The following is a 68,544-nucleotide window of genomic DNA, read 5'->3' on the forward strand; positions in this document are numbered from 1 at the left end:
TCATGAATCAGATTGCGGTGCTGCATCCTGTGCAAATGATGCCTCAAACTTGGTTCTGCGGTGTCAGCGGTCCGAACACGAGGACAATCCTGCAATTCACTATGGCATGATTGCTTCTGGCAATCAGTTGATGAAGGATGCTTTGATTCGAGATCGGCTTGCTGCGGAAAAAGACGTCCTCTGCTTTGAAATGGAAGCAGCGGGACTGATGAATACTTTCCAATGTCTCGTCGTCCGGGGTATCTGCGATTACTCGGACTCGCATAAGAACAAACAGTGGCAAGGGTATGCGGCGATGGTGGCAGCTGCCTACGCTAAAGATCTTCTCCGAAGGATACCTGTAAACAGGATTGAGGCCGAGGAGAGGATCAGTGTCATTTTATCTGGTTAGTCTAGGCAGTCTTATCATCACCACGTGAATACATAGTAACCCACTGAATGATACAGACGTGCTGAAAAGTACCAACCAAAATTCAGATCGAGCGTACGATCAACGAGAGCGACACCAAGATGAGCGGAAAACAAGGGCTTTGACGGAGCAGCAACAAGACTGTCACCAAATTTTCAAGACATCGAACTACGAGGAGCACAAGGATATCAATCCACCCCGAGCGGAAAAGACTTGCCAATGGGCGTTACAGAGCTCTGAATACATTCGTTGGCTACATAACAACTGCAATGACCTGCTTTGGGTGTCAGCCGATCCAGGCTGCGGGAAGTCTGTACTAGCCAGATCGATTATCGATGACTACGTGCAAGCTTCATGTCAAGAAGTGACAATATGTTACTTCTTTTTTAAAGACAACGATGAACAGAACAATTTTGCTACGGCCCTTTGTTCGGTACTTCATCAGCTATTCAGCCAGCAGCCTCATCTATTACAACATGCCATTCCGGCCTGGGGAAAGAATGGGGAGAAGCTCCGACAAGAAGTTGACGAGCTTTGGCGGATCTTGATAGCGGCAACGTCAGCTGACATATCGTGCAAGACGATTTGCATATTCGATACACTTGATGAATGTCGTGAAACGGATCAACGCCGATTAATTGACAAGCTTCAAGCATTTCATCGCGGTCTATCTTCATCAACAGAGGAAACCTATTTGAAATTCTTAGTCACCAGTCGTCCCTACGATGATATACAGGATCACTTTCGAGTAATCACCGATTCGTTTCCGCATATACATATCAAGGGGGAAGAGCAGAATGACCAAATCCATGAGGAGATTGATCTGGTGGTGAGGATTCGAGTGAGAGAACTAGCCGAGACAGTACCACTGTCGCCAGAGCTTCATCATCGAATCGAACAGCAGCTGCTTCAAATGGAACACCGTACATATCTCTGGCTGCACCTAGCCATTGATGATATCCGTACTACCTTTAAGCACAACCTTCGACCTGCAAAGAATTCGATCACGCTTATACCACCTTCTGTGGATGCAGCATACGAGAAGATCCTCTGTCGAGTCCCAGCAGATGAAATGGACATAGTCAAAAAGATCTTAGAGATAATTGTGGCTGCACGACGTCCTCTAACAATACGAGAGATGGCTGTGGCGCTAGGTATTGCCACCTACCCCGAGGCACGAACAACAATGGAGGCCGGCCTAGATCCAACTCATCTACAGAGAAAAATTCGAAAATTATGCGGCTTATTCGTCTTTACTAACAACTCCAAAATCTATCTTATCCATCAGACTGCCAGAGAGTTTTTGATTCAAAAGGAAAATCTGAACAATCTCCATCTTACATATTGGAGCAGCCTGAGTAACGCAGAGGACCAGATGGCTGAGATCTGTCTGCGGTACCTTTTGATGGAGGACCTGGAAGACGACGAAGGCCAACCAAGATTTAACATGCGAGACCTTTTGGAATACTCAGCAGTACATTGGGCCGATCACGTACAGAAAATGACTTTGATGTTGGACCAGGAAGTGCCGAATCGACTACATCCAGTGTACGATATGCACAGAAAACGGGTTTCCCTATGGTTTCCTATCTTTTGGAGGGCAGTGATGCCATACAAAAGCGTGCGATCAATGAATGCACTCAATCTGGCAGCATTTAACGGCCATGAGCAGGAGGTTCAGTTTCTACTTGCTATTAAGAAACACGATATCAATGCGGCAGACGAAACAAGAGGAAACCCATTGATGTGGGCCTCGCGGAACGGACACGACAAAATCGTGCAGACACTGTTAGAGCACGGAGCCGATGTCAACGCCCAGGGTGGACACCACGGAAATGCGCTCCAGGCAGCTTCTTCTGGAGGACACGACAAAATCGTGCAGACACTGTTAGAGCACGGAGCCGATGTCAACGCGTATGGTGGACACCACGGAAATGCGCTCCAGGCAGCTTCTTCTCGAGGACACGACACAATCGTGCAGACACTGTTAGAACGAGGAGCCGATGTCAACGCTCAGGGTGGATACCACGGAAATGCGCTCTATGCAGCTTCTTCCCGAGCACACGACAACATCGTGCAGATGCTACTAGAGCACGGAGCCGATGTCAACGCCCAGGGTGGACACCACGGAAATGCACTCCAGGCAGCTTCTTACGGAGGATACGACAACATCGTGCAGATGCTACTAGAGCACGGAGTCAATGTCAACGCCCAGGATAGCTACCACGGAAGTCCGCTCCAGGCAGCTTCTTCTGGAGGACACGACAACATCGTGCAGATGCTGCTAGAGCACGGAGCCGATATCAACGCCCGGGGTAGAATGTACGGAAATGCGCTCCAGGCAGCTTCTTCCAGAGGACACGACAACATCGTGCAGATGCTATTAGAGCACGGAGCCGATGTCAACGCCCAGGAAAGATACCACGGAAGTGCACTCCAGGCAGCTTCTTCCGGTGGATACCACAGAATCGGGCAGATGCTGCTGGATCCCGGAGCCGATCAATCTGTACGCTATCGCTCCCCTTTCAAAAGGCTGAAGAATTTTATGAGTCGTAAGAAATATACAGTCTAATGAAATACAATTCTACTGCCTTCATCCTACACTCTCAGGCACCTCGGTAGCGGTGCAATAATTATTTCTCACCATTGGTATATCTTTTGTTAGAAATATAACACAAACTCATGATTTCGAAGGGATGCGGCCATTGGCCAATTAGTTGGTTCTTGTCGAAGCAAAATGGTTTTGCTTATACTATATACATTCAACTGTTCCTTTCAATCTTCACTTTTTTTTGGCTAATAAGCGACCATTTGTGACGCATGGAGCTGGCAGAGCTGGCAGAAGACCTAAAGAGGCAGGTGGTGTGGAGGAAGCAAACAAGCAAGACGAGCGCCTCCCCTCTTTCTCTCTTCTTCTTCTCTCTCCACTTTAGTGTCTTGAAATGAATGGACTTCATTATTGAAACTGCCGCCTCACACCATTTCTGTCATTCGCCATGCCTGTCTATCTTACTCACCATGTAACGTGCATAGGCAGCGGTATTGTAATGTAAGCCGATTGTATCGTGCCGGCTTAGTATTGTCATTTTCGTTCAGTTATAAATGGCCGTGCAATTAAAACCTCCCACTGATGTCTTGGCAGTGGGGCACTTGTGATATTTTTGAATATTCAGGGTGGAAGCTGTTTTCGCTAGTGACTGTAATTTCTGTATGTATCATTACAATTCGTTGGAGGGTGACGTCGTTCCAACGCAAAGGGTCCCAATTCCAGCACCAATCCCCTCCCAGCCTTCGTAGTTGTGACAGCCTCGCTGAAAAGCCCAGCTGATATGTCGATTTGCTCCAGAATGATTCAATCGATTCGCACACTGAAGCTAACAAAATTGACTTCGTCATAATACCAACATAGACGCCTTGAAAATCCCCCTTGGCAGTGAATACTCAGATGAACAGCTGCTCTCGACAACAGCAATACGTATCTTAAAGGGAGAGTCGGTCACTTGTCGGACAGGGCTTCCAATCACCATCCTGTCCAGTTAGGTAGTATACCGTTTGAACTAGTTTAACTTGTTGGAAAAATTGGTAATAGCTCTCTTCTCCATGCTCAAGAGTTTCATAGGGTATGCACCCCGCAATACTCTTGTCGACCGTGCAGGATATCCATTTCCCATCGTGAAATTTCTTCTGCACTTTTCCCTCGCTTGGAATCCAAAGATGATTATCCTCGGTCATATATCCACCTTTCTCCACCTTCCATTCACGTTGAATATTATCAACGACAACGCGAAAGTAAATTGGTTCTATCTTTGTGGCGGTTGCAAACTTTGGGTCCAAAGAGTCTCCGTCTACCAAGACCGTCATAATATTGAATGGTTCAGCAGAAGACCCTAGACTCTGTACCTATTGCTGGTACTTGGAGGAATGTAATTTTCTGTGTCGGAAATATCGAGAATAGATCACTTATTTGGATGTTAGGATCACAACGCAAATAAAGTACCTTAACCAAAAGCAATTACAGATATGAAAGAGCTTTCGAGGAAGCGTAAGAGAAACATCGTTTTGACTGACCGTAGAAACTGCAACCTTAGCAGAGCATAAGATTGAGGAGGTGAAGAGACCCGATTGCTAACCGTGTTAGGGGGGAAGGGGGGGGAAGGGGAGGAAGAGAGGGAAGGAGAGAGGGGGAAGGTGGGACACCGAGGTCGAACCTTCCAGCTATCCAGGTTACAGTACTATTACTAGATCTCCCGTATCTTTCATACGCGTATTTTAAAGTCGTGGTATTTTTCTAACTGGTTAGCTACAAATGACTGGAAATCCCATCGAGCCAGTGAGTGATCGGCGACGAGGGGCGTCGGGCGTTATCGCATTCGGGTCCAGTTAGGATTGGCACCAGGGGCCCACCGATCACTTCAATCCGTAGACGAGGTCAGCAGGAACAAAGGGACGGAGAGCCCAGGGTTTCTTGGACAGGAGGAACGAGCAGGATAGCCATTGGAAACGTAGAAGGTCCGTAGCACAGTGGATCACCTAGTCCTATTCTTTGTTCCTGTGCTACATACTAGCCTACGAAGACCATCGTGCCCTTTCGCCGACCACAGCGCCTGCAATGGTCTGCGGCGCAGAAGGGGTCTGTGACAACCCTGGCCCTAGCTTCCGGGGGGCCAGATCCGGCTGGGAATGGGGCGCACGGACGGCAATTTGGACCAGTAACCTTGGAGCGACCAGATTCCCGGTCTAAGCTGTCAGCGATATTTCTGGCGTACGCACCAATGGGCCCTGCAGTGTTGGGCGTTGACAACCGGGATTAGCTGAAAGGCACAAGGGTACTTAGTAAACCCCACTGAGCCCCACTCTCCCCCGGTCACTTTATTCAAACCGTTCGAGTTGAAATTTTTGCTGCTACATGTTCAACCAGGGGTTGGGCTAAATCGCTGGACGAACAATGAACCGTGGTTGATGTAACTCTCGGTCCAAATCCTTTGTATCTCGATTGCTGCATGATGAGTCACAGAATCAAGACTCAACCGCTGGACAAACAGGAGGCCCTGCTCGATGTGAGTCCGTTCGCAGGCTTCGAACATACGTGCTGTTGCGGGCAACCTGGTCAAGTCCCGGACCCCGAACGGGCTGGGGGTTCCTGCTGTTTCAGGTATCCTGGTTAAATTCAACCCCCAAACGGGCAGGGAATCCCTGCTGCTGCATGTATCCTGGCCAACGTCCAACCACCTTACTGACAGGGGATCCCCGCTTCTCGAGGCACCCTGGTCAAGTCCGACCGCCGAACGGGCAGGGGGTTCCTGCTGTTTCAGGTATCCTGGTTAAATTCAACCCCCAAACGGGCAGGGATCCCCTGCTGCTGCAGGTATCCTGGTCAACGTCTGATCACTGACAGGGGGTCCCTGCTGCTCGAGGCACCTGGTCAAGTCCAACCACCGAACAGATAGGAGGCCCTGCTCTTTTATTTGATACCCCTGCCTCTGCATATTGACCCGCAATTTGAACCTCCACCAGTCACTAATAACAAAGCTTTCTCGATGCAAGTTTACTTCTGTTCGTCTATGTGGCCACTGCTCTAGCGGCCGGCGCGCACGAACTGAAAGGCTCCATTGCGGGATCCTCCCCGGGTACATTTTGCCTACTGTTTTATTGCTGTGCATATCCCGATACGCACCGAGCACATACACCAACCATCGCTGTTGATCAGCAACTAAGCTACACGCTACTACTCAATCCCCAACAGCTTCGGAGAACAAGCGCAAGAACCCACATGGAGCAGCCACACTGGGACGCTAAGCCCTCACCTCATTAGCTAGCTGGTACTTCGAGCGCCCCCACAAATGTACTCATTGCCCAGTAGAGCTAGACCGGGAAATGGCACCACTTTACAGTAGCGACCGGTATCGCCTTCCATGTTGGGAACACATAGATCCTCTTTCAAACCCTAATCACATGATGCGCTAATCCATATATGAATAGTGCGTAAATAATTCGATGTGTACCTAACCAGGTAATAAATACCAGGAGCTTAAAATACCAGTATGGAAGATACAAAGATCTAGGACTAGACGCTTGGACTTGCTGGAAGGTTCGATGCAAAATCGGCAAACATATAAGTCTTTAGACAGGCAATCTGTCGACAATTCCATTTTTCATCTTGCAGGTTGCATCACTGCAAACAGCCGGTACTTTTTAGGAGTCAGGTCCGAGTCAGTGTAGTAGGCAAGGCTCGACAGTAAGGCATATTCACAACCTTCGCCACTACTTATCATCATGTCATGGCTTTGGAACTCATTGGATACTAGAGATTACTGGCTAACCTCTTCCATTTCCATCTGCTTAGGCGTCCCTTCACTTGATGTCGGTTGCTGTCAGCGCATAGCTACTAGGACTTGAGCCCCACTTTGTATTTAACCCAGATTTTACGCATTAATACAAAACACCGTTTTTGACCCCTTCCTCCGACAGTTGCGCGATGCCTAAGGCACCGATGCTGCCTGAGGCAGTCATGTGGGAGATCTAGTTTATCAGTAGATAGCTTCTCTCTCCCCCCCCTCCTGCTTCTCTTCCCTTCCCTGTCCATCCATTATCATTCAATACAAGACAGTACATTACTTTTCCATTTCATATCTGATTGTATCTGCCTTGCAAGACTTGAAGATCTCCACAAATGGCCAACAAGGACGAAAATTCACAATATGCCCCCACCCCCGGTTACTTTCGTCGTACGCCTACCATATCCACTCCTACGAACGCGTTCTCTTGGAAGTATAGAGGGCTGAACTAGCGCTATTGAAACTCAATCCCCTGGATTTCAACCTGACTAAAATCGCACTGTCTGTTTAAGCTTCTTGATAGTTATAAGAAATCACCCTTCGAACTCCAGTGATGGCTTATTGATATGTCGATAGTCTGTATCGGGGAAAGGTTGTAATCCTATAGCGATCCTGTTCGAATTGACTTGCCACTGTAGATTGCCAAGTTCAGTCAAATCAAGAGTATGCATCGTTTCAATATTTGGACGGCACTCCGGACTTGGAAGTAGCCTGTCGGCCAGATGAGAGCTCGATCCTGTCAATGTATATCCACCATAATCGATGTTGATATCGAGAAGGCGTGGTAACTTGCACAGTTGCAATAGCACCTGCTGCCATGTCCCAGACTTTAATTTCACCAGCCAGAAACTGATGTACTTCATTTTATGCGCAGATTGGTTGATAAGCGAAAGGAGAACGTCGGATGAAATGGAAACCCCTCCTAGATGAAGAGACTCTAGACAAAGGGTAGATGGAAAGGTGACAGAATCGAAATCTAAAATATTGACACTAGACAATATGAGTGATTCGAGTTTTGGCGCATTTTCAACCATTCTGAATAAATGGGGGGCATAGGTGCCATTGGGAAGAGCAGCATATTCCGGCAAAACTGGCGTCTGTCTGTGCCTCTGGTCCGCCGAATCCGTATGTGCACAAACGCATAGTTCTAGGTGTCGAAGATGTTGCAGAATATCTTCAATAGGGATTTGTAAAGAATTGGTTCTATTCGGAAAGAAACGTCCAAAGTCGTGGGTGATAGGAAATCTGACTTCAAGTTCTGACAGGTTTGGAAGCGGCGCGTAACGCAATATAGAGATAACTGTGCCCATATAAACTGCTCTCTGGGCTTGCGGTAACGATAAGGGCGGTTCGTGAAATCCAAGGGCCCTGAGATTGGTGAATTTGACCAGAAGGGAGGAGTGCCATTCTGCTAGGGCCTCGATATATAGTGTGATGGCATCAGACGGAAGCCTTTCCTTAAAGCCGAAGTCAATTTGACAAACACATGTAGCATACGGGCTTTTCGATAACTGTATAAGCCGCTCTAGAGACGGAGTCACCAGCGAGGAAGTACACTCTGCATTGATATGCCGGAACAGCCAAGGTGACGCGCTGCGGCAGAAGGCCCTGTTGACAAGGCGCAGGTTGGCTAAGTCCCGTCGAGCCCCGCCTTTAAAGGTCGAGTATTTCCTAGCATCGTCTTCCAAATATAAGAACTCATTGTACACGTTCCAAACACGATGAACGATCTGTAAGGAATGTTAAGCACCAAGCAAAAAAATTAGCTGACACAATCCTAGGCCTTACATGATCGTATATCTCCGTAGGGATTTGCATGCTGTTTTCCAACTTCTTTCAAATTTGAGCCTTCAGTGTGATTTCGTGAGGTCTGGCGTTGGTAGTCAGAAGAGGGGGTCGGTCTTGTGATGTACCGTAACAATACACAACAGATACCTTACTAAGCCGTTTCTTTGCATCTAGTATTATACCATCCAGCCCTTGTGACGGATCCTGAAATACGGAAATAACCATATACGGGTTAGCGCAGCATGTGATTAGGGTTTGGAAAAGCTCCTCAGTATTGTCCGACATGGAAGGCGAAAGCGGTCGCTACTGTACTTGCAGGTCGCTACTGTAGATCAGGAGCTACTGTATTCAGAAGGCGATCCTGTAACTATCGCTACGAATGGACGACTCCGCCATGGAAAAGGGTAAAAAGGGCAGGAGACCTTTCCCTGTCCTTCGTCCCCCATCTTCTCTCCTCAAACCCGCCTACCCCACTACTCTACCCGCACAAACCGCCCCGCATCACGCCGATCAGCCTTATGACCGTATCTCGACCACCCACGGCACCATCGCCGCCAGGGCTGTCTCATTTCATGGACAGCTCCTAAGCGGCGTCACCCCTCTCCAACTAGCACAGAATGGCCTGTATTACAAGCCACTAGGGCCGAACAACCGAGCTGCATGCTGCTTTGCCTGTGGAACGACAACCCCTTTAACCACATTCTTGCGAGCCCCCATCGAAGAAATACCGCGACTTCACACAGAGAATTGCATGTGGCAGATCATCTATCGCGATCTAAAATCACATTTCGAAAACCCCGATCCAGTGTCCCAGTCAACAACTACTTCGGCCAAATCAACACCTACGCACCACCACCTTCCCTCCAACAGATTACCCCCGAAGGCAACCATTTCGAACCTCAGCATACAGTACGAGAAATCTCCAGCGGCCGGTCCTACTACTCTTACCAGACCCCCACCAACCCCGCTACCTCAACCGCTACCGTCGCAGCAAGCCGGCTCTCCTCACCCTCTCCAATTGGCACAGACTGCTACTTCTCCACCTCAACTCCAAAAACCGACCTACGCCTCGGTCATCCAACGTGCACCCACATCTTTAGCGCAACCGACACCTAAAACTCACCAACCCGCACCTCCCCCTCAAATTCACACTCACAATCGAAGATCTTCATCGTCGTTTTCACAATAAACCACCACCGTTCAAGGACGACAAGAAAACCAGGAAACATCCGGCTAATCGAGCCCGCAACAAACCAGCTTCGGCAACACATTCTTTAGCCAGATTCTTACACTCAGCATTGCCCGCATTCTCGCGGTTCCTATCAGAAATGCAGCCAAATCCGGACAGTCGCTATCCGTCTCACTTGAAATTTCACAACAGCTGCGCCATGAAGGCAGCCTAACAATGGGAACGGCAATGGGCCAGGGTAGGCCGTGACGAGGCTCTAAGTTCCTGTCAGAAAGTGGATCATTCTAAAAGTACATACTCGGATATATAGTTGTCGTATACTGCATATCGCTTTGCGAGTTGAACTCTGGATTGAGGTACAGGTGTGATATTTGATCTATATGGAGAGATCCAGCTATTTGTAGTTGCAGCAGCCCTGCTGCCTAGCGGAGTGTCTGCCTAACAGGCAGCCACTCCTATAGATCTATATACATCACGTGACCTGGGATCCAACTCTCCCCCTGTGCCAAGGACCCGAAGGGGCCGAGGCACCTCAAGGATCCCAGAATTTGATCTGGCATTGTCTGATCTTTCTTTAAACGAAACTGCAGACTCAACACCTCCCCCTGAATGGAGATTGAGACGTTCCACAAGGTCTTCGTGTGTAGACCTCGGTAAAGCTTTGGTAAAAACATCTGCCAAGTTTTCCTTTGTATTGACGCGCTGGGTATCAATAAGACCTTCCTCCACCTTTTCCCGGATGAAGTTATGCTTGACATCAATGTGTTTGGCCCTGCTGTGAAACTCTGGATTCCTGGTGAGCTTCAAGGCTGCATTATTGTCGATATAAAGGGGAACTTTGTCAATATGTACTCCCGGGATGCGGAGGTCATTGATAAAGTTGCGAATCCACATAGCTTCCTTCGCAGCCTCGGCACATGCAATGTACTCCGCGTCCATGGTTGATGTAGCCACTGTTTTTTGTCTCTGGGATGACCACGATATGGGCCCTCCAGCAAGCGTGAACACCCATCCAGTTGTTGACTTACGCGAGTCCTCACATCCGGCAAAGTCGCTGTCAACGAAACCCCTCAGCTGAAGACCGTATTTTTCTGAATAGACAATTCCCTTCCTGGCGTCGCTCTTCAGATATGCAAAAATGCGATCCACGGCATCCATGTGAGCCCGGTTTGGGTTGGATGCGTATCGAGCTACATATCCGGTAGCAAAAGCAATGTCCGGTCTTGTCTGATTGCTGCTGAAATTGAGTGATCCGACCTTTGACTGATATTCTTTCCGGAATTTGGTGTTGGCAACGTAGTCGCCCTGTTTCGCTAGCTTGATCTTCGTGTCAAGAGGAGTCTTGGCAGGAGCTGCATCTTTGAAGCCATATTTGTTGACCATTTGGTCGATATATTGTTTTTGATGGAGATGGATTTCTCCAGGCTTCTGCTCAACGTGCATTCCTAAATACCAGGAACACTCCCCCTCGTCGGAAATCGGGAATTCCTTTGAAAACTGTGCCTTGAAATCAAGGATTGTCTGAAGGTTTTTGCCCATCACGTTTATGTCGTCCACGTGGACCTCCAGGATGAGCCCGGTCGTGTCATTGATGAAAACGCATGGATCGTATGCGGACATTCGCCAACCCCAGTGGACAAGAGTGTCCCGGAGTTTCTGATACCACGCCCGAGGTGATTGTTTTAGACCATAAAGGGCCTTCAGAAGTAGCAAACAGCATCCACGCGTTAATTGTACATCACTAGGGGGTCTCATATAGACTGGCTTGTCCAAGTCGCTGTTTAGGAAAGCCGTCTTGACATCTCCCTGGTGGATGTGCCAATGGCAAATCGCTGCCAACGCGAGCAAGATGCGGGTTGAAGCGGACTTGACAACGGACGCAAACGTCTCCTCATAATCAAGGCCCTCTTCCTGCTGAAAACCCCTGGCTACTAAACGAGCCTTGTGCCTGGTAACATTCCCGTCTGCTCCGTATTTGTCTGTGGTGACCCATCGTGAGGTGACTGGTTTAATTCCTTTGTCGAGCGGAACGATCGTCCACGTTCCTTTCTCTTCGTGGGACTTTAACTCTTCCACTTTAGCCTGATGGTATTTTGAAGGACTCGGCTTCAATTGGAGGGCCGGCACAGTGTGTTCACCATACGCAGACAGCCCGAACTTGAATTCCTTGTGGCCACTCTCGGCTACATCTTGCTCAGTGTTCACTTCTTTGTCATGTCGATCGGTGTCAATTGTCCTTTGCCCTTCATATGGAATGAGTTCCACCTTCTTTTGTCTGATGTCAGATGTGTTTCCCAATTCGTGAGGATGTCCCGGAATTCTAGACTTCCTTCGACCCGTGTATTTTTCGTAGTCCTCGCGGAGATTCTGCTCGCCCAGAGCTTTCAACTCAAATGGACGAATCGCCCACGATTCATATGTCCCGTCAGAGCGGCGATAATTGCAATTAGCAACATGGGTGTTGGGCTGTGCTTTAATGCATGGGTAACAGGGCTGTCCCCCGTCACAATTCAGCCTGCTTCTTCGACAGCGCACGCATTCTTCGTCAGACGATTCTCCTTCACGTAATGGGCCTACCGACGAAAATCCTATCGGCAGTGGTGACTCGGGTACGTGATAGAGTCTGGTAAGCAGACCATTCTGGACTCTGTAGCTGCAGGTTGATTGCTTGTTGATGCACGCTTTGCAGGGCCGTCCACGGTCACACATCCTCCCACTTCCACTCTGACTCCCGTACCTGCATTGATCGCATGGGGGCAAATCATCGACCCCTTGTGGTCGACATGATAGACGCTGAAGAAGAGTGGTGCACCTGTTGCACGGGATCTTTCCATCGCATGCCATTATTTTCGCTGCGCACCGGTAGCATTTCTGATCGCGAGGAACTGGTACAAATCCAAGCTTTTTATGCCTTTCCTCCTTTTCTGCCTGTCTTCTCTTCTGTCGTGCTGTTGACTTGTTGGCCCCATCCAGGTTCCAATTGCAATTGAGTTTGGCTTTTTGACATGCTTCGCATTTTGGGTTGCTTGGGTCAATGAGAAAACAAGTACGGTTCGTCTGGAAGCATCTTCTGCATGGCTGGTCCTGTTGTACTCTTCCAATCTCTTTACGCCTGTGGCGGTTCTCAGGAAGTATCAGGCGTTTTGTTTCCTTCGACTGTGACCTGCAGCCTTGGTTGTCTCTTCTGCAGATCGAACAAGGCATCCCATTCTCAGCAGAGTCGCACCTTCTCCCGTTTCGGAAACAACGGTCGCATTTACCATCATTAGGCAGAAAATTCTTCATGTTGTTACCGCCATGTTTTGCGACAAACTGCCAGTAAGCCTGTGAAACCTTTCCGTCTTCTGAGTAGTACCAGGAATCGTCGTTCGAGTCCGACAAATCTGAGTCTGAATGCTCTAAATTGATGTCACGTTGTCCGTGAGTGGCTCGGCGGCTTTTCCTTGGCGCTATTATAGGATCATCGGGAAACTTGCGTTTGGCCATGCCGGCGTGTTTGGGTTGATTGAAATACTTGGACACCATTTTTAGTCCCAAGTCTCCGTCGTCGGTCTCGTCTTCATCATCGGCGTCTTCGACCTCATCTTGTGACTCGTGTGTCGCTTCGGAAAATTGGTGCTCTTGGTCAGCAATTTCCTCATCCGAGAAGATTATAGTCTGTTGATCATGGCGGGAGCCACCGTCGTCATGATCACTGTTTGAATCACTTGAAGATTCTGACCCGTCTTCCGAGGGATTGTTGTCCGCAACAACAACAACATCTGGGGTGGGGATCCTATCTTCCAAACATGGTGCATCATGAGAGTCGCGCAGCCCTTCACCGTCTTCAATCCTTGCAACGCCGATCCGATATACCTTGTGTTTCTCCGGAGAGTAGATATGGTATATTGCCTCACTCTCACATCCGACAAAGTAGCCCAACCAGCCACGAGGATTATGCAGCTTCGTCATCTCAGCCGTGTTTCTCAGCTCTTGCGGATACGTGACATATGCTCGACTGCCCCAGATTCTCTCTCTTGTGAGAGTTGGTTTTATTCCCCGCAACGCTTCATATGGTGTTTTTGCATCCTTCTTGCGTAGTGCACGCGCTGGAGTTCGATTTTTTAGCCAGACAGCATGCTGTATAGCTTCGGGCCAGAGGTTCTCGGGAATCTTGGAAATTCGTAAGAGCTCGTTGCCCTTCTCGGAAATAATCTTGGAGAATTGTCCAGAGATGGAAGTTTCTTGAACCATAGGTGCGGCCTTTTCACGAATCGTACGGTTTGTCCTCTCAGCAACACCATTTTGATAATGGGCGTATGGCTCGATGGGTTCTCGCGCGATAGAATGGGAGTTGCACCATTTACCAATCGGTCCCCTTTCAAATTCGTTATCAAAGCGACAGCACCGGATGGTAATATTGAAAACCTTCTGGATCAATTTGACCAGCGACTTGAAGACTTCGAAGAGCTGATACTTTTTATCGAATCGTGCGCTCCACGTGTACCGCGTACAGTCGTCGGTAATGAACAAGAAGTACCTAGTTCCATCAAATCCTTCGATTGGGTATGGTCCCCACACATCCATGTGAACCATCGCCCCCGGTTGTTGAGCATGGCGCGAGGCAGGGTCGCGTGGAATCTTGACCAGGGCTCGTGTAGTCGCACATACGGGACAAATAGCCTTGAGCTTGGCTTTGATCTGCTTCTCGGTGATTTCCATTCCAGTTGAGCTGCGCAGCAGATTCAACATGTTTTGAAAACCTAGGTGCCCCAACCTCCGATGCCATTTCCATACGGGATCATCAAAGTCCACTGTGGCTGCGATGACACCAGCTGTCATATCATCGCTGGGAAGTTTTGTGGCGTCGAGGTGATACAGACCATTGCCGAAGATGGCATGTCCGATCATGTGTCCGGCATAATTCATCCATGTCATATATTGCTCATTGTAGATGCCGGTTACTTTTGCCTTTCGGGTGAACATCCCTCCCGAAAATAGGTTGCATTTGCCTCGAGGAGCATAAGCAACTTCCGAAAGCGATACTTTCACTGGAAACCCATCAGGGCTTTTTAGGACAAGATTGACAACTCCCGTGCCTTCAATTTCAAGGGTAGTGGACCCGTCTGCGGTGCTGACTTTTAAATTGGATGCGCGGAAAGTATCTTTCTTAAACCATTTCATGTCATTAACGATATGCATGTTCGCTCCAGTGTCCGCTAGCCATGTGTCTGTTGTACAGAAACTGCCTGCCAAGAAAGCCCCCAATACAGGTTTAGAAAAATCCAACATCGCGGGCACTGGGTCCCCCATATCAACTCCCCCTGATCCCCGCAACTTGATGCAAGAGATAGCTCTATGCATCTGTGGCGAAGGGTCAGCTGGTTTCGCAGGAGTTGAAGGGGAGGGGCCCGTACCTAGAGCATCAGTCCGGATATAGGTGTCTTTGGAGTCGGTGAGATTCATTTCTACGACACCACCCATGCCATTAGTGACAACGGCCCTGTTGGTGGACTTTTCTTTGAGAGATCGTGGAATTTTCTCGGGGTTCTTAACCCAGCAATTATCTTCGCTATGGCCAGTCTTGCCACAGCCAGGATAGGTGCACTTGAGGTGATGTCTGTCCTCCCGTCTCGGCCTGTAACGAGTAGGATTGTCCATGTTCATGGTACTGCTGTTGCTCGCATCTCTCTTGACCTTGTCTCTGGCCTTCCTCTCTTCTTTAATTTGAAGTTGGTGCATTTCTTCCACATGCATGCGTTCAAAAAGATAGTCCAGATCGGGGGAGTCGTCAGGTTTGGTCGACCTGATCCAATCATACTTCTCTTTGAAGCTGCGATAGCTAGGAGGAAGGCCATGAAGAAGAGCGGTTGCAAACATGTCGTCAGTCATATCATATTTGACCGTTCTGAGATCAGCCTTGATCTGGCGTACTTGGTTGGTGTAGTCGGTCACAGATTCACAATGATCCAGCTTGAGATCGTGTAACCGATTCAACAGGACATCACGCGCACGTTCATTTGTGACTGCGTATCGCTTTTTGATAAAGTCGTAAGCTTCTTTGGCGTCTGCGCAATCTTCGATCTCGATGTTGATGCCGTCGGAAATCCAAGCGTCGAGCAATCTGCTTGCAAGTTTCATCTTTTCCTTCGCATTCTTGTGTTCGTTGTGATCGATCTGCCATCGGAGTGTGTTGTTGGTCATCAAGACAACTGCCTGGCCAGCATCCGTCTCGTTTTCGTCATCGGTTGACGGGCTTAAACTTTTCTTGATCCGGATGGACCGACGATTTTCGGTGTCAAGGTCCCTCACAAAGTATTCGTCTTTGTTGGGCTTGGGAGGGACGACTTCTTCGCCCGTGAGAAACTCAAGAACATCATTTGCTCTGGCTGCTCGCTCAAACTCGCGTTTCCAACTGATGAAGTTGGTTTTGCCTTTCAGCTGTCGATCTGGTTTGACTTCATCCATCTTGGAATATGTTTTGTCTGGTGCCCTGAATTGGGCGTCTGGGGTCTGGGGTCTTGATCACTGATCACTTGTGTCCATCCAAAGGCTTGTCTAGAAAGAGAGGCTCATAACCAGTTGAACTCTGGATTGAGGTACAAGTGTGATATTTGATCTATATGGAGAGATCCAGCTATTTGTAGTTGCAGCAGCCCTGCTGCCTAGCGGAGTGTCTGCCTAACAGGCAGCCACTCCTATAGATCTATATACATCACGTGACCTGGGATCCAACTTTGCGAGGGGTCAGTGTAAATGAATTCTACTACTACTACTACTACTACTGTACTTGCATTCAGCTTGGGAGCTTGGTACACCGTACCCTTGCTCTCGCATGTTGAGTAAGGTCCCCGTCACTGGACAGACAAGGGTGTCTGCCGAACTCACTCGCAGAGGGCCGGCTCCTGCGGGTACACTAGTCAAAGCTGAACAACTATAAAAACGCAACGCTAAAGCCGTACAATAGGCAGGTAGCTTTGCATAGGACAAAACTTTTCCTTGAAAATGCGGCTCAACTGGATTCCAACCTTCAGGAACAGGAGATAATTCGCAGATTTGTATCTGTCGGAGCTTGGAAACTCTTCCAAAGAGCAATTCCGACATCAGGCAATCGCGTCATGAAGACGAGTTTGAAGCGATTCCTGAACCATGTGGGCATATTGGATTCAGAAAGTGTTGACAGCAGTACTGAGGCATACGAGGACATCATTCGTCGTGGACAGAGGTGCGAACATTTCTGCCTGGAACTTGCTCTTGGAAAACCAACCGATGAGAGTATGGAGCAGAGTAGCACCAGAGTCGAAGCTGAGGCAAATCAAGCAAACGGACATGAGATCTTTGGACCCTTATTCTTCTCTTCAATTCCCGGCACAATGTAAGCATCGATATAGTATCACTACCTACCTTTGCTCACAGATTCAGATTTGATGAAAGGTTTAGCCTTGTGGGGGACGACTTTAAAAGCAGCATAAACTATCTTCGGCAAATTGATATTTTGGAGGCATCTAAAAAGTCAAATGCTACAGATATGGCAAAAGCGTTGCTCGACTTCCATCAAACGTTCTTCTGGGTCGATGGAGTAGAGGCACTCTCTTCAAAGAAGAGGAGGCGCGGCGGAGAAGGCCACAAAACCGCCTATAGAAAACGAAGCAGAGCCTCATCCATCGCCAAATCTATACACCATATTACCCGGGGAGCAGAAGATTCTTTCGCCAAAGCCGTGGGAGGAGAGATTTTCCGATCTAACATTACGGCACTTGACCCAACCCCTGAGAGGCAGGGTTTAGAGACCAGGGTACTACGTGAAGGTCACACAGCCTCAACGGCACTTCGCCAACAAGGAGAGCAAGAAGTCGGCTTTATTCATGGTGCAGAAGAAGCCCAGTCTCGACCCGAGATTCCACATTTGGCTGCATACTCCAGAAGCTCCATGGAATGTGTCCTGCCAGAATCTGCACAATCTCAAATAACGCACCTCGATGCTACTGCGCTGGATGTCGTTACTCTTTCCCACATCACATATCCAGAATTCTTTGACGCTGCTACTCTCGATTTTGTCGGCCCATTTCTCGAGGCGGCTGAGCTCGACTTTGTTGATCCGGAATCACCTGTTTTCGTAAATCCATTTTCTTAACAGAATCATCTGTGTTCATAAATCAATTCTCTTCAGTCAAACATCTCGCCCGACCCGAATGAATTATAGCAGGATGTCGCCTAAGAGTTTCTTTCATCGACTAATTTCTGTTTCCATACTAGATATAAGACATCTCCCCCGGCGAGCTCCACGTGAGCTTTCTTCAAGATGCATACCTTCTTCCCGCCTATAAGGGGATAGGTGTGCTCTCCAACTTTGACGTTACAGCCTTCACTAGGAGAAATGGGAATGAGCTCTCCAATCCCAAGCCCAAGCTCCCAACCCGAGTGACGTGTCCTAAATGTAGCAACGCGGAAATTCTGCGATCATCAGAGCTAGATTCCCCTGACGGAAAAAAGAAAGAAGAACGCACCTGGGCGAGTCTCTTTTGAATCTGTCGAAGATTTGTTTCTGGGCATTGTTCGACGAGTTTGAGGCCAGCAACTTCGTTCCACTGCGCTTGTGGATTCGCCTTCAGCCATTCTTCCAAATCTGCCACAACCGTTTGTTCATGACAGTCAAGGTCCTTCTGAATAATTCCGTCGCTGTCGGGCGCGTTCATGTGTAGGGATTGATGATCTGATAATGTGTTAGCCCGCTTTTAGAAAATACTGCGGTCGCCATAGGCAAGATAACGGATTCAGAAGACCTTTCCTAGGCAGGTAGGTATCATTAATTTCGTACTGGTGCGACACGATAGCTGTCTTATCAGAACAAAACCTCTCGGCAAGTGGGCAGAACTGATGTGAACAATTCCGGAGTAAGGAGGGCTCCGCGCCAAAAGCTCACCTGGAGACACGAATATTATTGAGTAAAGACTTCGGGTAGCAAATCAGCACCTAATCCACATAGAAAGTGACACGTTTTGGGCGTCTCATGGGTCATGGAATGGTTGTTATTCCCGACAGCCTTCGTGGCCGCGAAGACGATAGCCCCGCGCGGGTCTTTATCACGTGAATAGCGGTAGAAATCGAGAACAGATTACCCCTCAGACACACACGCTTTCTTTCCCAGTGGCCCACTCCAATCGCACTAAGCTGAAATCGGCCATAGAAAGTCCCCGCCTACCCTCCTGGTCCAGACCACGGAATTAACGGGGCACGGGCCGCTTCCGAGCTGAGTAAATAGTGGGCACACACCAAGCCCACTTCACTTTGGGCCAGGTCACAGATTGGGGCTGTTTCCCCTTTACGTTACCTGGCTCCACGAGCGTACCAGAGCTATACCCTTCTAGGAAGTTTTCTTCTGGATCCTAGAAAAAGGTTACTGAAAGGGTATAACAGCCCGGTAGATAAACACGGCGGTGTCATAATTAGTCGATGCCAAGGTATCATCAACCTTCCTGGAGGACCAAAACAGCGCCACATGTTTGTTCTTCCGCCGCACTGATACATATAAAACGTGCCTAGGCCTTCACTTCTAACTTGGACTATTTCATCTTCGTACTTAGTTACGTGGCACTCTTTAGTTCCTCTACATACTCCTGTTCTGCCTTGAGCATTATAAGTGCGAAACTGGCAAAATGAGCCTTGATCAGGGTGCGTTCTTCTTTATCGACAGGAACATTGTTTGCTTACCATGATGAGTGTTTTCTAAGCAGAGAGTGAGATTTTGCCAGAAAGCTCCTTTGCTTCAACCGGGACCCGCGAGAATCCAGTGTTGCTTGATTGCGATGACAAAGGTGAACCAAACAGCACTGGCAGTATAGCTTCACGTATCTCTGAGATATCTACTGAGATATCTGCTGAGATTCTCTCCAATGATGGAGATCGCTCTGAGAGTAGAGATGAGCCAAATTTTGGTTAGTAAAACTATTTTTGAAGTTGCGCTTCGCCACCTAGTAACCAGTGGCTCATAGATCTCCCCCGGGGGCAGATTCAACAATTCCATCACCCCCATTCTGCGGAGAAAAGCTTCTCAGGATTATTCGGGCCGTTCTCAATCCCGAAAACGCCCTTGTCCTTCAATTTCCAGCTCTCAAATCACCGAAGAGGATCCGCAAGCTCTCTTCGCAAGTGGTAACCATACGTCCAGAAAATCTCTCGTTGATGCACATGCTACATCTTCTATCATTGGCTTGGAGGATATCGCATGCCTTTTAGAACGAAGTGAAACTGATGAAGCCTTCGTGCTCAGGAGCTACGAGCACTTGTCGAGCACAATGAAGACAACTTCAGCGTGTGAAATACAAGAATTCCAGTCAAAGGCGACGAAGTGGCTGGTGAAATCTTTGGAGAAAGATTTCATAAAGCTCAGTGTGAGAATCATGGAGTCAGGACTGCTGAAAGGAGTTTCGCTCCAGAGGGTAATGGAAACCTCGGTCAAGCATGATTTGACGGTCTTCGAAAGGCTGATGACCCGGGAGGTGTATCTCAAGAAAGAGCACAATGACGCCTATTCTTTTGCGAAAACGCTAAGCCAATGCTTGGATGAAGTGTGCAGTCTCGAGGGTGAACGCGTATCTCTAGTCTCGAACATCTTACGGAATATTGATTCGGCCATCAAGGGGTCATCTAAAGAGGATATGGGAATGGTATTTTGGAATGTTCGCCATGCATTGATGAGTGCAATTGAGAAACAGGGATGTTTCGAAATCCTGCAAATTATTGACGTCGAATACTGGTCTGAACTGTGGGCGAGCTATGTGTCACTAGATGAGGCATGTAAACGAAAGTTCACGAGCATGGACATCCCGGATCGCCTGAAAGACCGTTTGAGATACTTTTAGCCAACATCTTCAATTCCAACCTCTCAGCAAAGTTAGCTACTGCCTCATAACCATGAGACAATATAGGAGCTATCGAGAAAATGAAGAGGGTGGAAATAGGACAAACAAACAATAGTGCAACGGTAAAGTAATCAATGAAAAATGATCGTCCTTCAATCCGGATGTAGGGCACGGGATATATATAATACAAGCGAAGTTTCTCATTCCAGAAGCAGAGCCTATGCTCACCAATCGGACCTCAATCAAGCTTGAATTCTCAAAATTACTTTGGCGGTGGAGGCGGGACGCCCGGCTTCTTGACGCCTGTTGTATCATATGCGCTACGTCTATAAAGCTCAGCTTAGCTTGTCTCCAGTAATGGCATAGAACCTACCTACCTAGCAATGGTTTCTTTAGGACGGATCATAACTGACATCTGCATTTTAGGTGACTATCGAATGGATAGCGAAGAGTGATTTGACAAGATATAAGGATTTATCTCTCTATATACGAAGACATTCTGGCAAAAGTCTTGCCGATTTGCCTGAAGTAATTCCTGTCAAGCCTGAAATGTCAGCGTGTGGTAGATGATCCGCGTTTGTGAATGAAAGTCTAAAAAGCGGGTCTCATATATAATTGATCTGAGCTTCGGAGGATGATGATACGAGTCCCGATTACCGATAATGTCTTTTCAAAGCCGACTAGCTACTTCGGGCAAAGCCTCGCTAGAATAACATCACTTCAATAGATCTAGTGGGCTTATAATATGTCATGCAGTTGCACTTTAGTGGCGCTTTTGCCCATATTCAAAGTGAGTCGCTTGTTCTTTGAGCTTTACCACCCCTTTCCGCGGTTATCACAACTCCACATACAATACCCACACCCCTCGGTCTAAAAGATCACACGCCAATCCGCGAGTCATGAATATATTATGCATTGCATTAGAGGATTAGAGTTAAGGAGAAAATGATTGAATCTTTATTAAGTTTATATAGCAGCTGTCTAGACAGACGATGATGCTGATACAGATAACAGATATCATTATAAATCTATGGCACGAAAATTTCCAAAAAGCAATTGTTGTGACCTGCGTATGTGTCAAAATATGCCTGGCATAACCACGTAGGCAAAATGGGGAATGAAATACCAGATTGATCCCATCTCCCAATTCAAGTTCCCTAGTAGGTCATGGTTCACAAACTGCGCTGGTGGACTCGTGGTTGAAGATGAAGTAGATGCGATAAGCCGTGAAGTCGGTGGTCTCGGTGGCAATCGAGTCATGGGTATGTAGTGGCCGAGCTCGTTGCAAAAGTAGTCCCGTTCAGATCTGTAAAAGCCACACAGTGTTTGAAGGAACTTGATCTCATTCTGCAGCGCGTTCGTAGGCTGTTTTTCCTTCCGCCTTTGCTTGCGGGACCGGGCTAAGTCGTTTCTCCTTTTCCGCTTAGTTGCCTCTGTGGATGAGCCTGATTTGAGGTTCAGGGCCTGCTGGTTGCTCCGGGTGTCCTTGATTTGGAAATGGAGACGTAAATTTCGGGGGATCGGAACCGAAGGATAACACATCTTGCGGCTCCTTAATGAGAGTGGCGTCCAGTTCCGGCGTGGCAGATGTTTGGGGTCTGGACTGGTCCATGGAAGGAGTTTGCTATCTGCTCTGGTGGGGGCAGGTTGAGATTTATACTGAAGAAAGGAATTGCTACGCCTTTCGAGACAATGTGATCTTGAGCCAATGCATATCCATGATTCAATTTCCACAAGCCGAGATCTAAAGATAGAGCTCGGGGATTTGTATACCCGAGTGCGATTGTGAAGCAATGGGAGGCAGTAGAGTGTACATAAAATAAGAATGAACCAGCTCACAAGGATGATTGTAAATGCTAGACATATGGTATCCGTATAGCAAATTGTATCGATATCACCAGCCCATTGAACCACTTATCATTCCTATTCACATTATCAATTCCCTTCTAGCCTTTATCTCTTGTTATCTGTTCTTGCAAAAATTGCATTTACCACAGGGTTGGCGAATCTCCTGATCTCGCGGCTTCTTCCCCTTACAGGGTGACTCGAAACAGGGAAGCTCGCCCACCTTCTCTTTCCACTTCCCGCAAGATAAATAGACATAATATATAATCGAACACATTATGCAGAATCTAAAAGAGTTTTCAAATCAACAAATTATTCCAGATAATATAGGGTTGGTACTCTGGTCCATACTCACAGTTCGCTGTTTGATATACGAGTAGATTATTGCGCACTTCGCAGGACGTCTGCGTTCTCGAAAATGTCTTTCAAATTAGCATAAACTCATGGAAAAGAATTGGCTGACCAGTCACGACAATACTGGTAGAGTGGAATTGGGCAACATATTGGAAGAACGTATTGGCTTCAATGTCTGTAAATATCCCACAATGGTGAGGTATGCAAGAGGGTTGAAGCTTTAATGCCAAATATGAGGGAGAAGAGGACATACATTTGCCTGCGTGCGAGCTTCCGAAATAGAACTCTACATAAGAGGAAATTCAGAATTTCCTTTGCGAGGTGCATGAGTGCATAGAATATAAAGATAAACCAACTGAAGATGATGATGAAGGATAGCCCTTTTGTATCCATTGATACAAAAGGCTCAAGGTCTTGATGAAAAGTAAAGCACCTAGAAGATCTACTGGGGAAGAGTGAACGACAGGTCTACGCAACGCCACAAGCTTGACGTTTAATAGCATAGGGTGATTAGACCATGATTAGTGACAGAAATCTGGCTGTATGACAACGTATGGACAAAATCAGATATATTGGAATCTCTAACTAACTAAAACGACAAAACCCGCGGTTTCAACAATCTGTGCGGACATAGATGACTAACTGTAATATGCACTTTTGTATGGTATGGATGGTACCATTGGTCACATGATTTTCTGGGTATTAATGCCTGTTTCCATCATGTATGCAACCTTTAGTATTCCACAATTAGATTAATCTATCGCAAATCAGTATAATTCAACAATCATGTCACGTGGTCCCCCCGAACGCTATGGTGACTAATAGGCACAGATACCCGATTTTCCAAGGTTGGGTAGATCTTATCACCTACTGCCCCTCAGTTGCAAGCCCCTCGCGACAGGTACTTTCCGCATCATTCAAACGAAATGCGTGTCGAGACATTATCAGAAAGTTCGAAGTCTATCGTTGACTCCATAAGGGACGAAATCAGACAAGGGAACACGAAGCGTGAGAGCAAAACCGCAAGCGGATGGAGATATGGGGGGGGAACAATTCGGGATCCTGGTGGATTCGCTGAAAAGCGAGATCGAAAAAGAGCTTCAACAACACGGCCTACAAGTGAATATGTTTCTTTACCATTTATTTGTTAGCAGTCTACTGATTCTTGGAGGTATTGGCATGTGCTGTGCGACACTTTAACAGAATGGAGAAAATCAACAACCCGCTTTATCCGACGAAACGCTTGATTATTATCCCTGTCAATGGGGTCTCGACGATCCCCCCGGTGACTTGCTTCCGATCGACACCTATTGCTTTATTGATGGTTTACCGAGGCTTTCTGGAGAGGACATTGATGTGGTGGTTGTCGCATATGAGGTTAAAACTCAGAATGCATAGCAACATGAAAGTACCATCAAAGAAAATATATCAATGAGTGGAAGAAACTGAAAGCTATGGCTGTCTTTCCTTGAAGAAGTATGACTAGCAAGCAGTCTGAGGCTGGGAAGAACTACATTGGGACAAATAGCGTCCTGTCCCATCGTCCTCACCCAAAAGGAACGGCCGTACATCGGTCATATCTGGGTTCAGCCCTTGCAAAAAATTGAAGTCCACCTGGAACGGGTCATAGCCTGAGAAGTCTGTAAGTAAAATATATAATATAAAAAAAAAAGATCTGACTTGGCCTACCATCGGCTTCATCGCTAACTCGCTTATCAAAACAAGGTTGAGGGTTGATCATTTCAGGATTCTGACCATCGAGCTCTCGGAGAAGAAAATTGAAGTCCACCTGGAACGGGTCATAGCCTGGGAAGTCTGTCAGCCCAGGTTGGCAACCTGCCTTGGCATTATGACAAACCATCAGCCATAGATTGGTCTATCTCCTTGTCACCCACTGCATTGGATATCGGAGGATTTGCGGAGACATGTATGGCGCCCAATCTGTCGTCTTGAGGTGCCTCGCTGGGGGTTTCCCGTTCCAGCGCCGACGTAGGCATGGGGGTCACACCTGAACGCCTTTTCTGGCTCTGTTCGACGCCCTCGGAATCAAAAGCCCGTTTATGCCCCTTCTGCTTTCTATAATTCTCTGTAACAACTAAGCCTTTGAACTTTGTATACTAGAACAAGAAACGTACCGTAATCTTCATTGTAGATCAGCAAGCACTGAGATAACCAGTCGGCCTTTCTTTTTGCCAAATCAGACCACGTCGAGTCTTCGCCGATAGATTCTGCCAGTAATTTCATATGTGGATAAGTTATCTGACGAAATGCAAAGGACACACCGAAGAGAACCACAGAGACCCCGCGACTCTTGTAGATGTGTTCGAATGAGTGATACTTCAGTCCGTACTGTATTTCTTTCCTGATAGATTCGTCTTTATCGTGAACGGAGCCCAAAAATTCAGTGACATGGCCTTTTCCTCTGTTGTCTGCGTCTTCTGCCGTAAGAATCAAGAATTCTTCGCGAGGTTTTCCGTACGTGTTTTGGGCCCAGGTTAGATATTCATCGGCAAACGAATATCGGGCGAGCCAACACCGGAATTTTTGAGTCCAAGTATGATTGCGCTTTGTTAGCTTGATGTCAACATGGCGAGGGTCACGCTGCGTCCACTGTTTGTTTGAAAAAACTGCGTGCGCTTCTTCCTTGTCGGTAAAGGCGTGGATTTCCTTGGAGTGACGGCGGAGATTGTCCATTAGGTTACTGACTTTATTATCTTGCTTTTCTTGTGGCAGTGCGGAAGCGTCACCTGGTGCGGGTGACTGAGGAGAAGGTGCTGAAGGCATTGTCTCAGAGGTTTCCTGGTTGTGATCATGATTGCTCGCTTGCTGATTGCTTTCTTGGGTTTGACTCAACGGTTCTGTTGATTGAATTTGAGGTTGTGCTGAAAGCAAAGTATCCTGAGTGCTTGAAGAAAGGATTTGCCCTAGATTGTCAAATGCGATTTGAAGGGTTTGTCTGTGATGGTAAAGCAGCTCTTGAGTTTCTATTCCTGCTATTGTTGAAGAGATGACTCCGGCTGCACGCACGACTTTATCGATGGGGCACATGGTTTCCATGGTTATAGAAGATATTGATAGATCCTAGAGGAAGAAATAAAGCGGTTTCGAATGGGTCCCTCCGCCTTGGCATTGGATCGCGATCCAATGCCAAGGTCGTCAACACCCGGACCTCCTTGTACACGTCAGTTTAACGCCACGTTCCAAGCGTACCTCGGGTGTCACATCACAATTGTCACATTGTGTCTTGTACATCAGCGCAGCTCGAAAAATATGCGAGATCCAACCTCTAGGGAGCTCGGGTCAAAAATAGTGACAAAGGGCCCGTCATCAAGCAATTATACACAAAAACAACGTCATGACCACTCCTGTCAAAATACAAAGCACTTTAGCATATAGGCGCTCTATGCCTAGAAAAAAAGGGCTTAGTGCCCACTCAATCTGGCCGATCAAATGTCAACTGCCAACCAACGGACTGTAACGTGCGAAAGGAACCACGTCAAAGCATGAAGCAGGATATAATTCGGCCATTTTGCTTGGTTGGGCCATGAAAAGATCCAGCCGCAATGTTCACAACTTTGACAAGAAGCTATTTCTAATAATAAAATAATCCATTTATTACTGTTAGCCGCGCGCTGTATGAAACTCTATGTTACATCCATATCATGCATCGAGAAACAGCGACCTATCAACCACTGGAAACCAGGCGCTCTTGTGATCAGATCATGCATATCCAAGTGAAGTCCTTTCCCTTATTTTCCAATCCTAATGGTATTAGGATATAGATACCGAAAGAGATATAAAATAGAGCTCGTTCACCCCCTGGATTAAGGATTCAGTAGGTTTCTGGCAGTCAGTCCTTGAAGTGCCCCGAAATTCCCTTGCCTTATTACATATCACTTTCTGGCTAAGGTGAGTCTCATTGCGGGAGAGAGATTCTTTCCATTCAATTAAGCAAGCAGGGCTAACCAACCTAGTCTACGAGCCATGTCCGGGCTAAAGAACTCTGGAAAGAAGGCGGTCGATGCCATCTTGAATCCACAAAAAATCGATGTTGCTTTCCAAAAGTTTACCAGACCGACCGTTGGGGCTGGCAAGACTATATTCCCGACTTCTCAACGAGACTTGAAAAATATTGGATTCCATTTCGACCTTGGCGACCACACCCGTCAGGTGCCCGACAATAGACCCAATGCGAAACCAGGCACTACCCGAACCAGCAATGTTATCAAGTGGCAAGCAGCTGCGCAAGCTGAGTCAAAGTCAATCAAGGACTGGATTAGAAAGAATGGACAGCACGCAGTGATTCAGACACTTGAGGTCCCAGAAGACGCCACCAAGGAGGAGTTTGAGGAAATCCTGAGAACGGCAGCAAACAAACTCTAAGGTACCTACCTTGTTAAGGTCTCAACATTCAACTGTTGTGGGCCTGGTCACGATGTGCAATCTGACCACGTGATTGGAATATGAATGGTATTATGGGACCATTTACTCAGCGCCTCTCCGTTTCTTTCCTGTTTTGATTATTTTCACCTATGCAATGTAGCCTAAATTGAAGTGTCGTTTGCAAATCGATGTATCCTAGACAGCATAAATTCAGATCATACAAGATCCCAAAAAGGGTAACCCAAAAGACGAGAGTATTCCCGGATGTCACGATGTCACGGACACACGAGGAAGGAAAAGAAAGAGCCTTTCTCTCGTTCAGGGGAAAGGAACCCATGTGGGTCCCGCATATCATTTGACAGTATTCCCAGGGAGATGGTGTTCCGATCGAAAATATCTTCACCGAGGGTCACTTTGGTAACAGTTGCGTCAGACGCGTGGCCAAAAAGTCTTTGCGCAATATCGACACAGCATCTCCTAGTTCGTAACTTGTCGCGATATACTGTAGCGCAATTTTCGATTCCACCAAAAAATTAAATAACAGTAGAATATACAATATGACATACTGTTATATGTGTTACTGAGTAAATTACCGATATAATGCTGTAATATACTGGTGCATGGGTGCTCAGCGGTTGGTGGGTAAACCCATGGGCGAGGTTCCAGACCAGTATCGGACATCACGTGAATGTAGTTAGCGGCTATGGAGCTTACCTCAATCCCTAGCAAGCTTCCACGGCGTCAACTGATAAAGTGAACCTGCATCAGGCAACATCTTCGTGACTGAATGTTTTTTTACTACTATTGTTTTTGAACAATGGTGAATTCCTTCCAGAGACTCGTCATTACTCGAAGTATATCATCCGCTCCCTGTCTGCGGAAACCGTTGGTCTGTTCCAGGCAGCCTGCCATGTCTGCTTCCTCCCGCAATCATCTATCCACCAGTCCACCAGCATTTCGTGAGGAATTCTTTCAAAATACATCACGAAGATGGATGTAGGTGAAGCTTATTATTGCTTTGATCGTAACCACTAAATTCCAGCTAGATTCAACGAGACCGACCGTTTGAACGAACGATACGTCAAGTTTCGGCCGACAGAGCTCCAACGGATCGCCGGCGAAGCAGTACAACAAGACTATTGCCCTTATATTACTAAGTTTGCAGAGGGAGGCTTCAACAAAGTGTTTCTTCTGCGAGCAAAGAATGGCCGTGAAGTGATCGCGCGAATTCCGACTCCTATTGCCGGGCCTCCTCATCATACAACCGCCAGTGAGGTGGCTACCATGGACTTTTTGCGATCTATCCTCAAACTTCCCGTACCGGAGGTCTTGGCTTATTCAGCATCATCGGACAATCCCATCGGAGCAGAGTATATTCTGATGGAGCGAGTGAAGGGAGAGAGTCTTTCTTCAAGGTGGTTATCTCTCACTACCGACGAGACGAAAGATATCATGACACAAATCGCAGATATGGAGAGGAAGATTTTTGATTTCCATTTTCCTGCGTATGGAAGCTTATATCACAAGAAGGACCTTGACGGGGAAACCCAGATACCAATCGTGGATGATTTCTGTATCGGCCCTGTGTCTGCTCGGCAGTTTTGGCATGGTGAACGAAGCAAACCCGAAATTGACCGTGGACCCTGTACGTTCCTCCCTTTCCCCCTTCCCCCTCTGTTCTTTTTTAGAAAAGTAATCCCCATGACCGGGACTGATTATTGTCAGGGCTTTCACCCGAGGACTGTGTTACGTCCGCGGCTCGCCGAGAGATGGCTGTCATTCAGCACCACGCCAAAGCTCAGCCTCGCCAAACTTTTCTTTTACCGACTAACCATGACATTCTTCCCTCTGAGCACACCTCGTTACTTTCGCGATTCCTACAATTGGCGCCTCATATAATCCGACCGGGTTCTTACAGTGTTCCGACGCTGAGACACCCCGATTTGAGTCTGAGCAACATTTTGTTGGCACCTGGATCAACCAAAATCATCAGTATCATCGATTGGCAGGATGCTGTGATATTCCCCCGCTTCATGCAAGTGGGTTATCCCGCATTCTGTGAGCACGATTCCTTCCAACCTCAAAGTATGCATATTCCATCTCTTCCCGATGATTTCGATGAGATGGGAATCGAACAACAGAGACAATGCAGAGCCGTCTTTCGCTTGGAAGAGGCCAACCTTTACTACACAGCCGCGACAGGCGTACACAATGAGGAACACATGGATTTGTTGAGACTTCCTCATCTCAGAATGCGGCAGTATCTTCTTCGCCAGACAGGGTATCCCTGGGACGCAGACGTAATCAACCTACGTGCTGCCTTAGTAGGTATCACGACTCCATCGGTATGGAGCAGCATCTCCTCGGCCGCTTGTCCAGTTGTGTTCAGCGATGAAGAACGAGAGGCTGCCATGGTGGAATCGCAAGAATGGAATGAGTCTGAACAGCTATTGTCCCAGGTTAGAGAACACCTCGATATAGATCTGGAAGGCGGTACCGAGCCAGACAACTTTGAGAGGGCGGTGGAGGGCAATCGAAAGTTTCGTATGGAAATGGTTCGGCAAGCAGAAGTGGACCAGCGGGAGTTATGTTGGCGAAACTGGCCGTATAAGGACGATGAGGATGACAGCATGCCTCCCGGGGATATCTAACTTTTGATGCGAATAAACTATGCTTAATGGGGAAGATTAGACATTTGTAAAATGCGATTCGCCGCAACACACAATTGCATTCTTGGGGCGAGCTGGATTATGCGCCATACTGAAAACCACCAGGACTTGAGTGAAGCTGCACTTGTCGCGGCAGATAATGCAGTTAACAGAAGCGCGGAAATGCTGGAAATCATTCTACGAAACCCAGCAGTAAAGTGGAAAGCAGACCAAACTCTGTCAGAGAATATTGTGACAAAAACTGTCAACGGAGTGTGCCAGAAAAGAGAGGAATGTGCAGCTATGCTATCAGATAATTTTTTCCAGGAAATGTTCGCAACAATGGAGGATACTGCGGTTTGAAAGATCCAAGCCCTAGGTGAAGTAGTTGGGAACGTTCAAGTTTTGGGTATAATGATCACGGCGGAGGAACTTATGAGACAAGGAAGAAGGCTGTAAAGAAAGCCTCATTAGGGGCATTTAACGTGCGGTTAAATATCAGTCGCTATATATGAGTTCACACATAGTCGTGCTTACCATTATCGAAAGGTCACATAATCCTAAAACGGTATAGCTCGGAGTTCATACCCTACATAGACATTATGTCGTTTATGAGCCCGAATCGGCCTGTCGAGACCACCCATCATATCAGTTGATTAAGCCAATGACCTACCGCTGTGCTACCCTGTTGGGAGCGGGATTCTATTACTAGATGACCTTGTCCAAAGGGCTGCGTAATAGGGCCATTAAATTAGAGTAATTTACCTATCAGGAGTTCTGCGCATTTATGCCTACTTCGTACCTTTTACCTCGCACTCGCACCTAGCCTTTTTCGAAATAGGGGTGGACTATAAAGGTGTTGAATCTCACATTGAAATAGCTCACCCTTTTCTCAAGATACTCGAGAATCCTTCAGCGTCGTTGCTCACAGACTCCGTGACTCCGACCTCAGCTTCCTTCAGAGCCTGTGCATCTCTCATATCTGCTGTTTTTAGCACCAGGAAACTTCTGAGAATCTAAGGCTTATCATTGTAAGTACCTTCTTCGATCACTCCCGTTCATTGGCTTACCTTTATATAATACCCAGTTCGAACCCCACGTCGCAAAATGAATGATCAGCTTGCCGCACGCAGTTCCTATACTCAAGATCAACCAACAAACCCGACGGGTGAAATTGAGGGAGCAATTCGGCTTAGTCATGTGGTTGAAGATAACCATGAGCTCAATACAGCGATGAATTGTTGTTGGCTTGCGGTTCAGGAGATTCCTCGTGATCATCCCGACTATACAGCGCGCCTAGACAGCCTCTGGAAACTGCTGAATGGTCGATACGAACAAACCAACAATGTCGATGACCTCAACGCAGCGATTGATTGTTGTCGGCTTGCGCTTCAGAGCACTGTTCATGATCATCCCGACTATACAGCGCGCCTAGACAGCCTCTGGAAACTGCTGAATGGTCGATACGAACAAACCAACAATGTCGATGACCTCAACGCAGCGATTGATTGTTGTCGGCTTGCGGCTCATAAGACCGCCCATGATCATCCCGATTGTACAGTGCGCCTAGACAGCCTAGTGGAAATGCTGAGCGATCGATACGAACAAACTGGAAATGTCGATGATATCAACGCAGCGATCAATTTTTGTTGGCTTGCGGCTCAGAAGACTGCCCATGATCATCCCGACTATGCAGTGCGCCTAGACAGCTTAGTGGAAATGCTGAGCGATCGATATGAACAAACTGGAAATGTCGATTATATCAACGCAGTGATCATTTTTTGTTGGCTTGCGGCTCAGAAGACTGCCCATGATCATCCCGACTATGCAGTGCGCCTAGACAGCCTAGTGGAAATGCTGAGCGATCGGTACGAACAAACTGGAAATGTCGATGATCTCAACGCAGCGATTGATTGTTATCGGCTTATGGTCCAGAGGACTGCTCATGATCATCCCGACTATACACCGCGCCTAGATAGCCTCTGGAAACTGCTGAATGATCGATACGAACAAACCAACAATATCGATGATCTCAACGCGGCGATTGATCGTTATCAGTTTGCGGTTCAGAAGACTCCTCGTGGTCATTCCGAATATTTAGCCCGCCTAGATATTATGGCGGGCCTGTTCCACTCGCGATTCGTATCTACAGCATCTTTGCCTGACCTTCATCGTGCAATTGCACTCATTTGTACCGCAATCATGGCCACAAATGACGACGCTAGTACTGTAGAGCGCTGCTTCGAACTCGGGAGAGAGCTTGAAATACTATTTGACGCTCAACAAAACATCACCTATCTTGACATGGGGATTGAGTTCTGTTTCCGAGCGCTCGAGGCCACCACTGAAAACTCTTGTTTTCTAGATCGCTTGGTCGACCTCGCTCACAAGTTTGGAATACGATACGACAAATTGGCAGAGATAAAAGATCTCCAAATGAAGGTGCTACTACATCAAGAGGTTCTTAACGCTGTTGGTGATCAAGATCAACATCAATTACGGGCAGAGTGCCTACTCAACCTCGGCAATACCCTGGAATCCCGATATATCGGAGAGCGTCCTGACCTCCAGGGAGCGATCACCCTAGTTTGCGATGCAATCAACGTGGGGGCCAACGATCCTAACCATCCTTTGCTTCGATGAGCTCGGGACCAAGGTCGGACTTCTATGAAGCCATTACATGGTCTTATAAAGCGGTCGAGTGGGATACTCTTATTTCACATCATGGAGAGGTTTTTCGCAACCTCGCAAACATTCTCACACTTCGATATGTGAGAACACACCAGACCAATGATTCTAAAGCAGCAGCCAAGTGGGCGGGAGAAGCAGTTCAGAAGGAGCATTATCTTCTTTTCAAGAGTGTCCGCACGGAATCCTGGGGCGAGAATGGATGTCGATGGTCGAGCAATAGCTTTTAGGTGGCTGAGGGATGTATTGAATGAAATTAAAATTCGTTGCTTCTGACAAGCTGGCCTTACACGTCGTTTTAGTTATATGTATTTTCGCTTACGGGTTGCTAGATTCAGCGGTGATCATACCCTCATACAATTGCCTCTATCTCAAATTTCTCGGTCGGTGATTAATTCCATGGATTTCAGTTGAGATATACCGACCTAGAACGGCACGGAGATCGCTAGCCGACTGAAGGACTGAGCCACCCGGACAAGTAATAGGGCAATCAGAAAGGCACCGCCGCAAACCACTGGCTGTATGATGTCGAGGAGTACCTACGCCGCTGAATGGTGAACGTCTGCGGAGACGACGATGCGTATAAACTAGCGTTTGCCGCTGGGTTGCTAACCGGAGACGCCTATATCAAATGGAGAACTGCCAACCAACAAGTGGACGCCGGGCTTTATGAACGAGGGAGCCGGATGCCATAGACTTGACGGCCATACGGAACACGAGAACGTGTTACAACTATGGCAAAACATATCCAGCGCGAGTGTAAGCAAAGGGTCATAAGGAGGGAAAAGGCCAGGGTCAGTAAGCTAAGGCGAGCTTACTAACCCACTTTCTAAAACCCACCCCCCTGAGATAGCGAACGACCACTGGCTTGGTATCCCACGGGAAACGACAGTTGAGAAGAGCCACGATGATGCTGAATGCCCTTGGCGAGGACTTGAACTTCTTCGACAGCTTCCTCCAGCGATCTGGCGCAGTAGGGAAGCCAATTGCCACCCACATGCTGTTAGATTGTGGAGCAAGTCACGCGTTTGTATTGCTTAACATACCTACTACTGGGTGTCAACTAAAAGGAAGAGTAAGTGACACCAAAAAAAAAACAAGAGAAAGTGGTTGGAGCAGGTTAAACATCGATGACATAGTTAGCCCAGCAAGAGTTCAGGTCGTCGCCAGGACTGGCTGAAGCAGCTTCCTCCTGACGACGGATGGACTCGAGCCCGCTCAAATTCTGTTGGATGAGCCGAACGTCCAACTGCATTTGCGCCAAGTCACGGCTGAGATTCTCTGGAAGGCAGATGAAGTGTGTTGTGCTACAACAGGGAAAAGGGACAAAGGGAGAAAGGGCGAGAAGTGCTTATAAAACAACGCCAAGCAGCACCGCTGCGTCTTAGCATCGCCACACGGAGGTTGCTTATAATTCAGGGGGCGAGAACGGGGGAGCCGTAGTGATTTGGACCCATAGGCAAGAAAATAGTCCCATTCTCCGTCGGGATTCGTAACGCTTAACGCCCACGGTTCCTTCCCACGGCTGTCCCTAGTCTCATACGCATGAATGGTGGGGCAAGAAAGATCCCCATTCGTAGAAGGGATGTTGGGGGCAGTTTGATCGAACTCTTCGGGCATATGGATTCCTTCGTGGGACCGGTTTGATAGATCAATCCCTTTCGGTCTTCCGTGAATCATAGCCAGCAGTTACCCAGCAGGTACAGGTCAGCCACGCGAAGCCGACATAATCTCGGGTCCTGATCATCGCAATCCCGGTGCTGGAGCACCATCGCCCTAGTTACAGTCACAAATATAACCATATCATCATCCCACCAACCGGGTCTTTGTATAGTGATTTCGGTGGAGTCGTGATGCAGTCCGCTATGCGGCGTTCTCGCATGTGATCATCGCCTGAACGCCCACAGCGGACGGAGGACACATGAGGCATTTCTGCCATTGGTCAGATTCAGACACCGCATGCACGTCGACAAGTCATCGCCTCGTCTTAAGACTGAGACACGGCTCCTGTGTTGGCCGTCGGATAGGAATGGAACATATGAGGCAATTCTGTCATTGGTGTTCACGTTGCGCTGAATAGGTGCAGAAATTCCAACACGTCATCGTCCTCGGCTCGGAAATGAGACAGCTCCTGTGTGGACCTTCGAATCAAGAAATGCTTTCGAGGGTTGGGCCGGGGCACACATAGCCAACAGCCAATGGCCCAGTAGAAAATTTTGGGGAGTGCCCAATCCAGGCGGGCGAGGGTATGCCACTGGTCATCTCGCACCCTCTAGGAAAGATCAGCGACTTATGCTCGCCATATCGACCAAGTCGGTGGACGCCAGCGTCCCTTGCAAGCGACATGAGTGGGGAGAGAAGGGGGCTGAGCACTCGTTTTGGGGAACGGTCATTTCCGAGATGGAAGGGTTCAGAGCGGTGGCGTCCGACCTCAGGGTGACAGAGGCGTAAGGACGTGGGAAGGAGACGTCGTCGAGCGACGTACCGGCGGGATTATATAGTCGACGAAGGGACATGAAGGCGGAGAAGCGTGGCAGTTCCCGATGGGGGATAGTGCGAGAAGCCATCCCCGATCGGGGGAACGCTAAACCACTCCGGGCTCTCGCTGGACGGGCGCTAAACCCGAACGGTGCGGTTGCCGAAAACGGCGGTCCTCTGGTAAATACGAATTGTACTTTCGAATAAGCCAGTACGCGCTTGATTGATCACTGAACGAGGGGTACCAAAGAAAACAAGCCCCGACCTTTTAATATTAGCATCGAACGTCATCTCTTTCAGGGATCAACAATGAAACCTACGTCGGGTCTTTTATCTCGAAATATGCTTGTTTCTCTGACGCGTTGATCAAAGCCTATCCATCTTGTAAGTAGCAGTACCCATACATTTTCAACCTGACTCACCTGTTTGACCAAGACCCCTCCTAAGCCTTGGCACAAAAATATTATCTTTGTATCCTGCTTTTCTCAGGCTCTGAATGGAAGGTTACTTCTAGAAGGTTCAGGAACTCACCTTCAAAGAACATCTAGATTTGCACAATTGCTGCAGCAAGACATTCGATTCTTCTTGAACGCCTTGTGTACTGCTGCCAAAAGTGCGAAAGAGTCATACTCGTATACAGTAGCGACCGCTATCGCCTTCCATGTCAGAGACACAGAGAGACTGTTTCAAACCCTAATCATGTGATATGCTAATCCAGATATGAGCAGCGTGTAATTAGTCTGTTTTGTCGCGAACCAGGTAATAAATACCATCATCCATAGATACCAGTATGGAATATACAGTAATTTACTCAGCTATTCCCAGCCTGGAAGGTTCCATGCAAACACTGCAAACAAAGCGGTCTTCGAATAGGCAATCTGTCAACAGTTCCTCTCTGTATGTATCTCGCAGTTTACGTGCAATTTTGCAGCAAATCAGGATGATAGTGCCGGAGCTAGGGACAGTTGCATCGCAACGCTGTCTGCTTTTCCATTTGGCCTTTTACGGTACAAACTAGTCAGCCCTGAGACCATTCCTCGAATACAGCTATGGCCATATCTGGATTAGCCTGTCATGTGATACAGATTTCAGCGAAAGTCTTTGTGTTTTCAACATGGGGAGGGTCCTGGTCCTGATCAAGTGATAAATAACACTAGTACAGAAAATACAAAGCTTTAGAAGCCTAGGTGACTGGAAGATTCGATGCAAAACAAGCAAACCTGGAGGTTCTTAATCGGGTAACATGTTGGTCACATCCATCTCCACTATACGAAAATGATTGGATATGAGGCAATATTGCTTCAGCCTCACTTTTCCACCCCGCTGCTCCTCAACTCGAGCATTCATTTCCAACACTTCAACATCATCATAATATGACCTTTTCCATATTTCTTAGCGGATTCATAAAGAGGCCTTGAAGAGAAACAATAAAATAATCTATCATGGCTACTGGCAAAATCCTGTGTCATGACGATTACGCTGTTGGATGGATATGCGCCTTGCCAGTGGAGATGGCGGCAGCGAAGCTTATGCTAGACGAAATACACGATCCTCTCCCTCGCCCACGCGCGGACCAAAATAACTACATTTTGGGGAACATTGGGGAACACAATATCGTTATTGCGAGTTTGCCTAGTGGCGCATATGGTACTGTGTCCGCTGCAACGGTGGCGATGCAGGTGCTCTCAAGTTTCCCCTCTATTCGGTTCGGTCTGATGGTCGGTATCGGTGGTGGTGTACCAAGCAACAAGGCAGACATTCGACTCGGCGATATTGTGGTGAGCCGGCCGACGGATACATCCGGGGGGGTGATCCAGTACGACCTTGGAAAGATATTAAGCGATGGTCACTTCCAGCGGACAGGGATGTTAAATCGGCCACCTAAAGCTCTGCTAACCGCCCTCTCCACATTACAAGCCCACCATCTCACAGAGGACAGCCGAGTCCCCGAATTTACCTCCAGCGCCCAAGCGAAAGCGACCGGCCGAAAAGCTGCAACCTTTACACGCCCAACTCAGATCGATCGTTTATACCAAGCAGAATATGACCATGGTGACTGTGCCACTTGTATAAACTGCGACCAGTCAAAACTCTGCGCACGACCTTCACGCGGTCATGATGATCCGGAGATTTACTATGGGCTGATCGCGTCTGCCAACCAGGTGGTGGAAGATGGCCGGCGGCGAGATCAGCTAGCCCAGGAATTGGGGGTTTATTGTGTCGAAATGGAAGCGGCAGGGCTGATGAACGACTTTCCTTGTCTAGTCATTCGGGGCATCTGTGACTATTCCGATTCACATAAGAATAAAGAATGGCAAGGATATGCGGCAATGGTGGCGGCGGCTTATGCCAAAGAGCTCCTCTTGGTGGTTCCGATCGATCAGATCGATAATACCCCAACAGCACGAGACACTCTGGCAGAATATGGTAAGAGACAAGAGCTGAAAACTGTCAAGATCTCGGCTCCTGACAAAGAGCACACGGCCTTAGCTTTTAATAGCGGTGGAGGGGCACAGACCAACAATGTCAATCGTGGCAGTGGTCAGCAAATCAACAACAATGCTTATGTCGGAACCCAAAATTTCCATTCCGGTAAGGGGTAGCTATCCTGCACAGCTGATTTCCTTCGATCCGAAGTTTGGTGGCCCAGTGTGGCGGCAGTCATCGGCTATATCACTTCCATTATCTCCTATATCTCAACTTCATTTCGTGTTTACTAGTTTTCATCCCCAATTTATGTTTTTCTACGTCATTTACACTCTCGGCCTTTTTAGCAAGCTTGAATTCCCCTCAACGCTACAACTTGAAAACAATCTGAACTAACCGTTATTGGTAGTGACCTTCAAGCACAAAGAAGACTTTAGTTTTCGGGGACCCGTTGGCGTCCATCTCGGTCAAGTGCGTTCCATCACCTCTGAACTCTTCGTCGGTCGTGGCAACGAGCTTGATGAGATCGGGAAAGCTCTACATCCTGATCCTAAGGCTCAAAAACAACGGCGCCTAGTTCTAGGCGGTATGGGTGGTATTGGCAAGACCCAGCTTGCGATCGCTTACGCAGAGTCCGGCCGTGGATCTTATACCTCAGTGTTCTGGCTGAATGCAGTGTCTGAAGCTTCATTGAAAGGCAGTTTTCGATTGATAGCCAGCACAATCTTCGACGTTGAGGACCCGGGGGTGCTAGAGGACAAAGAGGTTGTGAGACGTGTACAACAATGGCTATCTAACCCAAAGAATACCGGATGGTTGTTAATATTTGATAACTATGATGACCCCGACCAGTTTCGGATTGACAACTATTACCCCCCAGCTTCTCATGGGGCTATTGTGGTCACCTCTCGACGGCCAGATGACGTTTCTGGGAGCACTCTTGACATAAAGCCGCTCCAGAATATAGAAGATAGCATCGCCATCCTACACACACGATCAAAACGAGAGAATATTCAATCAGGTGTGCTTCACACGTGAAACCAAACATATCTGGGATCCACTAATCACCACTGTTAGATCCTAATGCAAAGCGCCTCGCAGAACGACTTGCGGGTCTTCCTCTCGCTTTGGCTACCGCCGGTACATTTCTTCACCGTAGCAAGTTCACGTTCGAACGCTACCTTCACGAGTACGAGAGACGTTGGAACATTAACCCTCGCTCGCCTGTCAAGCTCAACGAGTATGAGGAGCGTACACTCTACACGACCTGGGATATATCATACTCTCGTCTAGAAAATCAAGATCCGGAAGCGGCGAAAATGCTGAAATTACTGGCCTACTTCGATAACCAAACTCTTTGGTACGAGCTTTTTCATGCTGGACTTACGGACAGTTCTCCTGAGTGGCTTGGTGGAGTGATCACAGATGACGTGAACTTCGATGGAGTGATGGGAGTCCTGACCGGATATTATTTCCTGGATACTCAACAGACATCTGGGTCATGGAGCATGCATAATTGCGTGCACGACTGGACATTGGCAGCACTCAATGAGGATATCGACGCAACGTATTACTGGTATGCCTTTGACTGCATTTCTGCGTCTATGAACGATAACGACAAGAATGATTTTGCAAAGCTCTCTTACTTTCCCTTGGCTGCTCATGCCACGCGGCTAGTACAGCAGCGCCTGTGCCAGAACGACGTTATATATGACATTACGCCTCGTCGACTCGGCCAAGCTTCACTGATTGCCAACCTACTTCGAGAGCAAGTACTTCTTCTTGCTGCGGAGCAGATGTACCAACGGGCGCTAGCTGGGAAGGAGAAAGAGCTCGGACCGGACCACACGTCGACCCTAGACACCGTCCATAATCTCGGGATTCTATATTTGAAGCAAGGCAAGCTGGACCAGGCCGAGCAGATGTACCAGCGGGCACTAGCTGGGAACGAGAAAGCGCTCGGAGCGGACCACACGTCAACCCTCGACACTGTCAACAATCTCGGGGTTCTATATCGGGACCAAGGGAAGCTAGACCAGGCGGAGCAGATGTACCAGCGGGCGCTAGCTGGGCGCGAGAAAGCGCTCGGAGCGGACCACACGTCGACCCTCCAGACTGTCACCTGCCTCGGGGTTCTATATTGGAACCAAGGCAAGCTAGACCAGGCGGAGCAGATGTACCAGCGGGCACTAGCTGGGAACGAGAAAGCGCTCGGAGCGGACCACATGTTGACCCTCCGGACTGTCAACAATCTCGGGATTCTATATTGGAACCAAGGCAAGCTAGACCAGGCGGAGCAGATGTACCAGCGGGCACTAGCTGGGAACGAGAAAGCGCTCGGAGCGGACCACACGTCAACCCTCGACACTGTCACCTGCCTCGGGATTCTATATTGGAACCAAGGCAAGCTAGATCAGGCGGAGCAGATGTACCAGCGGGCACTAGCTGGGAACGAGAAAGCGCTCGGAGCGGACCACATGTTGACCCTCCGGACTGTCAACAATCTCGGGATTCTATATCTGGACCAAGGCAAGCTGGACCAGGCGGAGCAGATGCACCAGCGGGCACTAGCTGGGAACGAGAAAGCGCTCGGAGCGGACCACACGTCAACCCTCGACACTGTCACCTGCCTCGGGATTCTATATTGGAACCAAGGCAAGCTAGACCAGGCGGAGCAGATGTACCAGCGGGCACTAGCTGGGAACGAGAAAGCGCTCGGAGCGGACCACACGTCGACCCTCGAGACTGTCAACAATCTCGGGATTCTATATGGGGACCAAGGCAAGCTAGACCAGGCGGAGCAGATGTACCAGCGGGCACTAGCTGGGAACGAGAAAGCGCTCGGAGCGGACCACACGTCGACCCTCCGGACTGTCAACAATCTCGGGATTCTATATTGGAACCAAGGCAAGCTGGACCAGGCGGAGCAGATGTACCAGCGGGCGCTAGCTGGACGCGAGAAAGTGCTCGGAGCGGACCACGCGTCGACCCTCAACACTGTCACCTGCCTCGGGATTCTATATTGGAACCAAGGCAAGCTGGACCAGGCGGAGCAGATGCACCAGCGAGCGCTAGCTGGACGCGAGAAAGCGCTCGGAGCAGACCATACGTCGACTCTCGAGTCTGTCGACAATCTCGGGGTTCTATATCGGTTGCAAGGCAAGCTGGACCAGGCGGAGCAGATGCACCAGCGGGCACTAGCTGGGTTCGAGAAAGCGCTCGGAGCGGACCATACGTCGACTCTCGAGACTGTCAACAATCTCGGGGTTCTATATCGGTTGCAAGGCAAGCTAGACCAGGCGGAGCAGATGCACCAGCGGGCGCTAGCTGGACGCGAGAAAGCGCTCGGAGCGGACCATACGTCGACTCTCGAGACTGTCGACAATCTCGGGGTTCTATATCGGTTGCAAGGCAAGCTGGACCAGGCGGAGCAGATGCACCAGCGGGCACTAGCTGGGTTCGAGAAAGCGCTCGGAGCGGACCATACGTCGACTCTCGAGACTGTCAACAATCTCGGGGTTCTATATCGGTTGCAAGGCAAGCTGGACCAGGCGGAGCAGATGCACCAGCGGGCGCTAGCTGGACGCGAGAAAGCGCTCGGAGCGGACCATACGTCGACTCTCGAGTCTGTCGACAATCTCGGGGTTCTATATCGGTTGCAAGGCAAGCTGGACCAGGCGGAGCAGATGCACCAGCGGGCACTAGCTGGGTTCGAGAAAGCGCTCGGAGCGGACCATACGTCGACTCTCGAGTCTGTCGACAATCTCGGGGTTCTATATCGGTTGCAAGGCAAGCTGGACCAGGCGGAGCAGATGTATCACCGGGCGAGGCTAGGGAAGGAGACGAGGAAAACTGCTAATTCCTTCTTTAAATAACGTTCCTTCTTTAAATAACGATCCTAATTCAATATCTCTCGCGCCCGCGCTTCCTCCCTGGCATTGTTTAACTCTATTCCTGGCCTCAGAGATAAATAGGCGGCAAGCCTTAAATTCAGTATCACTCTACCCGATGTACTAGCCAGTTACTTCTTTCGGTAATCAGTTTATCATTCGTCATGATAGATAGAGACAGCTCTCAGAATGTTGACTGGCACTAAGGTCTTAGTGGTGGGGCCGAGAAAGATAATCTCAGTGTGTACTGGTCAAGGCAATTTCGAGAATGACTGTAATTTGGCTATACTGTAATTAAACGCTGTCTCAACTACAAGCTTCCCTCCAATGGCATAATGTCACATGGTTGGCGTTGAAGAAAGAGAAAACCGTGGGATGGACTAGGCTTGGACTAAGTTTGGCTTATTTGATCATGGGCTTGGTATGTTTAGGTCTGTAAAATTACATGCGGTGAAACACTTGTATGTATTATATTTGTCTTAGGCTATACGATTCGCCTTTATGACGGATCCTAAAATACAAGACTAACCGAAGATGGACTAGCGTAGCATGTGATTAGGGTTTGAAAGAGCTTCTATGTGTTGCTCGACGTGGAAGGCGAAAGCGGTCGGCACTGTAAAAAATAGTCTCGCTCTCCAGCCGCTGCCTCGGAGAGACAAGCCTTGGAAGAACAATTTAAGCCATCCTTCATTGGACTGAGTGTTGTATGTTTGCTGCCACGAAGAGTCTGAGCATTTTCCATCTACATCAATGAAGTCAAGGCCATGGATAGCTATCACACTGCTCATTGTGTAAGCATTTGCCGGAGTGAAGGTAATAGATAGTACTATCATAATTTATGGCATTTCCAGCTAGCTCGACCTCTATATTGTTGGTTAGTAAGTAATTTCGGTGAGTGATTATGGTCTAAGGCAAGTGAATTCACTATCTTGCCATGGCTGGGTGAGGACAGAAAAAGTCCGAGATTTGAAAATATGTTAGTGAGAGATTACTTACCGTGGGGAGGATGGAGGGCTTTATAGGTCTAGACCTCGCCAAAAACATTTAGAGGGCGGGCATTGCCTGCCCTCCGCCCGACCCGCGAGGGCGGAGGGCGTGTAGGTGCCCGCCCTCGCCCGGCCCTCAGCCCTCGCGAGGGCCGCCGTCATCAGCCCTCATCCGCCCGCATAACCAGCCTCTTGTAATTGCTGTAATATGATCTTCCACGCATCGTATGAAGTTCAAAATTAGACCATAGATTCAAGTAAACTTTATAAGTGTATTTTTGAATTTTGAACTAAATGCGATACGTGAAAATAGAGAAATCGTGTAAAAATGTAGAACTCATATCTTGATATTGGATATATATTTTTGAGATATGCGGCAGCACCACCACTTTCTGAGTGAAACTCTGTAATTTATAAACTATCTAAATAACGCGTTCTATAATATATTTGAAAGTAATTTATAAATTTAACTATTAATGTATTCTACCTATTGAAAGAAAATTAAATATTACGTATGTAAAAGGTCTATAAACAGCGTTCATACATAGCGTAATTAAAAAAATCACGTTTTTTGCCTGTTTGTCTTGTTTGTCGGCCCTCAAAATTGTGGGTCCGCGAGCTACCCTCGGAGGGCCGCTCGCGGGCGAGTGCGAGGTCTATATAGGTCACTGATAGTCATGAAAGAATCCACGTAGCTCATAGCCCAATGAAGCCTGCGAGAGGTCTACATTATCCTCAGGCCTGGCTGTTGCTTCCAGGGATATTGGGCTTCTGGTATCTGCAGCGATAACCCTGCTGTTAGACGCCGAGTCATTGATACAACGCTAGCCTAAACATGTGATGCTACTCGACGTAACTCTCCGTCAAAGCGTCCGAATTGATACATTTCCTGCTGCAGGCCAAAACACAGCGGTCAGTCGCTGCTGAACGAAAAGTAAGTGCACTAGATCCGAATTCATCTCGTTGAACTTGCTAAGGTCGGTTGACGTAATTTGTATGCAAGCGGGCCATATGTGACGATCTAGCGACCTTGGTTCTGCCGTTACTGACCGCCTGCTGAGTTAGGGAAGCTGGAGGAAAACCTTCAACTTGTGTTTGCATGGTTCGCATCAAGGCCCACAAAAGACCTTGCTCCAACCAATCCTTTCTTTCTTTCTCTTCTCCTTGTACTTAGTATTCTAGTTGAAATGCACTCTTTTGCTGAAAGAACTGGCTGGTAGCACCGTAAACGAAAACCAAGCTTTGTTGAACTTTCTTGTACGGGTTTCCCGAACTGGGGTATATAAAAGAACGACAGATTAATTCGAAGTTCATGGATAGTTGAGATAAGTAGATAGTTCACATGTGGCAGTTCAACACGGTCAGTTCAAGGCACGGTCCGACTTGAACACAGTTGGCAAAATCGTAGGGTTGGACTCGAATTTGGAGATGGTCCATGCTTTGGGAAACAGTTCAACGGAAATAGTTCAACGGAAAACGGAACAGGTAAATTTCATTTTGAATTTCACAATATCATTTCTTGGCCTCGAAGAGTGTGGGGATCAGTATTGAACGGGCCGAGCCTCCTTAGTGCCAAGTAGAGGATGCCCTGATACGAAATCTTTTCGCCAAGGCCAATTGCTGCTGAAAGATGCTCCAGGATTGCTCCAGGATTGCTCCAGGTTTGCTCCAGGTTTGCTCCAGGTTTGCTCCAGGTTTGCTCCAGGTTTGCTCCAGGTTTGCTCCAGGTTTGCTCCAGGTTTGCTCCAGGTTTGCTCCAGGTTTGCTCCAGGTTTGCTCCAGGTTTGCTCCAGGTTTGCTCCAGGTTTGCTCCAGGTTTGCTCCAGGTTTGCTCCAGGTTTGCTCCAGGTTTGCTCCAGGTTTGCTCCAGGTTTGCTCCAGGTTTGCTTCAGGTATACTCCTGATCTGCTACTGCTACAAAGCTAGGGCGAGATATTCCTTGATGCCAGAGGTCAGAGAAATTTCCCTGCAAACTATAGAAACCTTGGAATGGCAGATACAAACTGAATACCTGGATGCTTCTTTGACTTCAAAAAATACAGAGCCACAGCAGCGCTTGTGTTGATGCTTTTTTTTTGGTTTTACTATATGGGGGATGTATATGATCACAGAAATTGGATAACATCAAGCCGGCGAATAGCGGATAACAGGGCGCCTGGCTCTTGGGGACCCGTAGCGCTCCTTCGATGTTGTACCAAACGTCGCTGTGCAGGAGGCAGAAGAGATGTACCAGCGAGCAATGGCAGGCAAGAAAAAGGCCCTGGGTCCAGATCACGATAGGACTCGGTGATTTGCGGAGACATTGAACGCATTAAACATTGCAGATGCAAAATAGTGCCTGATACTTCTCTGTAATATATTTTGCAAATGATTCCTTGTGATGTGCTAGAGTACATCTAACTTGCGTAACAATTGTATACATTCATGCTACAATGCTCACTACCTTTTGCCACCACCGTCGCTTTTTGAGATCTAGTGAGTCTGTAGCTATTGTTGTATCTTATGTATATTATTCATTTCTAGGGATCAAGCTTTCGGCGATCTTTCGATAGGTCAGGGTGTTCCTGTGAGAGTTGCAATGACGCGATGGTGCGTGTGGTAGTCATCTGAGAGCCGTAATTGTAAATTGGCACTTACAATACATGAGTCTTTTCCGCGTTTTGTATTATACTATTCGGCCTTGTGACAGATAGTTCAATACGAAGTTAACCATATACGGCTTAGCAACTCATGTGACTAGGGTTTGAAAAAGCCCCTCTGTGTTGTCCAACATGGAAAGCGAAAGCGGTCGGTACTGTAGTGCACAGGCGGAAATTCGTGCTTGGAATGCAACAAGCGTGGTTTGGTTTGTGTAACCGATGAGAGTTCCGACAAACGACGCAAAAGCTACTTAATGAGAATGGAAGAAGATCTTAAGGAATATCATTGATTGTTATTCAGAGGGAAACATGAGGTTATATATATACAACGAGAAGATCAAGTTGATTGAAAATCAACTTGAATCTTCGTATAGACAATGCGGGAATTAATTCCGATGGTGCGGCTTGATTCCTGGCCTGCACCGGCCTCATATCACAACAAAAACAAGTTCGGTATATTATGTTTCTGTGAGTTATCGAGAAAGATAACTCCCTTCAAGGACGCGGGCCACCTCCATTTGCACTTCACTGATTGGCGGTGCCGACTGTACGACATCGATTATATGTTGGACATCATTATCAGTAGAAGTCCTTATTGCCTCAAAAAACTTGTCCAAAAACTCCCAATAGTACTCTGAATTACAGAAGTTTTCACGTAGGAATTTTCATTGGACCATTTAATTTTATTAGTAGAACAGTAATCAGCATGCTATTCTCTACCATGACGAGTCGTTCAGTGGTAGGTTATATCGACCCTGCACGTATGGGGGAGGCCGTGGTAGGTCCTATTATCAAGGAAAGCTATGATCAGCTTACCCAGAAGCAGCTTACTGTACTATCGGGTTCGGACCGAGAAGTCATTGCTTGCATTGCTAAAGAGCAATGTTTTGTTGACTGCCCTGTATGGAGTGACTTCAATATTGTGATAACCTTTATGAATATGGATTAAAGACATGACGGGAGTGGTTATTTTTGGATCAGTGATTATCCTTAGAACTCCAGCTCTTCGTATGTTTGTAAGTTTATCGTTCAACATCGGAACATAACTTAAAATAAAGGGGTAACCATGTTAGGAAAAGCGGGTTATGTAATTAGGGTTTGAAAGAGCATCTCCGTTGTCTCCAACATGGAAGGCGATGTCGGGCGCCACTGTACAGTAGTAGTAGTAGAATTCAATTACCCCGATCTCTCGCCGAAGTTGATTTAACCACTAGACCAAAATACGAATCCGTATCCAGCCTAGTGGGTTGTGGTTTAGAATCCAACTAAAGCGAGGGGTCAACGTAAATGAAATCACCCATCCATCCATCCATACTGTAGAAGGTCGGTAGCATCTCCTAGTCCTGTTCTTTGTTCCCGAGCTACTAAGCTACGAAGACCATCGTGCCCTTTCACCGACCACAGCGCCTACAATGCTCTGCGGCGCAGGAGCTGACCAAAGGTCTGTGACAACCCTGGTTCCTGGCTTCCGAAGAACCAGCTCTGGCTGGGAACGGGGTGCACCGACCGCCATTTGGGCCAGTAACCTTGGAGCGACCAGATTCCCGGCCTAAGCTGTCAGTGATGTTTCTGGCGTATGAACCAATGGGCCCTGCCTGCAGTATTGGGCATTGACAACCGGGATTGGTTGAAACGCAGAATGGTACCTGGTAAACCCCACTGAATCCCACTCTCCCGCGGTCACGTTATCAAAACCGTTCGAGTTGAAATTCCTGCTGCTACATATTCAACCAGAGATTGGGCTCGATCGCTGGACGAACAATGAACCGTGGTTGATGTACTCTCGGTTCGGGTTTTTTGTATCTTTGTTGCTGCATGTTGGGTGTTACCCTGGTCAGGTCCGACCCCCGAATGGGCAGGGGGACCCTGCTGCTGCAGGTATCCTGGTTAAATTCAACCACCGAACGGACAGGGGGGCCCTGCTGCTCGAGGCACCCTGGTCAAGTCCGACCCCCGAACAGATAGGAGGCCCTGCTCTTTCATTTGATACCCCTGCCTCTGCATATTGACCCGCAAATTTGAAGCTTCACCACTCATTAATTCCAAACCTTTCTCGATGCAAGTTTACTTCTGTTTGTCCGTTTGGCCACTGCTCTAGCGTCCAGCTCGGACGAACTGAAAGGCTCCAATGCAAGATCCTTCCCGGGTACTTTTTGCCTACTGTTTTATTGCTGTGCGTATCTTGATCCCCCACAGCTTCGGAGAACAAGCGCAAAAACCCACATGGAGCAGCCACACCGTGACGCTAAGCCCTCATGTTGTCTTGAGGCCGATTCATCTGGCGCTGACAACCAAGATGACCGATTTCTCGGTCGAGAACAGGCCAATGTTCAGTCGGTATGAATGTTATGCCAGAGAATTGACTTTGGGTTGGCCTTGAAGAATATATTAAACTGTTTTAACAGATGAATGCAATTGTTTCATGAACTTGGCTTGCCAAGCTACCCGTATGTTTCTGGTGTTTGTAGTATCGACCCCGCACGTGGGAGAGAAGAGATGGGTTCTTCTCGACAAGTAAATATATCAAGCCCCGGAGGACGGACGTCGCGCTATTGATTCGCACGTCGGTAGCCTGACAAAAAAAGAACGAGATATTCGTAGTGTCTCCAAATAATTGTGTCAACTCGTCGATGATACCGCAGAGGAGCATAGTCTGTACATTTTAGAAGCTAATAGAAAAGGATATAAGTTGCTACTTCGAGTGTAACGAGGAGCCTGAAATCTGAATGAGTGGTTCCTTGCTAGCGTAGCTTGATAGGTCACCTGCTAGCGGGGTACTTTGACGACTGATCGATTCATGTGTTTGCGACTAAACTTACCTGGCTGCAATCATGGCATCTACGATATCAAACATAGTCTAATAGAAGCTCCGATTGTAGGGAAGATCACCAAAAGTCATTAGGGCTCTTCGATTTCACTGGACGCTTGGACCGTCCGGTCCACGAGAAATTCCACTGTACCTGCCTTGGTGGCGGTCAGGCTTTGCCCTCCGGTTTCCGATACTCTTTCTAGGATAGGACTTTTTTAGTAGTAATTTGCTGAAAGTTCCTAGGAGCCTTAAATATCCTACAATACAATATAGCGTTTTTAGTAATTTACGGGCTGCTAAACTGCAGTAGTAAACATCTATATAAGGGCTATTGTTCTCTCCTTCCTTCTTGCCTTTTACCACCACCACAGTTCAAGCTTAACACGTTTTCTTCCTTCCTCTACCTCTCCTCTTTCCTTTAATCAGCATTCAGCACTAGTTCGATTAAAAAGGTTAGTTCCCCGACCTTTACCTATATCCTACAATTTCGATTAACAAAATCCAAGCGTTCATTCTTTGTCAAGTTTGTTCAAAAAATATGGACTCTTCTTCAACACTCGAGCTTAAGAGGTCGGCCAAGTTGTTCGCCGAGCCTAGAGCAAAGCGTCGGTGTGACCGAGCTCAGTCTCCAAGTTCAATCCGCGACCTTTTTGAAGCCGTCCACCTATGCGGAGAAAGCCCATATGAGAACTTTAAATGTCTTTCAGATTCAGATCAGAAGGTATACTTCGAGAGATCTTTTACGACCTTAAGATCATTTCCTCGAATCGATCTCATGGTGCTTCAACATTACGACAAGGGCGACCGGTTAAACCAGGATGAGCTAAAAGCTACCAATATGCTACAGAAAAAAATGAAAAGCAAATGGAAGTGGGTGAAGCCTGATCCAAAGGAGTCGGGTCGAAGACGACAGAGGGAGTTTGTGAAATGGGACGACGACAAACTTTGGTGGAACCCGTCTACGCAAGATTTTGAGTTGAGGAATGCTCAAGTTTCCAACGAACGCCATTCATCAGAGCATTTCGAAAATTCCCTACGACAATGTGGCTTTCTATACCATATATCATCCTCGCTTCTTCTCTATCGCCTAACGCTTCTAATGGGTGACTCTAAATCCATTTCAACCGATGGATATAAATCTTGTTGGGAAGTGTGCTTTTACCATACAGATCGTTTCACTTTCCTACGGCTCTGGGATAGTAAAGGAGGGCCGAGGGCATCGTTTTATGGGTCAAAGCAGTCGCATAATGATGCCTTGGAATTTGTCAACCTCCTGACAACATACAAATTTCCCCATACTTATGACGGAACGATAGCTGGGGCAGTAGCTTGATTTCCAGTTGGCATGTTCCGTTGGATGTTATGTATGCCGGGTGTTTACGGTCACTATGTTGGGTTTTACAGTATGTCAAATATATTTGTTTCCTTCGGATATAGAGCTTTTAGACACCCGTCATTTACATCACACATCATCACATCATCACAACATCGTTCCAGTCTTCCATTGAGTCTTTAATATTATAAGAATCCCACCGATATATGCGGGAAGCATACACCACAAGCAGATTACCGCTACCTCAAAATCATAACCAAAAAACGGTTGACCGAAGGGGATACCAGGGGTGTAAAAAGGTTGCCAGACAACCGACCGAATCCTGCGAACTAGTCTGTTTGGCTTGTTTGCAAGTGAGAGGTTCTAGACAAGGCATGGCCAATAGACCCATGATACGCTATTTTTATGCCATTATTTATTACCGTACTGGGGTACTGCCAATAGTGTGGGTCAGGGGTAGGCTAAATGTAAAGGGTATAGCGTCATGCAAAACAAAGTTCAACAAAGAATTGGAGCGAGTAAAGAGGTGAAATTGATTTCGAGCGCGTCTGTAACGCATTGCCGTATTGATTTTATAAGATATTTACCCCATACCTCAATAGCTCTTACCATAGGCGGCTTCAGTAATGCAAGGTAATAACAAGCTAGATAACATATCGTAAATCAATTCTAAGTATCGAAAGTACCGAAAGACGAAATATCTAGCCATGATTCTGAAAAACGGCATTCCGGACGCTTTAAGTGGAATCATGCAGCCCTGACCAGAAGTTTGTGATCATAGATTGAAGCCTGCTCGACAGAGGCTTTGCCAGCTACATAACGCCATTCATACGCTGCGCAAAGACCCGTGCTGAACACCTCCCTCCCCCTGCATATGAACTTGTAGACTGATGAGCTAGAACTTCCGCAGCGGGCCAATTTGTAGTCTCCTTCGGGATTGATTTGCGATAACGAAGAGTGTAAGGACATGTGGGCCCGAACGAGACACTCGGCGGAGAAGGTTTGATCTTTTTCGTCATCATATTTCTCATCATCACCATTGAGTTTTCCCTGAATAAGATTCCATCCTCCAAAAGAATGACCCGCTCCTTGGCATTGAGACTTGGTTTGGATTTTCCGTTAATCTCAACAAGCGGATGGTCCAAATCAGAGCCGATGTACATTCTATCAACACCGTCCTTCTCAGAGACTAGCTGGTCTAAGAGCTCTCTGATTGGTTGAATAGGCGGCTGTGATGATGTTCCTGTCGACCATCCAAAGGGTGGGTCTCCCTTCTGTATCAGTTGCAAAAGACAGATCGCATCATCTTGGCGTTTATTCAAGACAAAGGACCATGCGAGGGCTCTTCCAAATGGAATAAGTAGCTCCTCTTGATGTCTTTGTCTGAAAATTTCCCATCCGGTTTCAAAAATGTGTCGTACAACATCTCTGCGTACGATATCTCACATGTGTAGAGTTCGACCCCGCTACCCCGCTTATATAAAAAATCTCTAACTGCCCACCGAGAACTTCTTTACACCATTCAGTCTGGGCAGCAATCATCCGCAAACTTATCTCTAAAAAAATATAAAGGTACCAATTGACAACCGGACTAAATTATACATTATGGTTAACTAATTGTTAGGATTCGAAGCTATGGAACATTCCGAATTAGTGTTATCCACAAGTGGGGGCTATAGCGGAATGAATACACCAACAGATTCAAGTTTTTCCCGTGAACAGATCGAATCGCACTATTCTAGCAAGTCAAGTATGACAAGCCTTGGACAGTCACCTTGTCAAGGACAGTCATACATCATTCGCGATCCGAAGACGAACCGGCTCCTTGCGATTCAGGATGGCGAATTATGCTTGGTTTCCCGCAATATACAGTCCGGTCGTGACATATGTTGGCAGTGCAACGAGAACGAGGATAGGTTTTTCGGCTTTAGAAATGAGGCCTCGGGGACTTTTATAGGGCACGATAACCATGGGAAATTCGTTGCTACGGCAAGGGAGCATCGTGATCGTGCGGGCGGCTTCTTTTTTACAAGGCAATGCCCTACTACCGGAGGCCAAGTACTCTTCGTAAAGCGACAGGATTGGCTTCGGATTTGGTTCGAGCCGATGCAGATAGACCAGGATGAAATGTTGGTTGTCGGCCGCGAGGGGACAGCATGGGAATTTATCAAGATTGAGAGAGCCGTTTGAGATGTAGGCGATTTTCGCTTTCCCTTGTCACATGAATTATATCTCAATAAGCCCAAGCGTCGAGTCTTCATGCCATCGTGAGGTAGAACGTATCGTTGGTCCCTAGCAATGTAATGTCTAACGACCTACAATTGTTTGAGAGAGTTGCAATGATGTGATGAGTGATAGAATCCTAGAGCTGTAACAATACACGTAGATACCGGACTTAGTCATTTGCTCGTTTGGTATTATACCATTCGGTACAGTAACGGACTCTGAAATACAATGCGAACCGTATATGGTTTAGCGCAGCATGTTATTAGGGTTTGAGAAAGCTCCTCTATGTTGTCCGACATGGAAGGCGGAAGCGGTCGCTACTGCAGTCTGACTTGAGAATAATGTTGACCTAGACAAGGGTAGGCATATGAAGATATGCTTCGATGAAATCGTTGTAGAAGCAAGTAGGATACAGTACGTTCCGAAATTGGTCACCTACACTCTTTCATTATTTCTTATTCCTCGAACCCTAATTGCCAAGATATACTAGTCCATTCTAGGATTTTTCCGGACAATCCCTGTCGTTGACAGCTGTATTGTGTCAAACAGATGATACCCTAGATCGTAGCTTGTCGTATATTACCTGTATCATTATTACACCTTGACACCTAGGGTGCCGCCGCACCTTGCGAAATGTACTATCCAATGGTACGAACACCATTGACAATCAATCACATGTATTCAATCTGAGATGGCGCTCAATCTAGCCACTTGGGAACTTATTTATGACATGATCTGCGACGGGGATTTATTTACATCACAGATGGTAGAGGCTGCTGGCTGCAACGACCGTTGGGTATTCAGTATTCGTGAACAAGTAATCAACGGCGTCTTGGTCTGTTGACAGGATTTGAATCTCCCGAATCAACGATGATATCTCCTCCGGCATTGCAGAGCGCAGCTTGGTGGCCATTCGGCAAAGGGCAACAGGGAAGTTTGAAAGCTCGGCGGTATGAGCCTTGCGTCTCCGATCACTGACTGCATCATGGGTGTCTCCTGGGTAAGAAATGGGTGAGTATTGCGAAACTGGAGGTAAGAAGGGTGAGTGCGCTATAGACAGGGTGAGAATCAGGGTGAGAATCACCCAAGTCGCGCGACCACTGCATTGACCCCTTCAGCTGAACAACGGCAGAACATCATTGGATCATACCGATTCCCCTGAAGCACTCGGCATCTTGGCATCTGCACATAACTCCAACTGGAAGCATTATTTGACAAGGCATGACATGACTGGAAATCCCATCGAGCCAGTGAGTGATCGGCGACGAGGGGCGTCGGGCGTTATCGCATTCGGGTCCAGTTAGGATTGGCACCAGGGGCCCACCGATCACTTCAATCCGTAGACGAGGTCAGCAGGAACAAAGGGACGGAGAGCCCAGGGTTTCTTGGACAGGAGGAACGAGCAGGATAGCCATTGGAAACGTAGAAGGTCCGTAGCACAGTGGATCACCTAGTCCTATTCTTTGTTCCTGTGCTACATACTAGCCTACGAAGACCATCGTGCCCTTTCGCCGACCACAGCGCCTGCAATGGTCTGCGGCGCAGAAGGGGTCTGTGACAACCCTGGCCCTAGCTTCCGGGGGGCCAGATCCGGCTGGGAATGGGGCGCACGGACGGCAATTTGGACCAGTAACCTTGGAGCGACCAGATTCCCGGTCTAAGCTGTCAGCGATATTTCTGGCGTACGCACCAATGGGCCCTGCAGTGTTGGGCGTTGACAACCGGGATTAGCTGAAAGGCACAAGGGTACTTAGTAAACCCCACTGAGCCCCACTCTCCCCCGGTCACTTTATTCAAACCGTTCGAGTTGAAATTCTTGCTGCTACATGTTCAACCAGGGGTTGGGCTAAATCGCTGGACGAACAATGAACCGTGGTTGATGTAACTCTCGGTCCAAATCCTTTGTATCTCGATTGCTGCATGATGAGTCACAGAATCAAGACTCAACCGCTGGACAAACAGGAGGCCTTGCTCGATGTGAGTCCGTTCGCAGGCTTCGAACATACATGCTGTTGCGGGCAACCTGGTCAAGTCCCGGACCCCGAACGGGCTGGGGGTTCCTGCTGTTTCAGGTATCCTGGTTAAATTCAACCCCCAAACGGGCAGGGAATCCCTGCTGCTGCATGTATCCTGGCCAACGTCCAACCACCTTACTGACAGGGGATCCCCGCTTCTCGAGGCACCCTGGTCAAGTCCGACCGCCGAACGGGCAGGGGGTTCCTGCTGTTTCAGGTATCCTGGTTCAATTCAACCCCCAAACGGGCAGGGATCCCCTGCTGCTGCAGGTATCCTGGTCAACGTCTGATCACTGACAGGGGGTCCCTGCTGCTCGAGGCACCTGGTCAAGTCCAACCACCGAACAGATAGGAGGCCCTGCTCTTTCATTTGATACCCCTGCCTCTGCATATTGACCCGCAATTTGAACCTCCACCAGTCACTAATAACAAACCTTTCTCGATGCAAGTTTACTTCTGTTCGTCTATGTGGCCACTGCTCTAGCGGCCGGCGCGCACGAACTGAAAGGCTCCATTGCGGGATCCTCCCCGGGTACATTTTGCCTACTGTTTTATTGCTGTGCATATCCCGATACGCACCGAGCACATACACCAACCATCGCTGTTGATCAGCAACTAAGCTACACGCTACTACTCAATCCCCAACAGCTTCGGAGAACAAGCGCAAGAACCCACATGGAGCAGCCACACTGTGACGCTAAGCCCTCACCTCATTAGCTAGCTGGTACTTCGAGCGCCCCCACAAATGTAGTCATTGCCCAGTAGAGTTAGACCGGGAAATGGCACCACTTTACTTGCATTCAGCTTGGGAGCTTGGTACACCGTACCCTTGCTCTCGCATGTTGAGTAAGGTCCCCGTCACTGGACAGACAAGGGTGTCTGCCGAACTCACTCGCAGAGGGCCGGCTCCTGCGGGTACACTAGTCAAAGCTGAACAACTATAACTATGCCACATGGAAAATGTCCCTCCAAGTTGTGTCTGAGCTATCGGGTTCTTCAAGTTACAGAATCCAACGTCCGGTTTGATTTGGTTCAAGCTTAGGCTACACACACACACAATTTATTAACGCCCGGCGGCTAAGCCGAAAGGGCAACTATCTCTGATCTACTATACATGTCATAATATATATAGTACTGTGTCTCCTTAGAGCCCATACATAAAGCCTTGCAATATATGTCATCTCAGATGTCCGTATCGCAGCGGATCCTCGTGGGTTAGTAATTTTGTTAGTAGGCTGGCTTGAAGGCGCTTCTCCAAGTGTTCAACATCCTATTTTCGGCAGTTGAAGCGCGTCTACCGTCTGTAACACGAGGTGGTTGGTGGGTTAGATCGGCGAAAGGGGGGTGATTTATGTTCGTCGGCGTGGTTAGGTGGCCTCGAGTCGGCCCGTGGCGATGGCGAATCGTATTGAGGCCCGTACCGCGTCTAAGTTCGGCGTCCACTTCTGATCATCGGAAGGCGAAGGATATGTTTCCTCGGTGGGTGTTGGTACATTGTAATAGTTCCATCCGGTGCGCCGTCCATTTTTGACATCGAAATAGGAAGTGCTCCACGGTCTCTCTCGCTTGTCCACACGCACATTGGTCCGTGTCTGCTACGTTGATTCGATAGAGATATCCATTGAGTCTTGCCATGCCGGTTCGGAGTTGAGCCAGCACGCTCGCTTCTTTCCACGATAATCGGTCATACAGTTGCCGGGTGTGTTTGCCTGGGAGTGCTGCATCAACTCGTTTTGCGTGTCTCCCTATATTCGCTGGTAGGTCATTGTTGGGAACTGCTTGGGACCGTGCAATATTGAGTGTTGTTGACTCATCCTTGGGACCTGCTTTTGCGGGACAGCATCTTCTTGTGTCGCGGCTCTGGCCTGTTCCTTGGCCAGACCCCGCAGTTTATTGTCTTCACTCGTTGAGATCCACCGGACATTGATCTGGTTTCCATTTCTCCTCAGTTTTCTCATCAACTTGTACAGTTGGTAGACGAATTCCTGACCTGACTGTTGTCGAGGGTTCCTTAGTGTCAGAGCCGCCGCTTTGTTGCTCGTGAGTAGCGTAATCCGGTAATCCTTCACTCCAACTACCATGTTCAATGCATGTGCCATCGCTGCTAGCTCCGCGGAGAACGGATTTTGCTCTGCTCTTGCACCCAATGTGACGGAAAGGGTCTTCAATCTCAGTTTTCGATACCGAGGTGGCTGCCTCTCGATCGCCACCCCAAATCCGACCAGCTCGTTCCGAGCCGAACTGCTGGTTGCGATCTGCATTAACCCGCCTAGTACGATCGGTGACTGCGGAGTTGCTTCAACGCCAGCCTGTACGCGTGCTTCCCATGGTGCCAATGTGAACGGATTGATGGTTTCTAGTGTTTCCATGTCGATATGCTTGAGCGCATCGGCTACCTGATACAACGGCGAGCGGTGGTATCTTCTGAACTTCCTGATCCGATCTGTATTTCTGCGGAGAGGATTGGTTTCCGGTAGAGTGTGTATGTCCGTCCACATCTTAGCGGCCCGTCTCCAGAATCGATGCTGCGCAGTGGCAATACAGGCCTCCGCCTCTGCTACGCTGGTCGCGGCCGTGAGAAATATCCCCACAATGGCTTGTGCTCCTACTCTTTAGACTCGGTTAATCGGTCCCATGGCTTTATCCTTGCACGCGTGCATCCAGACATTGGAGGCGTAGTCCACGACCGGCGCCACCGTCGAGGTGAATAGCTGCCGCGCTGCTGCTGGGGTTAGGCCCCGAAGTCGCCGAAGCTCCATCGCTGCTTCCAGGCCCTTGGAAGCGGCCCTTGCAATATGTTCCTTGTACTTGAGTCTCGTGTCCATCAATAATCCCAGGATCTTGACGTGGTCTTGGGGTACAACCGTCTGTCCCTTGATGGTAAATGGATCGTGGTCCGATTTACGCGTCTTGGGGGCAAAGTGTATGATAGCTGTCTTTTCAGCTTCAAAGGTCGCTCCGCTTCTCCTTTCCCAGTCGAGGGCTTCATTGATAATTGCTTCGATCCCTTCCCGGTTACTCTGCGCGGTTGACCCGGTCACCCATGCGGTGAAATCATCCACAAAAGCGACTGCTCCTCCCTGGCTGTCGATCTGTCTTTGCACGAGGTCTGCGTTGAAGAAGAGAAATAGGATCGGGGACAGGGGCGAGCCCTGCGGTAACCCAGCCTGTGGCATGCTTTGGACCTCCGACAATTGCCCGTTGATCTGGATGTTCGCCGTTCGTTCCGAACAGAACGCCTCAACCCACCGGAGCAGATCCTCCGGTATGCCTCGTGCTTTCATCCTTTGGAGCAATCGCTCTTTGCACACTCCGTTGTAGGCTCCTTTGACATCGAAGCTGATCAGGCTCAATACCCGTCGGCCCCGCCACGCCGTGTAGATCTGTTCTTGCAAGAGCAAGAGTGCTTGCTCCGCGGACCGCTGTTTCCGGGCTCCAAAGTGGCTGGTCGGGAGCAAGCCGTGGGTTTCCACCGCGTGTGAGATCCTTTCTGCAACTACTGATTCCAGTATCTTGCCCAGTGTCGCTAGGAGTGAGATCGGTCTCCATGCTTTTGCAATGGTGTAATTTTCTTTGTTTGGTTTTTTGAGCGGTATGATCTTCGCGTGTCTCCACTGTCTTGGCAACGAGCCTTCTGCCAGCGACGCCTGGAATAGTTCAAGGACCCTGTACTTGACCGTGGGCCACGTCATCTTCCAAACTATCGCCGGCAGGCCGTCCTCTCCCGGTGCCTTCCACGATTTCGCTGCAAGAAGCTGTCGTTCTACCTCCTCCAGGGTGATGGCCGGCATCTCCACTGGCTCTCTTTGTGGTCTGGTCCCTTCATCGTCAATGTTGTCCGGCAGGGGCGGGAAGAATTTGGACAGCAACTCCTCTGCTTGCTCCAAGTGGTCAGCGGTGGTGGTCCCATCTGCTCTGACGAGCTGCGGTAATTTCCCAAATGCCGCATCCTCCCCGGGCTTCAGATACTTCGCTGCTTTCCATATGTTGTCGTTGTCTGCGAGAAACTCATTCCAGTGCTTCTTCTTTTGTTTACGGATGGCATCATGGTATTGTTTCGCCGCATCCTGGGCCATCTTTTCGAGCCGAGGTGCTTTTCGCCCCGCCCGTCGCTCCGAACGAGCGTGATTTCGCCAGTATGTGTATATATGACGCAGTTGTGTCAGATCAGTTGTCCACCACCGCTTCGCGTGTGGTGACGGCTTCGCTCTCGGAGTTAAATCTTGCACCGCGTCCGAGACCGCAGACATCAGTCGATCGGTTTTCTGCTGTACTGTGCCTTCCGACGGAGTGGCGGCCAGGGTGCTCGCGATTCTAGCATTAATCTCGTTCCATGGCGCGTTCTTCAGTAGAAGCCGTTCCTGATACTTTGGGATCGGCCACGGTGCATCGAACACAGTCTCAATGGCACGGTGGTCCGAGCCGTGCTCTGTCCCATGTACCGCACATTTGATCTATGTTATTTGCACAATTTATCGCACTTTCAGTCATATCACCTAGTTTACGTTGATGAATCTGGATGTGACAAAAGGGTCGGGTTCAGGCGGACAGGCTGGTCGCCACTTGGCGTGGCCCCTATGCAAGTATCACAATTCCACCGCGAACAGCGATATCAGATACTGCCTGCTTATGCCCAGGATGGGATCGTTCTGTCGCGTGTCTTCCGCGGTTCAACGGACGCCATTATGTTCGAGGACTTTATAGCTCAGCTCCTTCAGCACTGCGGAAAATGGCCCGAGCCTAAATCTGTTGTGGTTAAGGACAATGCGTCGTTTCATCATTCAGAGCGGATTGCGCTGATGTGTGGGGATGCGGGGGTAATAATTGGTTTATTTGCCGCCCTACTCGCCGGACTTAAATCCAATTGAAGAGTTTTTTGCTGAGCTCAAAAGCTTCATCAAACGTAACTGGAATTACTATGAGGCAGATCCCGATCAAGGATTTGATGCCTTCCTCACATGGTGTATTGATGTGGTCGGTGCAAAAGAAGAGAGTGCTGGAGGCCATTTTCGGCATGCAGGGTTGAAGATCGAAAAATTCTCAGGATGTTGCTAGGTATAGTCTCGGTTGACGCACACTCAAAGCTGTCATTCCTCTCAGTTTATTGTTGTATAGAATTTGGGCTCGGATGATTTGGCCCACCATACAGTCCATGCTCCACAAGTCAACATGATGATCAATGCGATTTTGAAATACAACTTCAGGCGCCCGAACCGGTAAAGGAGTGTGTAGTGTTTGGGGGACTGCAGTACGTAGGAATTATTATTCAGGTCTTTTTGACCCTGGCGCGTCTTCTGCTTAAATCATTTCGAGACGAGTGTGAACGGAGTCGTGTATGGGTTTCGGTGGGAAGGTTAGCTGCTGTCTCAGCAGGGAATTTCGATTCCAAAGCCGTCACAGCGCTCAACTAGGAACCGATAGTAGTCGCCTAGCGCCTCTGGTTTGGGAATAATTCGCCATTTCACTCGAAATAAGAATTCAAGTTCTAGCACAGCGAGTTCCGTGGAGCTGATACCCCCTATCCGAGCGTATGTCTTGTTGGTCCAGAAAGAATCACTGAGGCCTTTACTGGCAACTGTTGCACTAACAATCAGGAAACGGTGAATTGTCAAGCTGGATATAATAAATGCAGGGTATGCAGCACATAGTAGGTCAATATAAAAGACCATACTGAGTAGGATTGGAGGCGATAGATGAGCGTGTGCCGTCAATCGACGGAGGTAATCATGCACAGTGATCTGTGGCGAAGATCGCGAGTGAAACCGAGTCAGCTGATTTGGGAGGATTGGTATCTTGTCATTGATACTGATCAATTCCATGACCATGCTTGTAATCAACACCACCAAGTCAGCCGTCTCAATCAACTCATAAGATGCGGGCAGTAGCTTGAATCTGAGATTTTCGGAGTGCGATTGCATCGGCTGCAACAGTCGGTTTAATTGCAAGTCCGCCAAAGAGATCGAAATCTCAGTTGTTGGTGTGTTGTCGCGTGGGTTGTTTCTTTTGCTAGATCCTGGGTTGCAGGCAGACATCGATTCAAAGTCATGGAGTGCTCAGTAAATATTTAGGTGTATTGTCAAGCGCATCAAAGCTTTCTAGGGACCGAGGCCGTTGCGAAATGGGATGAAGTAGTAATTTGTTGCTGGCAACCATTTGGGGAAGATTCAGACCGATACTCTGCATAGCCTCCCAGCGTCTCAATAGATAAATTTTGGCAAATCAACTTTCCGTGGGAAACTCTAATGGTGCATGACATAAAAGGACCAAGCTATCGAAGAGGATTGCGAAGGCAAGATAGCGACGGCGAGGGTGGGGACCAACGACCACGCGTGTTTGCATCGTTTGCACAAATATACCGCAAATGGATTAGGATGTTTCAAGGCGGTCAAGTTTGTTGCTTTTTCAATTCCACCGTCCCTGCCGATTGATGTAGTCTCTTTATGGGCCATAGTCTTTCTTTTGTGGAAATATTGTGAAATTCACTAGAAGGCTAGTCGCAGTGATATCGTACTAAATACTTTATCTACAATGAAGTTCCAAGGGATGAGGGGTCAGGTCATCTTACCCGCCATTCTCATCTTATGCAAGTAAATTGACAATGTTCTCTTGGCTACATGTGCAGCATAAGTTCGATGCCAGACAGCCGCAAACGATCCTTTCATTGGGCCCAACCCTCCAAACCCGAGGGCCTCCAGTACACATGGAGCGAATACTGCCAGCACACCCAATGTAACCAGTGTGACATATACAGGATGTTCTCCCGAAATGTCGACAGCGGCATCTTTCGCTTTTGCCAGCGCATTGGCGGCGGCGCGGGACATTTGTGTACGGGCTTTGATGGCATCTTGCAGGTAGTGCAGAGTAGCTTGTGCCATAGCCTTGCTGTAATCAACAGCCCTTAGTTCCTCCTGCAATTGTTTGCGGATCTCCCTGGGTGTATCTGCAAGGAGAATTTTGGACACAATATCGTAGGCAATAGTGTCGGGAGATCGGAAGTCGGTGGGAGGCCAGATTCTAAACACGAAGGTGAAAAATATGTAGTCGGAAAAGGACGTCACCAAGCTCATTTTGCTCGCGATATACGGTATGGTTGTTTTGACTTGAGGATATATTGTTTGAAGCAGTGAAAATCTCGAAAGCTGTGGATGAGCAACGAAGCCGGAGTTAGCTTCTGTCGTCGCCGGAATGAGACAAAGGGCGTCTTTACCGGTAACCCCACCGTTATTTGGTTTGAGTCACTTTGTCGCTAGGCGAACGAGGATATCACATGCCGTGCGACTGCAATGTGGTCATCAGCAGTAAATTGCTTGTGGTAGAAAACTCGGCTTGGGGCAGGTTAGGGGCATCGACTTGAATCGCGTCAATAATTCGGATGAGTTACGATACTAAGCTGTAAAGTAGTGAAACTCATGCCGTACATACAGTAGCAGAATACCGAACAAGAAAACTCGAGCCAGATCAAACAGCGCAAAAGCAGAAAGGAGGGACCGTAATGTACTGTACTTTTGCTTTGACGTGGCCACGTACACTTTCTTGCGGATGATCCAGCGCTGATGGAAAGACCACGTGGCACAAAAAGGATATGTGGTCGGCACTCATTTTACTGCAAGCTCGCCGGCATTTCATCCTCCTGAACTAACTAGCGATGTAACCCGTTATCACGACCAAAGATGAACTAGCTCTACAGGGTGCCCTACAGATTAGACCTTCATTCAAAATGAAATTCGGCATTTGTTTTCATGCAATTGTGTCTGTTCTTTTGAACCCGCATTCGGTGTTGCCTTACGTGCGCTGTTGAGACGGTACATACTAAAGGCTCTGATGTTCAAACCTCTCTGCAACTAAGCCCCACCCTTGATCGACATTCATTTCAAGTCCGTTGATAAATATCTATTGGTTGTGCGGAAAAGAGATGCTGTTATATTGGAAGCGTTGAGGGGTGGTTTTTTTTTTACCCCTCCGGGCTTCAAGTACGGCATGGGCACAGTGAACGGCAATCCGATCACATAGATTAACACTTAAAAAACCACTAAATTTCCAATTGCAACCATGGCCAAGTTCACTATATAATATTTCCAACATAATCCGACAAAACTCCTGAACGCTCATATGCTCCAATGTCTACGCAGGTTGTTGCTATGTTATTTCATAAATAGGGATTGCTTTCTTCACGTTCTCGACCCAGCGCCGAATGTCTTCTACGAAACGTCGAGCAATGCCCAGCTTTACTCCCTTGCCGATAAAGTATTCCGGGTCTTGATCCTTGTAGACCTGCTCAAGGTCAAGACCATTCTCGAGCATCATGTCACAGGCTTGTCTAAATGCAACCTTGAGGGTGTCATCAGTGACCTTTGACACCTGCCACTCACTATATTCCTTGACCGCTTCGTCCCCAGGTCCAGGAATGTCGAGCGGGCTTAGAGACTTCAAGTCAGCAGCAGCCTGAGCAGTCGGAATGTCTAACCCAGAGGCGGAAGACTGCGAGGGTAGGACATTGATGTTGATAGGAGGATACGCTATTCCATTTCCAACGATATGTCCTCCTTTGCGATTGTTCTTCTCCAGTCTCTGTTGCCTTCCATATATAATTCTTCGCGTACCGTTTCTGGCACATCCTTGTGGCCGTCCAAAACCCCACCTTTTTCGACATGGGTGACTAGGCGCCTCAGATGATGAGTTTTCAGTTGGTAGTGCTTTCTTCCCATTGGATCCACCCAACAATACGGGCCCAAAGGGCATGTCGACGAAGCGCATCGCATCAGATTATAGACGCTGCGCCAGATTGGTTTTTGTCCAGAAGCATCCTGCTCCGCATCAAGCTGTGCGTCTCTTTCATCGAGCATCCTTCTCGTGATAGATGACTTTCCTCTTTTCTCCACTTTCCGACCAGCGGTTGGAGAAGAGTGACGATCATCTACGTAGTTGAAGCAGATCTTCAGCGTGAGTTCCTTACCCCGGGAGAATAGACCTGACCACATCAGAAGCTGCTTCTCGATGGCGGTCCAAGTAATGTCGGTATCGTCAAATCGTTTAGTCAGGTTGCGCTAGGTACGATCATTTACTGAAATGACAATGGCAGTGTCATCAGCTTTCACCGAACGGTGGCGGGCAATTTTTCGTCGAAGAACCTTTCTCCAGTTTTTTTTCTCCAACAACAGCTGCCAGAAGGCACTGGGGGCCAACACAAGGTCTTCCTCTGTCTTCCTCTGTGTCTTTTGACACCTCCCGATTGTTGACTGTCACTCGCCACTCTATATGATAGTGGATACATGTCGGCGGGTCCTGGTTGTAAACTCTTCCCTCCTCCCATTCAGAAACTGGACCAGCCTGAGAGTATATGGCTGTGACTGATTCTCAACCCCACTAGGCGGGAAGGGCGGGGAGGGACTGTAGTTGGACGGCGCTGCGTAGGGACTACCAAAGTATCCAGAGGTTGGAGCGTACAGCGAGTCGTGTTCCCATTGTCCAGGCTCTTCGGGCTGAGATGGAATCGATGTGATATGGGCTCTGCGTCATCTCTACACGACCACGGCTTTGAATGTCAGCTTCTCAGAGTACCAGTTTTCAATGGACGCCGGTAACGAATGAAAATCGCAGTAGATAACGGAAGCCATGGGAATAGAGAAGCTTGTTTGCCTACCAGTGTTAGTTCTCTATGGCGCCGCTGCAACCTTTTATTGGATTTCAAATGATGTAGGCGAAGGCTGCGTGTGACGAGGAGGCCAAAGACACGAGGAAGTGCAAGAAGGATCTTGCCAGATTGTTACGATTCTCCTTTGGTTTGGTCGGCTTGCATGAAAGATTCCGTCAGATTCCAGGGGAAATTACAGTACTGTAACAATGACTCATTTCTCGTTACCAGTGAATACAATACAACCCTACAGGGATTACTGGGGAAGTGCTAAAATTAGATTGGCGTGTTTCGGGTCAGGGGTTCGGGAAAGAATATAAGAGAGTGTAGTGATAAAACTGATTTCGAACATTACTGTATAGACCACCCAGTTGCCAGTCTACCACAATTACATTTTCACCCTAATTGTGTCCATAATTCTGCTGATTTAGCCGCATTATGAGCGCCAAGACCATTATGTATGCAAAAGGTCGCTAAAAGTGGGTCCAAATGGGCTATTTCTGGGTTTTTTGGGCCTCAGTAGTTGGGTCTGGGTTGGGCCTGGGTCGTGCGGAAGTCTACTGCAGTAGTAAGTGAATTTTACCATTGACCAAAATGCCCGCATAACTAATTGAGTAATGACCCCCTATCAGACTGGTGGTCAGACCTCGCCCAGGATACCTCCAGCAGCAGGAACACCCTGTCACCCCCTTGTCAGTTCGGTGGTTGACTTGACCAGCGTACCTCTTAAAGTCAATCTCATCAGTTAATCTTATCAATCTCATTAATCAGTGAATTCTCAATCAATTGGGGGCCTCAGACAGTAATTTGAATACTCAAAAATACTAGGAAATTCTGCATTACTATACAAATGCCAAGAATTGGCAAGTTTGTAGTGTTTGGGGCATATTGGGCCCCCATAAAACCCCAGTGGGCTCTTACCTTAGGCCCTCGGCCCATCGATGAGCCTCATGAACGGGCCCAAAACCCGGCCCATTAGTGGGTTGGAGTGGGTTGGGCTTTGGGCTTTATGGGCTCTGCGGAAGTCTAGATACAACACAATTGCCCCTGGTGCCTACCACATGGTATGAGTCCACAACGTAGGCAGGGTAAGGGAACAGACAGCTGGTCCAATTAATGAGAGCAAAGGTCTTTCATTTACTGAGTTATGTATACAGAGGTTACATCGACTGAAAAGAACGAGTAGGTTTATTTGGTTTTCGTAGTTCTTATTCCATTAATGTATGAATGGCTGGATCATGGATTATGGATCATGGACAAATTATTTCAGTATTGAGAGCAAGGACTATAGCACAACTACCTAGGGAAAGAAAACCAATCAAGATATCGCGGTATTACAAAAATTTGAGTTGAACATGGTAAGTGGGATCATGATGATACCTTGAGCCTTTTGGAAGGGGGAGGTTGGGAGGTCGACTGATCAGCACAATGATGTCCCTGGAAAAGTTTCACTATACGGTGGTATCCTCCCCGACGAGCCGCTTGATGGGCATTTCCGTGGAATCCACCCTGGGCGTTGACATCGGCTCCTCTTTCTAGCAGTATCTGCACGATCTTATCGTGTCCTCTAGAAGAAGCTGCATAGAGCGCATTTCCGTAGTCGCCACCCTGGGTGTTGATATCGGCTCCTCTTTCTAGCAGTATCTGCACGATTTTGTCGTGTCCGTTCCGTGAGGCCCACATCAAGGGGTTTGCTCCTGCATCGTCGGTCGTATTGACATCCTGTTTCATGGTAGCAAGTAGAAAATTAACCTCCTGGTCATGGCCGTTAAATGCTGCCAGGTTGAGCGCATTCTAGCAGGTTTCAGATTAGGGTTCGGGAGTTAAAGTCGAAGAGTGCGGAGGTAAATCTGATTTCGAATACTACTGTAGCTACTATACTACACGGTTCCACTACCACCACATCTGTCCTCTATGATAAGCCCAACAGCACAAGCTGACTTCAAACATACAACGTGCCACTTCAGTGACCTGAATGGGAGAAGAAAAAGAGTCTACGATGAGGGTCCTTCACTAACACATTCACTCCCCCACGATATCAATAAATTGAAATGGATTGTAGAAGCTCTCTCACGTAGTCACAGTAGTTTAGTATAAGGCCTTTCCGTCGCGGTTAGGCTTGTATACATACTTTCCCTTCTCATATTCCTGGAAGTCTTCACCTCTGATCTTGGCCAACCCGGCTCCACTATACTCTTCCTCGCGGTTCAATGTATTGATATAAAAAGCCTGTTCCTTTTCCCAGTCTGACCTTAGCTCCCACTTAGGAGTGAAAATCCTTTTATCCAGCCATGACTGTGGAAGGCCCGGAGAGACTTTAAGAATGAATGGCGGATCAGGCTTGGTGCGGTGCTTCTTGTGCGCTTCCTTCCTCCACGCTAACCTCATGGTTAGTCCACTTTAAAGTAATGAAGGAATGATATCTCACGCATAATAATCTGACGGAATCTTCCCATGGTGTTTTGGAGGTGCGATGGGCTTGTGTACGTGTAGTGGGTTTAACAAGTTCTTCAGCCTGAAGGAGCTGTGGCTATCCCAGGTATAAATATGTGTTGCGAAAGGGAAATGCGATACTTTAGGATCAAACCATTCGGTGGGTACCCGCTAGAAAAGCATACTCAAAATGTGGTCCTCAACTTAGTCTAAAAAATCCCTTTTTTTAAAAAAAAAAAAAGGTTAATCGCGATCGGCCACTCTCTTCCATCACCACTCTTCCTTAATTAACCTCCACCCCCGCTTTTTGTTACTCTTGTACACATTTTTCCGTGAGGAATTGAAGATTATTTACGGGTGAATTTTATATGAAATGTTTGCATTTCTAGTGAAGGTTCTAGTCTACTACGAATCACTCATACACTTAGTTACGAGGCGCAGGTAGTGTACGTACCTTATTATCGTAAGAACTTGTATTCGTAAATATCGGAACATCAATGTTCCGATTACTTCCCTAATATGGACTAGCACTTCTTGGCATTAGTGGCGGATATACTATAGGTGGTGACACCAATTTCCGGAAGTACTGTAATAGTGGAAATTGGTATATAGATAGTCGTGGTGGTTACCTGTAAATAATATTCTCATAGGTGAATAAATTGAAATTTGGTTATCTGGTGAAAAATGGCTATCTAGTTGGGCGCTTGGCACGGTTATTGTGAGGCAAGCATGATTAATACCAAATTACTATGTAGGCAGGACGGAATGCTAAATCCTGATTGGCCACACAGTCAAAGCTTAGGAAAGATGACAAATCATCCGTTTTGTAGCCCTCAAACTGGATCAGAAACAAGGGCGCAGGCAGTTGCCGAAGCAGAGGTTGAAGTTGATGATAACGCTGATCCCTCTTTTTTTGGGCTGCAAGAGCTACCAACTGTGAACCCATTGTCTAGTATACATGTAGAGGTGTCACCCTGTTGATTGAAGATTGACAGAACACCAGTCTTTTCTACACGCACCCATGCAGCTGGTGGACCATTCTCTGAGCCACAAATATCAACGTTCAAAAGGGAAAAGGTATCTCGAGCGCCGTTCACAATTGCAGATAGGCCTTCTTGATTGTTAGTTGGTGTAGGAACTTACATTGTTACAGTACTCACTTGAGCAATCATCGCCATTCAGCAGCCCAAAGGGCTTGGAGTATCCAGTGCAGCCAGAGTTATCTTTAGACCAAATCATGCATTGGCCATTATTATTGATGACTTGCAGGGTCCCTCCGAATGCGGGTCTAACAAAAAAAGCACCAAGTGGAATGTATCGAAGGGATCGCATTGTAGGCAATGCGGGGGTCGACGAATGCTAGATAACAAGTTCTTTGGTATGTACGTGTAGAACCTCGGGAAGTGTGAGATTTATATGTCACAGTAAGTCCCTACCTTTCTATGTTCTATTGTGAGGATTCGTATTCCCTGGAAACCCATCCATAAGTGCTACTAATTAATCAGCCTGCATTCGTATGTTTCCCTATAATAATACTCTCCCTAAAGATTCTTAGAGGATTATTAACAATTCATGAAAGGCTATTTCCGGTGAAAAGTAAAGTTAGTTCTCCGGTAAACAATTTCGTTTGCAGCGTTGAACTCGCACACAAGAAATTTATCCAAGATGATAAGAAGATGTAATAAAGTGATCTCGATTGTTGTTACACTTAAAAATAAACTAGATGTCCCTCTTCATTCGAACTGTTCGAGCTCATATCCGTTAGGCAGATACGAACCCCCGCCTGACGCAACGTGGGTATCCTTAAACTTGTTAAAGTGGTTATCCCTGATGCTGGACAAACAGAGGATCCTGCCCGATAGGACAACCTCCGTGAGTTGATATTTTGCTGCGTATTGGACCCCAAAGCTAAAACTAGACCGACCAGAGAATTGCGACTCAACACATTTAACCTCCACCCGAGAAAAATGTGTACGTCTAATAATGCTGGCACACCATATCACTCAGCGCTGGCACAACAAATTGAATCTGTGTTTTCCACTGTGTCGAACTGATCAACTCAATACTCGCGCGGGTGCCATAGTTGCCTGCTTCCCGCACAAAAGGTACTCTTGGAAGAAGTGGTAGCCACCCTGCAAAGACTGACACGACAGGCCACGACACAAGCACAACCTGATATTGTTGAAATCGAACCATGAGCCATTGTTCGGTATGTAAGATCATAAGCGAAGCCGGATGCAATATAGCGCCGAGGCCACCTCGCTAAGGTTTCAAATGAAGGTAGCATGCAAATAAGCGCCTCGTTATACTATTTCCAGCAGTAGCAACTCCGACACTCCAATTTCAGCATAATACCTAATTGTGAGGGACCCAGAGAATCACGTACCGAATACCTCAATATGCGTCCCAACGCCATCGCGATTCTCATGACCTTCCTCGCTGTAGGCGGGCTAGAGTGTACAGAAGCCCATGGGGCCCCCGGGGCGCAGGTAGCTCAACCGAGTTGGTACTTTCCGCGGATATTCAAGAAAATGGCCCGTAGTAAGGCCCAGTGGAACGATGATTCTGACCCTGGCTTGCTCGTAAACGGGGACTTCAACAACACGACCCTTACTCAGATCTCTTCATTGGTTACTCCAACTCCGATGAGCTCGTCCGCGGCTCAGGCATTGACTGTACAGGAAGTCGTTGCTGGGACCATATCTGTTGACCCTCAGGCTTCCGTGATTACCCAACATGTTACTGGTAGTACGACCGTCGGTGGTGGGTTGACCGCTACCCCCACCACATACACCGAAAATACGGAAGGTTTGAGCACCAAAATCAACATACAGAAGAGTCCCGAGGCCATCCTTCTCACCGCGGAAATCATGGGCAAACAAGAATCGGCCCTTGACCTGTCAATGAAGGCTTCAACTAAGCCTGCTTCAGATTATTTGGCCACCACCTTCACTGACGGTCTCGATGTCTTGGGCTCAAGCTTGGGCATTGCTTTTAGTAGTTTACCCAGTATCTTCACATCTTCGTCTGTCCTGGCCTCCACAACTGAGTTAATGGACAAGGGGCGGACTATGTCCCCTTCTTGTCCATCAACCATTAGCGGCTCAGCCTCTACAATGCCCTCTATAGCTGGTTCCTCGATTTCTTTGAGTACCGAATTCAGCAAGGCTAGCAGCTCGAATGGTGCAAGCTTAACT

General features: G+C 48.0%; 19 protein-coding genes across 19 annotated transcripts in view; 9 read left to right on the forward strand and 10 right to left on the reverse strand.

Annotated features, from left to right (window-relative positions):
* Positions 1-2,489: 2,489 nt before the first annotated feature.
* N7471_013363 (ankyrin repeat domain-containing protein) lies at positions 2,490-2,981 on the forward strand (the record flags this gene model as incomplete). The annotated part of the gene is made up of 1 exon (XM_057286082.1): positions 2,490-2,981. The coding sequence occupies one exon, from the start codon at positions 2,490-2,492 to the stop codon at positions 2,979-2,981; it is 492 nt and encodes a 163-aa protein (XP_057129407.1).
* A 5,945-nt stretch (positions 2,982-8,926) lies between these two features.
* N7471_013364 (uncharacterized protein) lies at positions 8,927-9,721 on the forward strand (the record flags this gene model as incomplete). Its single annotated transcript, XM_057286083.1, has 1 exon — positions 8,927-9,721. The coding sequence occupies one exon, from the start codon at positions 8,927-8,929 to the stop codon at positions 9,719-9,721; it is 795 nt and encodes a 264-aa protein (XP_057129408.1).
* Positions 9,722-15,056: 5,335 nt separating this feature from the next.
* Positions 15,057-16,168, reverse strand: N7471_013365 (uncharacterized protein; the record flags this gene model as incomplete). The annotated part of the gene is made up of 2 exons (XM_057286084.1): positions 15,057-15,064; positions 15,118-16,168. 2 exons carry the CDS (start codon positions 16,166-16,168, stop codon positions 15,057-15,059), a joined length of 1,059 nt encoding a protein of 352 aa, XP_057129409.1.
* Positions 16,169-16,818: 650 nt separating this feature from the next.
* N7471_013366 (uncharacterized protein) lies at positions 16,819-17,834 on the forward strand (the record flags this gene model as incomplete). Its single annotated transcript, XM_057286085.1, has 2 exons — positions 16,819-17,075; positions 17,141-17,834. 2 exons carry the CDS (start codon positions 16,819-16,821, stop codon positions 17,832-17,834), a joined length of 951 nt encoding a protein of 316 aa, XP_057129410.1.
* Positions 17,835-17,914: 80 nt separating this feature from the next.
* On the reverse strand, positions 17,915-18,396 carry N7471_013367 (uncharacterized protein; the record flags this gene model as incomplete). Its single annotated transcript, XM_057286086.1, has 2 exons — positions 17,915-18,154; positions 18,208-18,396. 2 exons carry the CDS (start codon positions 18,394-18,396, stop codon positions 17,915-17,917), a joined length of 429 nt encoding a protein of 142 aa, XP_057129411.1.
* A 1,197-nt stretch (positions 18,397-19,593) lies between these two features.
* Positions 19,594-20,562, forward strand: N7471_013368 (uncharacterized protein; the record flags this gene model as incomplete). The annotated part of the gene is made up of 2 exons (XM_057286087.1): positions 19,594-19,635; positions 19,693-20,562. 2 exons carry the CDS (start codon positions 19,594-19,596, stop codon positions 20,560-20,562), a joined length of 912 nt encoding a protein of 303 aa, XP_057129412.1.
* A 3,681-nt stretch (positions 20,563-24,243) lies between these two features.
* On the reverse strand, positions 24,244-25,818 carry N7471_013369 (uncharacterized protein; the record flags this gene model as incomplete). The annotated part of the gene is made up of 4 exons (XM_057286088.1): positions 24,244-24,392; positions 24,451-24,567; positions 24,620-24,847; positions 24,897-25,818. 4 exons carry the CDS (start codon positions 25,816-25,818, stop codon positions 24,244-24,246), a joined length of 1,416 nt encoding a protein of 471 aa, XP_057129413.1.
* A 708-nt stretch (positions 25,819-26,526) lies between these two features.
* On the forward strand, positions 26,527-27,144 carry N7471_013370 (uncharacterized protein; the record flags this gene model as incomplete). The annotated part of the gene is made up of 3 exons (XM_057286089.1): positions 26,527-26,529; positions 26,612-26,670; positions 26,736-27,144. 3 exons carry the CDS (start codon positions 26,527-26,529, stop codon positions 27,142-27,144), a joined length of 471 nt encoding a protein of 156 aa, XP_057129414.1.
* Positions 27,145-27,887: 743 nt separating this feature from the next.
* Positions 27,888-29,999, forward strand: N7471_013371 (Mitochondria protein Fmp29). Its single transcript, XM_057286090.1, has 3 exons — positions 27,888-28,140; positions 28,191-28,789; positions 28,870-29,999. The coding sequence occupies exons 1-3, from the start codon at positions 27,962-27,964 to the stop codon at positions 29,793-29,795; spliced, it is 1,704 nt and encodes a 567-aa protein (XP_057129415.1). The 5' UTR covers positions 27,888-27,961; the 3' UTR covers positions 29,796-29,999.
* A 900-nt stretch (positions 30,000-30,899) lies between these two features.
* Positions 30,900-32,435, forward strand: N7471_013372 (uncharacterized protein; the record flags this gene model as incomplete). The annotated part of the gene is made up of 1 exon (XM_057286091.1): positions 30,900-32,435. The coding sequence occupies one exon, from the start codon at positions 30,900-30,902 to the stop codon at positions 32,433-32,435; it is 1,536 nt and encodes a 511-aa protein (XP_057129416.1).
* An 874-nt stretch (positions 32,436-33,309) lies between these two features.
* Positions 33,310-33,735, reverse strand: N7471_013373 (uncharacterized protein; the record flags this gene model as incomplete). Its single annotated transcript, XM_057286092.1, has 2 exons — positions 33,310-33,480; positions 33,607-33,735. 2 exons carry the CDS (start codon positions 33,733-33,735, stop codon positions 33,310-33,312), a joined length of 300 nt encoding a protein of 99 aa, XP_057129417.1.
* A 1,027-nt stretch (positions 33,736-34,762) lies between these two features.
* N7471_013374 (uncharacterized protein) lies at positions 34,763-34,996 on the reverse strand (the record flags this gene model as incomplete). The annotated part of the gene is made up of 1 exon (XM_057286093.1): positions 34,763-34,996. One exon carries the CDS (start codon positions 34,994-34,996, stop codon positions 34,763-34,765), a length of 234 nt encoding a protein of 77 aa, XP_057129418.1.
* Positions 34,997-37,381: 2,385 nt separating this feature from the next.
* Positions 37,382-41,260, forward strand: N7471_013375 (uncharacterized protein; the record flags this gene model as incomplete). The annotated part of the gene is made up of 3 exons (XM_057286094.1): positions 37,382-37,550; positions 37,795-38,406; positions 38,463-41,260. Coding segments are annotated over 3 exons (3,579 nt in total), but the record flags the coding sequence as incomplete, so codon positions are not given.
* A 13,768-nt stretch (positions 41,261-55,028) lies between these two features.
* On the reverse strand, positions 55,029-57,774 carry N7471_013376 (uncharacterized protein; the record flags this gene model as incomplete). Its single annotated transcript, XM_057286095.1, has 3 exons — positions 55,029-55,893; positions 55,936-57,712; positions 57,765-57,774. The coding sequence occupies 3 exons, from the start codon at positions 57,772-57,774 to the stop codon at positions 55,029-55,031; spliced, it is 2,652 nt and encodes an 883-aa protein (XP_057129420.1).
* An 875-nt stretch (positions 57,775-58,649) lies between these two features.
* N7471_013377 (cyclin family protein) lies at positions 58,650-59,315 on the reverse strand (the record flags this gene model as incomplete). The annotated part of the gene is made up of 1 exon (XM_057286096.1): positions 58,650-59,315. One exon carries the CDS (start codon positions 59,313-59,315, stop codon positions 58,650-58,652), a length of 666 nt encoding a protein of 221 aa, XP_057129421.1.
* A 519-nt stretch (positions 59,316-59,834) lies between these two features.
* N7471_013378 (uncharacterized protein) lies at positions 59,835-60,350 on the reverse strand (the record flags this gene model as incomplete). Its single annotated transcript, XM_057286097.1, has 1 exon — positions 59,835-60,350. The coding sequence occupies one exon, from the start codon at positions 60,348-60,350 to the stop codon at positions 59,835-59,837; it is 516 nt and encodes a 171-aa protein (XP_057129422.1).
* Positions 60,351-64,282: 3,932 nt separating this feature from the next.
* On the reverse strand, positions 64,283-65,302 carry N7471_013379 (uncharacterized protein; the record flags this gene model as incomplete). Its single annotated transcript, XM_057286098.1, has 2 exons — positions 64,283-64,481; positions 65,046-65,302. The coding sequence occupies 2 exons, from the start codon at positions 65,300-65,302 to the stop codon at positions 64,283-64,285; spliced, it is 456 nt and encodes a 151-aa protein (XP_057129423.1).
* Positions 65,303-66,180: 878 nt separating this feature from the next.
* On the reverse strand, positions 66,181-66,679 carry N7471_013380 (uncharacterized protein; the record flags this gene model as incomplete). Its single annotated transcript, XM_057286099.1, has 2 exons — positions 66,181-66,461; positions 66,508-66,679. The coding sequence occupies 2 exons, from the start codon at positions 66,677-66,679 to the stop codon at positions 66,181-66,183; spliced, it is 453 nt and encodes a 150-aa protein (XP_057129424.1).
* Positions 66,680-67,746: 1,067 nt separating this feature from the next.
* N7471_013381 (uncharacterized protein) overlaps positions 67,747-68,544 on the forward strand; it is a gene marked incomplete at both ends in the record, with an annotated part of 2,871 nt that continues 2,073 nt past the window's right edge. Inside the window, one exon of the mRNA XM_057286100.1 lies at positions 67,747-68,544. This exon is cut by the window's right edge and continues 2,073 nt beyond it. Within this exon, the coding sequence (XP_057129425.1) occupies positions 67,747-68,544 (798 nt within the window).

The sequence above is a fragment of the Penicillium samsonianum genome (assembly GCF_028829775.1).
Source record: "Penicillium samsonianum strain IBT 33392 chromosome Unknown utg000009l_segment0_segment0, whole genome shotgun sequence".
NCBI lineage: Eukaryota > Fungi > Ascomycota > Eurotiomycetes > Eurotiales > Aspergillaceae > Penicillium > Penicillium samsonianum.

Bases quoted from the DNA above. Each gene is read 5' to 3' on its own strand.
- N7471_013371 (XM_057286090.1), top strand. From the start codon at position 27,962: ATGGTGAATTCCTTCCAGAGACTCGTCATTACTCGAAGTATATCATCC. The intron at 28,141-28,190 runs GTAGGTGAAGCT...AATTCCAGCTAG, and splicing joins AATACATCACGAAGATGGAT to ATTCAACGAGACCGACCGTT. The intron at 28,790-28,869 runs GTACGTTCCTCC...GATTATTGTCAG, and splicing joins CGAAATTGACCGTGGACCCT to GGCTTTCACCCGAGGACTGT.